Source organism: Salmo trutta, chromosome 16, assembly GCF_901001165.1.
Source record: "Salmo trutta chromosome 16, fSalTru1.1, whole genome shotgun sequence".
Classification (NCBI taxonomy): Eukaryota; Metazoa; Chordata; class Actinopteri; order Salmoniformes; family Salmonidae; genus Salmo; species Salmo trutta.
Genome location: NC_042972.1, coordinates 42,387,846 through 42,459,934, shown reverse-complemented (window position 1 = coordinate 42,459,934; position 72,089 = coordinate 42,387,846). Strand labels below are relative to the sequence as shown.

The window sequence follows — 72,089 nt, the reverse complement described above, 5'->3', positions numbered from 1 at the left end:
AATAACCCCCCCCTGCCTTCCATTCTTCCAGCTAACGTGCAATCATTGGAAAATAAAATCGACGACCTACTATGAAGATTAAACTACCAACGTGACATTAAAAACTGTAATATTCTTATGCTTCACGGAGTTGTGGCTGAACGACGACATTATCAACATACAGCTGGCCGGTTATACGCTGCATCGGCAGGATAGAACAGCAATGTTTGGTAAGACAAAGGGTGGCGGACTATGCATATATGTAAACAACAGCTGGTCCACGATATCTAAGGAAGTCTCAAGGTTTGGCAACCTAAGGTAGAGTATCTCATGATAAGCTGTAGACCACATTAACTAACTAAAGAGTTTTCATCTGTATTTTTCGTATCTGTCTACATACCCCCACAGACCGATGCTGACACTAAGACCGCACTCAATGAGCTGTATTCCACTATAAGCAAACAGGAAACGCTCATCCAGAGGCGGCACTCTGTTTTACCAAATTTCGATCAGCATGTTAAATGTGCAACCAGAGGGAAGAAGAACTCTAGACCACCTTTACTCCACACACAGAGACGCATACAAAGCTCTCCCTTGCTCTCCATTTGGCAAATCTGACCATCATTTTATCCTCCTGATTCCTGATTACAAGCAAAAATGAAAGCAGGATGAAATAAAAAAGTGGTCAGATGAAGCTGATGCTAAGCTACAGGACTGTTTTGCTAGCACAGACTGGAATATGTTCCAGGATTCTTCCTATGGCACTGAGGAGTACACCACATCAGTCATTGGCTTCATCAATAAGTGCGTTGATGACGTCGTCCCCACCAGAAGCCATGGATTACAGGCAACATCCGCACTGAGCTGAAGGCTAGAGCTGCCGCTTTCAAGGAGCGGGACTCTAACCCGGAAGTTAATAAGAAATCCCGCTATGCCCTCCAATGAACCATCAAGCTGGCAAAGAGTCAATACAGGACTAAGATCGAATCGTACTACACCGGCTCAGACACTCGTCGGATGTGGCAGGGCTTGCAAACCATTACAGACTACAAAAGGAAGCACAGCCGAGAGCTGCCCAGTGACACGAGCCTACCAGTAGCACTCAGGTCTGTAGACATGAAGTGCTTTGAAATGCTGGTCATGGCTCACATCCACACCATTATCCCAGAAACCCTAGACCCACTCCAATTTGCATACCGCCATAATAGATCCACAGATGATGCAATCTCTATTACACACCACACTGCCCTTTCCCACCTGGACAAAAGGAACACCTATGTGAAAATGCTATTCATTGACTACAGCTCAGCGTTCAACACCGTAGTGCCCTCAAAGCTCATCAATAAGCTAAGGACTCTGGGACTAAACAACTCCCTCTGCAACTGGATCCTGGACTTCCTGATGGGCTGCCCCCGGGTGGTAAGGGTAGGTAACAACAAATCCGCCACGCTGATCCTCAACACGGGCACCCTCAGGGGTGCTTTCTCAGGCTCCAACACCATCATTAAGTTTGCAGATGACACAAAAGTGGTAGGCCTGATCACCGACAATGATGAGACAGCTTATAGGGAGGAGGTCAGAGACTTGGCCATGTGGTGCAAGGACAACAACCTCTCCCTCAACGTGATCAAGACAAAAGAGATGATTGTGGACTACAGGAAAAGGAGGACCGAGCACGCCCTTATTCTTATCGACGGGGCTGTAGTGGAGCAGGTTGAGAGCTTCAAGTCCCTTGGTGTCCACATCACCAACAAACTAACATGGCCCAAGCACACCAAGACAGTCATGAAGAGGGCACGACAAAACCTACTTTAGGAAGGCCCTAAAAATTGTCAAAGACTCCAGCCACCCTGTTCTCTCTGCTACCGCATGGCAAGCGGTATCAGAGCGCCATGTCTAGGTCCAATAGGTTTCTAAACAGCTTCTACCCCCAAGCCATAAGACTCCTGAACATCTAATCAAATGGCTACCCAGACTATTTGCATTGCACCCCCTCTTTTACGCAGCTCTCTGTATTATCTATGCATAGTCACTTTAATAACTCTCCCTACATGTACATATTACCTCAATTACCTCGACTAGCCGGTGCCCCCGCACATTGACTCTGTACTGGTACCCCCTGTATATAGTCTCGCTATTGTTATTTTACTGCTGCTCTTTAACTACGTGTTACTTTTATTTCTTATTCTTATTCATATTTTTTAAACTGCCTTGTTGGTTAGGTGCTTGTAAGTAAGCATTTCACTGTAAGGTCTACACCTGTTGTATTCGGCGCATGTGACTTAAACATTTTGATTTGATTTGATTTGTCTCTGTCTGGCTGTCTGTCTTGGCTCTGCTCTGGCCACTAGCAGCTCTAACTGCTCGGAGTGCTCTGGCTGCTCCAGGACTGGCCTACGTAACAGACCAGGCCCCAGAGACCTGGGACACCTGTGGGTGCTGGGGGGATGGTGGGCTGCAGGGAGGTTTTATGGTCCTCCATTTAGAAAACGGGGTCACAAATGGTCTAACCACTAACACATCAATTTTGTCAACTGCAAATCTGTACAAAGTGCCAAGCATGTCAGGGATCTTTCAACTATCTCAGCCATTCACGGAACTCCATGTTTAAAAATGCTCCAAGTTGGATTGGATGTTTTGGAGAGACATTACATTTACATTTAAGTCATTTAGCAGACGCTCTTATCCAGAGCGACTTACAAATTGGAACTGCGCCGTGCGCGTGTTTGTGTGTGTGTGTGCGTAAATGCTTAAGCTCAAACAAATGAGGAAGGGGACATTTCTCAAAGCGTATCATCCTGCCCTTCAGTTTGCTCTTTGCAGAGTTATCACCTTTGACTGAAATAGAAGTTAGCACCCGCTGTGTGTGAATCTCAACCTTTTCCATCACACGTGTTACTCACACGCGTTACATATCACAATATTGTACTCTTAAAAATGCGCATGTGGTAGGCTGACAGTTTTGTTCCTAGAACAAACCAAGGAAAACAATAGTCAAAAATAATGTCCCATTTTCAGTATCTGCACATGTGAACGCCTGTATAAGCACAGGTTCAGAACAGTTCTTCAGCGTTCTAAGATGATAGATTATCCAGACCACCTCCATATGTTCTGGCTCACTCAGCTAGAACAGTTTGTCACATCCTGTCTGGGAGAAGCCCCACCTGTGGAACAGAATGGCTGAACTTCTTCCATCTTCCCCTGGGGCTCTCTGACTCATTGTGACATCAGCGGCCCACCAGTCACACAGATCAGTCATGCACTGATCACCGGCCAATAACCGCTCAGCCTCCTGACCGCTCAGGCTAAAATTACCCTGAGGCCTCAGCAGGAGAGAAAGAGCTGATGATCAGCAGGAAGGCTTTGGTGTTAATCATGCTGAGAACCAGTGGTCTTAGATAAACCTCATCTCCTCATCTCTTTTTGATCAGGAGCATTGGTCTAAGAGACACACTTTTTTTCTCATTATTATCTGCTCAAAGGGGGTGCATAAATTTCACCTTCATCTGCACTAATGTGAAATAAATGGACAGTAGGCATTCACTAAACACATTTCACTAGACCTATGTGACAATAAAACATGTATTTATTAGAGCTTTCACCTTCTATGAGGTGACTATGGTGGAATCAAGGAGAACAGAGGGGTAGGCTATACTACAAAGCAGGATCAGTGAGTTAGCCAGCTAACTTAAATAAACAACCAGAAATGACTATTGCTTTTCTGGTTTATTAAAGTGAAAGTGTGAGATTTTGACAAAAAAGGCCTTTGTCTACTTACCAAGAGTCAGATGAACTCATTGATACTATTTGAAGGTTGTTGAAGGTAGTTTCGTGAGCCAATGCTAACAAGCGTTAGCGCAATGACTGGAAGTCTACAGACCAGCGAGTTGTACCTGTAGACTTCGAGCCATTGCACTAATGCTAGTTAGCAAGCAACGTCCTTGAAACTACACTCAGAGACATACAAAATGCTATCCATGAGTTCAGCTGACTCTTGGTAAGTATAAAAAATTGCTTAATTCTTTAGAGTCTAAGACGTTGGGGGTGCTAAGATGACATGTGGAATTGTTTTAAGATGGTCATAATATGGATCATTTTGCTATTTGATTTTGAATTTTAGGACCCCTTTAGGTATAAAAAAGTTATTTCAAAATGATTTGATAAAATATACATTAAGCCTTTAATACTTAAGCCCATAGAAACACATTGAATAACACATTCATAAATGGCAAAAAGGACAGTACAAAAATAAATCATAAGAAACAAGGTTTGACGTGTCTGTCCTAAATCTAGGAGATATATAAAAAAACTAATATATTTCCTTTTTTTTACACATACAGTGGCTTGCGAAAGTATTCACCCCCTTGGCATTTTTCCTATTTTATCACCTTACAACCTGGAATTCAAATTGTTTTTTGGGGGGTTTGTATAATTTGATTTACACAACATGCCTACCACTTTGAAGATGCTAAATATTTTTATTGTGAAACAAACAAACAAAAAACAAAAAACTGAAAACTTCAGCGTGCGTTACTATTTACCCCCCCCCCCCCCCGGTCCCCCGCCAACGCCAAAGTCAATACTTTGTAGAGCCCCCTTTTGCAGCAATTACAGCTGCAAGTCTCTGGGGGTATGTCTCTATAAGCTTTGCACATCTAACCAATGGGATTTTTGCCCATTCTTCAAGGCAAAACTTCTCCAGCTCCTTAAAGTTGGATGGATTCCGCTGGTGTACAGCAATCTTTAAGTCATACCATAGATTCTCAATTGGATTGAGGTCTGGGCTTTGACTAGGCCATTCCAAGACATTTCAATGTTTTCCCTTAAACCACTCAAGTGTTGCTTTAGCAGTATGCTTAGGGTCATTGTCCTGCTGGAAGGTGGACCTCCGTCCCAGTCTCAAAACTCGGGAAGACTGAAACAGGTTTCCCTCAAGAATTTCCCTGTATTTAGCGCCATCCATCATTCCTTCAATTCTGACCAGTTTCCCAGTCCCTACCGATGAAAAACATCCCAACAGCATGATGCTGCCACCACCATGCTTCACTGTGGGGATGGTTTCTCAAGGTGATGAGAGGTGATGGGTTTGCGCCAAACATAGCGTTTTCTTAGATTTAAAAAAAAAAAGAAAAAAATTATTTCACCTTTGTTTAACCAGGTAGACCAGTTGAGAACAAGTTCTCATTTACAACTGCGACCTGGCCAAGATAAAACAAAGCAGTGCGACAAAAACAACAACACAGAGTTACACATGGGATAAATAAACGTACAGTCATTAACACAAAAGAAAAATCTGTATACAGTGTGTGCAAATGTACTAAGATTAGGGAGGTGAGTCAATAAATAGGCCATAGTGGCAAAATAATTACAATTTAGCATTAACACTGGAATGATAGATGTGCAACTAGAGATACTGGGGTGCAAAAGATAAAAAATAAATAACAATATGGGGATGATGTAGTTGGGTGGGCTATTTACAGATGGGCTGTGTACAGGTGCAGTGATCGGTAAGCTGCTTTGACAGCTAATGCTTAAAGTTAGTGAGGGAGATATAAGTCTCCAGCTTCAGCGATTTTTGCAATTCGTTCCAGTCATTGGCAGCAGAAAACTGGAAGGAAAGGTGGCCAAATGAAGAGTTGGCTTTGGGGATGACCAGTGAGATATACCTGCTGGAGCATGTGCTATGGGTGGGTGTTGCTATGGTGACCAGTGAGCTGAGATAAGGCAGGGCTTTACCTAGCAAAGAGTTATAGACGACCTGGAGCCAGTGGGTTTGGCGACGAATATAAAGCGAGGGCCAGCCAACGAGAGCATACAGGTTGTAGTGGTGGGTAGTATATGGGGCTTTGGTGACAAACCGGATGGCACTGTGATAGACTACATCTATTTGCTGAGTAGTGTGTTGGAGGCTATTTTGTAAATGACATCGCCGAAGTCAGGGATTGGTAGGATAGTCAGTTTTACGAGGGTATGTTTAGCAGCATGAGTGAAGGAGGCTTTGTTGCAAAATAGGAAGCCAATTCTAGATTTAATTTTGTATTGGAGATGCTTAATGTGAGTCTGGAAGGATAGTTTACAGTCTAAACAGACACCTAGGTATTTCTAGTTGTCCACATATTCTAAGTCAGAACCGTCCAGAGTAGTGATGCTAGTCGAGCGGGCGGGTGCAGGCAGCGATCGGTTGAAGAGCATGCATTTAGTTTTACTAGCAGTTTAGAGCAGTTGGAGGCCACGGAAGGAGTGTTATATGGCATTGAAGCTAATTTAGAGGTTTGTTAACACAGTGTCCAAAGAAGGGCCAGAAGTATACAGAATGGTGTCGTCTGCGTAGAGGGGGATCAGAGAATCTCCAGCAGCAAGAGCTACATCATTGATATATACAAAGAAAATAGTTGGCTCGAGAATTGAACCCTGTGGCACCCCCATAGAGACTGCCAGAGGTCCGGACAACAGGCCCTCTGATTTGACACACTGAACTCTATCTGAGAAGTAGTTGGTGAACCAGACGAGGCAGTCATTTGAGAAACAAAGGCTGTTGAGTCTGCTGATAAGAATGCAGTGATTGACAGAGTCGAAAAGCCTTGGCCATCTTCGAAGAAGACGGCTGGACAGTACTGTCTTTTATCAATGGTGGTTATGATATCATTTAGGACCTTGAGTGTGACTGAGGTGCACCCGTGACCAGCTCAGAAACCAGATTGCATAGCGGAGAAGGTACAGTGGGATTCGAAATGGTCGGTGATCTGTTTGTTAACTTGGCTTTCGAAGACTTTAGAAAGGCAGAGGAGGATGGATATAGGTCTATAACAGTTTGGGACTAGTGTGTCTCCCCCTTTGAAGAAGGGCAGCTTACGAAAGAGAGGTTGAACAGGCTAGTAATAAGGGTTGCAACAATTGCGGCGGATAATTTTAGAAAGAGAGGGTCCAGATTGTCTAGCCCAGCTGATTTTTAGGGGTCCAGATTTTGCAGCTCTTTCAGAACATCAGCTATCTGGTTTTGGGTGAAGGAGAAGCGGGGCGGGGGGGGGGGGGCTCTGGCAAGTTGCTGGCGGGCGATGCAGAGCTGTTGGCCGGGTTAGGGGTAGCCAGGTGGAGAGCACAGAAAGCCATAGAAAAATGCTTATTGAAATTCTCGATTATTGTGGATTTATCGGTGGTGACAGCATTTCCTAGCCTCAGTGCAGTGGGCAGCTAGGACGAGGTGCTCTTATTCTCCATTGACTTTACAGTGTCCCAAAACTTTTTGACATTTGTGCTACAGGATGCACATTTCTGTTTGAAAAAGCTAGCCTTTGCTGTCCTAACTGACTGTGTATTTTGGTTCCGAACTTTCCTGAAAAGTTGCGTATCGCGGGGGCTATTCGATGCTAATGCAGAACGCGACAGGATGTTTTGTGCTGGTCATGGGCAGTCAAGTCTGCAGTAAGCCAAGGGCTATATCTGTTCTTTGTTCAATTTTTTTTGAATGGATGACCTAAAAGCTCAATTTTAGTCTCATCTGACCAGAGTACCTTCTTCCATATGTCTGGGGCATATCCCACATGCATTTTGGCAAACACCAAACATGTGTGCTTATTTTTTTCTTTAAGCAATGTCTTTTTTCTGGCCACTCTTCCAAATAGCCCAGCTCTGTGGAGTGTATAGCTTAAAGTGGTCCTATGGACAGATACTCCAATCTCTGCTGTGGAGCTTTGCAGCTCCTTCATGGTTATCTTTGGTCTCTTTGTTGCCTCTCTGACTAACGCCCTCCTTGTCTGGTCCATGAGTTTTGGTGGGCGGCACTCTCTTGGCAGGTTTGTTGTGGTGCCATATTCTTTCCATTTTTTTAATAATGGATTTAATGGTGCTCTGTGGGATGTTCAAAGTTTTGGATATTTTTTTATAACCCAACCCTGATCTGTACTTCTCCACAACTTTGTCCCTGACCTGTTTTAGAGAGCTCCTTGGTCTTCATGGTGCCGCTTGCTTGGTGGTGCCCCTTGCTTAGTGATGTTGCAGACTCTGGGGCCTTTCAGAACAGGTGCAGATATATTGAGATCATGTGACAGATCATGTGACACTTACATTGCACACAGGTGGATTCCAACTTATTATGTGAATTCTGAAGGTAATTGGTTGCACCAGACCTTATTTAGGGGCTTCATAACAAAGGGGGTGAATACATATGCACGCACCACTTTTCCATTTTTAATTTTTTAGAATTCTTTGAAACAAGTAATTTTTTCACTTCACCAATTTCGACTATTTTGTGTATGTCCATTGCACGAAATCCAAATAAAAATATATTTCAATTACAGGTTGTAATGCAACAAAATAGGAAAAACGCCAAGGGGGATGAATACTTTTGCAAGGCACTGTATTTAACCCAATTTTTGGGGTAGGCACAAAACTAACTTCATACAACGGTACCGGTTACCTTCAGATGAGTCTCATGACAGAAAAACGTGAGAGTCTCCCCTTTGCTAGGTAAAGCTCCGTCTTATCTCAGCTCACTGGTCACCATAACAACACACGTAGCATGCGCTCCAGCAGGTATATCTCACTGGTCATCCCCGAAGCCAACTCCTCCTTTGGCCGCCTTTCCTTCCAGTTCTCTGCTGCCAATGACTGGAACGGATTGCAAAAATCGCTGAAGTTGGAGACTTATATCTCCCTCACTAACTTTAAGCATCAGCTATCTAAGCAGCTTACCGATCGCTGCAGCTGTACACAGCCCATCTGTAAATAGCCCATCCAATCTACCTACCTCCCCATATTGTTTTTATTTACTTTTTTATTTATTTGCTTTTTTTCTCTTTTGCACACCAGTATTTCTACTTGCACATCATCTGCACATCTATCACTCCAGTGCTAATTTGCTAAATTGTAATTACTTTGCTACTATAACCTATTTATTGCCTTACCTCCTCACGCCATTTGCACACACTGTATATAGACTTTTTATATTGTGTTATTGACTGTATGTTTGTTTATTCCATGTGTAACTCTGTGTTGTTTGTGTCACACTGCTTTGCTTTATCTTGGCCAGGTCGCAGTTAAAAATGAGAACTTGTTCTCAATTGGCCTACCTGGTTAAATAAAGGTGAAATAAAATAAAACAAAAATTGGACATGATTTCGAAAGAACAGTTGACAGTGCAAGTCAGAGCAGAAACCATACAATGAAGTCCAAGGAAGTGTTCCTAGATCTCTGAGATATAATTGTGATGAGGCATATATCTGGGGAAGGGTATAAAACAGTGTTGAACGTTTCCAAGAGCACAGTGGTCTCCGTCATTGGGAAATAAAAAAAATGGTGGAACTACTCAGACTCTGCCTAGAGCTGGCCGTCCGACCAAACTGAGCAACCGGGAAAGAAGGCCTTTGCTCAGAGAGATGACAAAGAACACAATGACTTCTCTGACCGAATTATAGAGTTCCTTCGCTGAGATGGAAGAACCTGCAAGAAGGACAGCAGTCTCTACAGCACTTCACCAATCTGGGCTTTATGGGAGAGTGGCCTGACGGAAGCGATTCCTGAGAAAAAGGCAGAGGACAGCACGCCTGGAGTTTGCAAACTAAAGGCACATGAAAGACTTTGAGAGCATAAGGCAAAAGATTATGTGGTCTGATGAGACAAAAATGTTACTCTTTGGCCTGAATGCTAAGCGCTATGTCTAGAGAAAACCAGGCACAGCTCATCACCCATCTAACACCATCCCTACCGTGAAGCATGGTGGTGGCAGCATCATGCTATGGGATGCTTTTCAGTGGAAGGGACTGGGTGACTGGTAAAAATAGATGGAACAACGAATGGAGCCAAATACAGGCAAATCCTTGATGAGAACCTGCTTCAGAGTGCAAACGACCTTAGACTGGGGTTTACATTCCAACAGGACAATGACCCCAAGCATACAGCCAAAGCAACATTGGAATGGCTTCAGAACAAGAATGTGAAAGTCCTTGAGTGGTCTAGCCAAAGCCCAGACTTGAAATCCCTCATCGGTGTGAATTCTTATGTACTGTAAATTAGATATTTCTTTATTTAATTTTCAATATATTTGCAACAATATCAAAAACCATGTTGCTTTCACGTTGTCATTATGGGGTATTGTGTGTAGATGGGTCAGAGAAAAATTATATTTAATCCATTTTGAATTCAGGCTGTAACAACAAAATGTGGAATAAGTCAAGTGGTATGAATACTTTCTGAAGGTTCTGTAGGTCATGAGAAGAGGAGTGGACTTGGTGAACTCATGTTGCCATTGTTTGTCTGTGTTTTGGCTTCATTCTGGTTGTGGTGGGGAGGTCCTGGCTGTTGTTGTGTTTTGGTTAGTGTGGTGAGGTTTGTAACATTGGTCTAACCCAGTTGTAAGGTACGCAGGCAGGGCTCGGCAGGGCTCTGGGGCACTGCAGACAGATGGAAGTACTTTATGGCTTCACTAGACTGCAATTGGGCCTATTACCATAATTATAGCTTTAAAGCCTCAGCAATTTGTTGCAGGCATGCTCCGGCGAAACTGCCAAGACTTTTGCCCTATGGAATCACGGCCCTGCATTTCCCCCCTTTGGTTTTCCCAAAGAGACTGTGTATATCACTATCAGGGTAATGAATTTGTGGAATTCCTTCATGTTGTACGGATTATTGTGCTTGCTCCTTCAGCTGTACAGAAAACCTCTCACTGCAGCTGGTTTATGAGTAAATTAAGATAATCAGTTGGAGGAGAAGAGAAGGAAAAAATACCAGAAAAAGATAAACAAAATATCAAAGAGGGGAAACATCAAAGAATAGTCTTTGAATTAGGGGTGGGTTGCCGTGGCAGCTGGAAGGCTTAGGGTAGAGACTTTTCTACAGGGGATCCTTCTCGACTACTGGAAATCTGCTCTAGAGAAATATGGCGCCTTCATGAGCATCAGAAGAGCCATGCAGTAAGCCCACCCCATCCCTGATCTCTCTCCCCAGCCGTGTGTGTTTAGGGAACCACCCTTGGGTTATTAAAAATCCAGTTAATGTTGAATCGGAACCTCTTAACAACCTAATTGCACTCTGATTAGATTCCATTACTACAGCCTATTAAAAATATATATTTGATAGTGCCAGAGAGAGAGAGAGAGAGAGAGAGAGAGAGAGAGAGAGAGAGAGAGAGAGAGAGAGAGAGAGAGAGAGAGAGAGAGAGAGAGAGAGAGAGAGAGAGAGAGAGAGAGAGAGAGAGAGAGAGAGAGAGAGTGTTTTTGGGCCCATCCCAAACCAAATCTGCTATTAACATCAAGGCCTGTAGATCTTAACTAAATGATGGCTGCTCATATACAAACCAGCCTATTATTCACAGGGCTGTTTGGTTTAGGGCTGGCAGCCCAGCACTCCCTCCTGACCTGGCCTTTTCTTTAGGAGATGTCATAAACACATCACACATTCAGCTCCACACAAACCTTACCGTTGGCCCAACTAATGTCTTAATCAATAAGACTATTCAGACAAGTTATGTTTCTCGGAAAGCTCTTATTTCTGTTTTTCCAGGTTTCTGCTCTGAATTTATGTCCCCTCACTAGTGTTCCTACCATCAGGCAAACCTGATTATGCAAGGAACGGTAGGACTTTAAATCAGATAATGCAAAGTCAGACATTTTAAACAGGCTAAGATAAATGGTTTAAGAAATGAAAAACACATTTGTCATTCAGCAATAGAGACACTTTTTGAAATGTGTACATAGGAACAGAAGGCTACACCAGCCTAGCTCTCAGGTTCCCCCAGAACGGCAGCGTGTGATGGGCCATACTCAACCTGTCAAGCCCCTACTCTTCCACACATCTAGCATCACCAGTGGAATGTTTCTACTCGCTACACTAGTCCCAGCCTGAGAGAGAGAGAACAGAGGAGAAAGAGAGAGAGAGAGAAAGTGAGAATGAACAAATAGAGGCGTAATGGTGGATGGATGGATTGTCTTCTCCACTTTGTGCCACTTGGACAGACACCCTGTGTAGTTGTCCTCTTCCGCCTTCCCTCGTCTCGCTCGTCCCATCTTTCCCTTCACTGACATCTGTGGCAGCACAGGTGACACCCATAACCCCCCACCACCCACACCCCACCTGTTGCAGTTTTATGCCAGAGGTCTTGATTGGGGGAGTTGGGTGAGGAGTGGTTTTAACCGTGAGGAGGGGAAGGACTAGCGAGGGAAAAGAGGATGGAGGGAGTAAAGACTGGAGAGGAGTGTGTGTGTGATGTGCCCAGCAGTAATACTTGGACCCTAATTATTTGTGAAATCACAGGGGAATCCTGTGGATTCCTACATCTGATTTGTCTCATTCTCCCCTGTTTCTATTGGAGGGGCTGAGAAGAAACCCCTCTCTCCTTTACTTGTCCCACAAGTCTTCTTTTCCCTCTTTTCCCTCGGCCACAGACAGCCCACTCAGAATAGGCCTACGCTGACACTACATTCTCCCTCTCTATTTGGCTCTTATTCCCTCTGTCCATTCCTCTGACCCACGTCCCCTCATTCCCTCTGTCCATTCCTCTGTACTACGTCCCCTCCTTCCCTCTGTCCATTCCTCTGTACTACGTCCCCTCATTCCCTCTGTCCATTCCTCTGTACTACGTCCCCTCCTTCCCTCTGTCCATTCCTCTGTACTACGTCCCCTCATTCCCTCTGTCCATTCCTCTGACCCACGTCCCCTCATTCCCTCTGTCCATTCCTCTGACCCACGTCCCCTCATTCCCTCTGTCCATTCCTCTGACCCACGTCCCCTCATTCCCTCTGTCCATTCCTCTGACCCACGTCCCCTCATTACATTTGTTACTAGATGTATTTGCTGCATCTAGGGACCTGTTGTACACTCTTAGAAAAAGGATTCTTCGACTGTCCCCATAGGATAACCCCATAGGATAACCCCATAGGATAACCCCATAGGATAACCCACAGATGGTTCCAGGTAGAACTATTTTTGGTTCCAGGTAGAACTCTTTTGGGTTCCATGTAGAACCATCCGTGTAAAAGGTTCTACATGGAACTCAAAAGGGTTCTATCTGGAATCAAAAAGGGCTCTTCAAAGGGTTCTCCAATGGGGACAACCAAAGATCCCTTTTAGGTTCTAGATAGAACCTTTATTTTCTAAGAGTGTACTGTAGCAGTGGGGTTCACTGCTGGATATGTACCATCTCTCTGGCTTCTGTTGTTCCTCCTCTCCCCTCCTCCAGTTCCCTTAACCCATGTAGTAGACATAGACAGTTCAGTCAGAAAGTTAGTCCTGGGTGAAGGTGGGACCTGTTATAGCAGTAGGCTCCAGAGGCAGGGATGTGCCAGGCTCAGACTGGGGACCTGTTGTACACAGTAGCAATGGGTACAGCTTTCAGTGGGCACAGTGCTATGTGTGCCAGGCTGTGGGCAGTGCAGCGTGGTAAGAGTCCTGTTCTGTGTTTTTACAGGTTCAGTTGGACACTGAGGAACAGTCCGAGACTTCTCTCTGAGCCAGCATCCAGCAGGCCTACCCCTGTCCCAACCAACATTGCCCTGGCCTGGCCTTGGCTCTGCACAACACAGCTCTTTCATTCTGCCAACCAACCAGCCACGGAAATAAACTTTTCATCTGCAACAGGAGGAAACTAATGTGACAAGCTCCAACACCGCCATATCCCATCAACACCACTCCTCCCCTCCTCCCCTACTTGTCTCTCCCCCCACACCTCAGTCCTGTCTGGGCTTGTGCAACCGGCGTGCAAGGCCAGGGCGAGGGAGAGAAGGGAAATGAGCTACTTTGGGGGATCATATATGGCTTTTTATAGAGGCTCTGAACATGCTACACTGTGTGTGTGTTTTAGCACTTGTCGGAAACATGCGCTGGTCTAACAATCAGCTAATATTACGTCAATGAAAGCCAAAGTGACCTCACCCCTAACTTTATAACCCCTGCTAAAACACGTTTATGGCAAATGTTCTGACACATTATGCAGCATCTTCACACAAGAGCCACGTCAAACCAACTGAAGTGTTACAGAGTACAAAGTAGTACGGAACAGTCTGTCTTATCCAAGGACACAGAGGGGGCGGGGGAGGCTTGGGGGTGCACCTGAACTCACAACACCCCCACTAACATAACACAGAGAGACACTAACCAGTCAGGGCAGTCAGACAAACACAGGAGCTAGCAGAGTAAACGCCTGGAGAGAAACCCAGGACAGGACAAGCAGAGCAGAGCCCAGCACACAGAGCCCAGCACACAGAGCCCAGCGCACAGAGCCCAGCGCACAGAGCCCAGCACACAGAGCCCAGCACACAGAGCCCAGCACACAGAGCCCAGCTCGAGGCTAACACAATGACACTAGCCTTCTGTTCCTGCTCTCTCGGAGAGAGATGAGAGGCCTGTCTGCTCTGTCCGATCCAATGGAAACTACTCTGGCCTGTCCAGATGTGCTACAGCTAACATTAAATTATCCACACAAACATGTCCACCGAACACTGTCCATTCAACACTGGGCTGTGGAGAACACAGAGGGAATGTGCGTGTCACCACTGTCCCTGAGTAACCCTACTCTGTTCCGTTCTCCATGGGAGTGCAGCTCTGCTGAGCTTTGACTACATTAGGGAACTGCAGTTCACTGTGGGGCTTTCCATCTGTGAGGCATCAGACAGACAGACAGACAGACAGACAGACAGACAGACAGACAGACAGACAGACAGACAGCAGTGTTGAACAGTATTGTAGCTGGCCTGGTGTGGTGTGGGTCTTACCTTGGCCAACATGATCCTGGTCTTAGCCACGTCCAGGGGATTAGTGACGAACGCTTCTACTCCAGCGCATAACTTACACACACATACTCACAAAATGAGTGCACTGCAAACATTCCTGTTCTCTAATGACAAATACATAAAAGCTCTCTTATGGCCTCCCTATGCAATATTACCAGAATTGACATCAATCTAATATTTAGCTACATTTCATGATTAAATAGGATACATTGAGACTCTCAAAATATGTGTTTCCCCAATACAGGCCCATCCCCATTCCTGGACCAGATGCACTTGTCCTCCAGCTCCACTGTCACAATGAGGCCCACGCCTAACTAAACACACACTGTCTGTCTCAGTCTGTCGGTAGCACCCCTCTCCTCCCATCCATGGCTGCTCTTCTTTATGCACAGCTAGAAGAGTCGTTACCCCACTCATCTCCCCCTCTACCCAAACCCAGGCCAAGTTGGAGGCCCTGTATGCTGAAGGTTCCAAGGATGTCCCCATTAAGAGGAGAGGAGGGGGAGGAGAGTTGCAAACCCTTGTTACCCCCTCAGTGTGTCTCTGTCTGACTGACTATCCTCCAGTCTACGCTACATAGCAACTGGTGTCAGTAAACAGGGACATATGGGCCACTGAAGAGCAGTGAGGGAGAGGAGCTGACTGACGCTTGGCCATGTAAATGTCATACATGTAAATGTCATACATGTAAATGTCATACATGTAAATGTCATACATGTAAATGTTATAGGAGGTTTCCAATAACCATTTCTGAATGCACAGGCACATTTACCATTGTTTTAAGTACTGTATGGAGAATTAGTATGGATTTGACTAGCTGGGAGTACGTAGCAGACTACTTTGACTTCATTTTCGCCGGTGTAAGGAAGCTTTACTTGCCCAACCCTCACCAAGGATACTGTAGACTCTGTTAATAAAACATACTGGAAACTACTATATCCTCATGGTATCCATCCAAATCTGATACATTTGGGCTCTTGAACTGGCGTAAAATCACATGAATGCGTCCACATTACGATCAAGGTTAAATGCAAATCAGTCAATGAAGTGATTTTAACTCAACCCAACTTAGTGTTCTGGCAATGAAGTGATTTTAGCTCAACCCAACTTAGTGTTCTGGCAATGAAGTGATTTTAGCTCAACCCAACTTAGTGTTCTGGCAATGAAGTGATTTTAGCTCAACCCAACTTAGTGTTCTGGCAATGAAGCTGTGGTTTCAACAGGCGGTTCTTAAAGGGTAAGAGATGGGTCTCTTACCCTTTAACACAGGTAGTGGAATAAACAGTACCAGTCAAAAGTTTGAATACCTGCTCATTCAAGGGTTTTTCTTTATTTTCACTATTTTCTACATTGTAGAATAATAGTGAGGACATCAAAACTATGAAATAACACATATGGAAGAACCACGAAGTAACAAAAATGTGTTAAACAAATCAAAATATATTTTATATTTGAGATTCTTCAAAGTAGCCACCCTTGGCCTTCATAACAGATTTGCACACTCTTGGCATTCTCTCCACCCGCTTCAGGAGGTAGTAACCTGGAATGCATTTCAATTAACAGATGTTCTTTGTTAAAAGTTAATATGTGAAATTTCTTTCCTTCTTAATGCATTTGAGCCAATCCATTGTGTTGTGACAGGGTCAGGGTGGTATACAGAAGACAGCCCTATTTGGTAAAAGACCAAGTCCATATGATGGTAAGAACAGCTCAAATAAGCAAAGAGAAACAACAGTACATCATTACTTTAAGACATGAAGGTCAGTCATTCTGGAAAATTTCAAGAAGTTTGAAAGTTTCTTCAAGTGCAATCGCAAAAACCATCAAGCGCTATGATGAAACTGGCTCTCATGAGGACCGCCAAAGAAAAACAAGACCCAGAGTTACCTCTGCTGCAGAGGATAAGTTCATTAGAGTTAACTGCACCTCAGATTGCAGCCCAAATAAATGCTTCACAGAGTTCAAGTAACTGTTCAGAGGAGACTGCGTGAATCAGGCCGTCATGGTCGAATTGCTGCAAAGAAACCACTACTAAAGGACACCAATAAGAAGAAGAGACTTGCTTGGGTCAAGAAACATCAGCAATGGACATTAGACCGGTGTAAATCTGTCCTTTGGTCTGATGAGTCCAAATGTGCGATTTTTGGTTCTAACCGCCGTGTCTTTGAGAGACGCAGAGTAGTTGTGGTTCCCACCGTGAAGCTTGGAGGAGGAGGTGTGATGGTGTGGGGGTGTTTCACTGTCTGTGATTTATTTACAATTCAAGGCACACTTAACCAGCATGGCTAACACAGCATTCTGCAGTGATACACCATCCCATCTGGTTTGCTCATAGGGGGATTATCATTTGTTTTTAAACAGAACAATGACCCAACACACTTCCAGGCTGTGTAAGGGCTATTTAATCAAGGAGAGTGATGGAGTGCTGCATCAGATGATCTGGCCTCCACAATTACCTGACCTCAACCCAATTGAGATGGTTTGGGATGAGTTAGACTGCAGAGTGAAGGAAAAGCAGCCAACAAGTGCTTAGCATATGTGGGAACTCCTTCAAGACTGTTGGAAAAGCATTCCTCCTGAAGCTGGTTGAAAGAATGCAAAGAGTGTGCAAGCTGTCTTCAAGGCAAATGGTGGCTACTTTGAAGAATCTAAAATCGAGAATATATTTAGATTTGTTTAACGCTTTTTTGGTTACTATATGATTCATTACGTGTTATTTCATAGTTTTAATGTCTTAACTATTATTCTACAATGTAGAAAATAGTGAAAAAAAGAAAACCTTGAATGAGTAGGTGTGTCCAATCTTTTGACTGGTACTGTATGTTGACTGGATCACACATACTTTATAAGGCATGATATGGGGAGGTGGACTGAAACCTGGGCATCCCTCTTGGTCCGATGTCTGTTGTGCAGGGAAATCAACTCAACTCAGAGCATGTGCTGTGTCCTCCTCTCATCCTGGCTTGCTCTCTCCTATCTCCCCCATCTCCTTCTTCTTACCTCCTCTCCAGAGGTGGAAAAAGTACCCAATTGTCATACTTGAGTAAAAGTATAGATACCCTAATGGAAAGTTATTCAAGTAAAAGTGTAAGTCAGCCGGTAAAATACTCCTTGAGTAAAAGTCTAAAAGTATTAGGTTTTAAATATACTTAAGTATCAAAGTAAATGTAATTGCTAAAATATACTTAAGTATCAAAAGTAAAAGTACAAGTATAAATAATAAAAAATTATTAGCACCAGGTGGGGTGGCCTATGTCCATGTCTCTGGTCCTCAGTGTGCAGTGTCCTCAGCCCCAACCCAACCCACAGCTCCCATCAATCTGCTTTCCGTCTGGCCTGTCACACATACCGGTACTCAAGAGTTAAGAGTAACTCTCTCTGTCTTTCTCTCTTACTCTCTGTGTCTGTCTCCCTCTTTGTCTCTGTCTCGGTCTCTCTCTCTGTTACTCATGCACTCTCTCCCTCTCTTTCTCCCTCTTTCTCCCTCTTTCGTTCCACCTCCCTCTCTCTGCTACAGGCCTCACTGCTCAGGGGGTCAGACAGCTGCACAGGCCCCAGTCCCAAGGGCGGGCCCTTCTCCCCCTCTCATGGTCTCTCCTCTCTTCTCCTCCTCCTCTTCTCCTGTCCTCTGGGCCCCTGATGCTCATCTGTTCTGAGACACAACACTGAAACCTAGCCCTGTAAGTGTGGAGCACTTACTGACGGTCTGAGTCAATCGACCAATAACTCTACCCCTATCTACAGCAAAAACAATCAATCAAACCAGTGCCTTATCTTTTTTCTACAGTTTCTTTTATTTTCAGACCTGTGCCGCAAGTGAAAGACTGTGCCAACTGAGGCAACCTGTGTGGAATTCTTCAGGAATGTGGCTTCGGTAAACTTTCTATATTCCTGGCCCTCTACCATCCCTCTCTCTCTGCCTTTCCCAAAGCAGCATATAATCCTCTGCACCTGCAAAAGCTCCTCACACTGCAGCCTGCCAAAAAAAGGGTGTGTGACCTTGCCTCCATGACCACTGAGTCTGAGAGCGAGAGCGAGAGCTAGAGAGAGAGAGAGAGAGAGAGAGAGAGAGAGAGAGCGCTAGAGAGCTAGAGAGAGAGAGAGAGAGAGAGAGAGAGAGAGAGAGAGAGTTAAAGAGAGAGAGTTAAAGAGAGAGAGAGAGGGGTGGTTATAAGAGTTATCAGGCGCATTAAAAACATCTCAAACCTCATCGGAATCGGCCTGGGGCTGGGAACCAAACGGCGCGGCTATTTTTGTGTACTCTTCTCCGTCTTTGGAGTGATGTCATTCACTCTTTTCCCAAGCACATTACAGGACAAGAAAGAGAGGGGGAAGGAGAAAGGGGAAGACGTGAAAAAAGTCCCAGAGACGAGGACTGCAGTAAAGGTCCCCAAAATTCCTCAGCTCAGCAGAAAAGGCCTGGCTGATAAAGTTATACTGTACTCATAATATGAGAACATAATAATTTATTTAAGCACTTATATTATCATGTTAATGGCGGTTAAGTCTCATCCAAGTCAAGAGGGAACAGAATGGAGCCAGCTGAAGAGAACTGTCTGCAGTCTACACTATCTTGCCAGAGTTAAGAAACAACATTTGTTCAATATTCACCATGGAGCTTAGTGATTTGGACCAGCTCAGGCCTCTGTGTTCCATATTTCTGTGTTGATACTCAAATAGTGTAACATGAGGCGCTAGCTGGGTCAACGTCCTATAAAACAGGTTGAACTGGAACCTCAACTAATACCTCACCCCTAGCTAATTACACAATACCTCACCCCTCGCTAATTACACAATACCTCACCCCTAGCTAATTACACAATACCTCACCCCTCGCTAATTACACAATACCTCACCCATAGCTAATTACACAATACCTCACCCCTAGCTAATTACACAATACCTCACCCCTAGCTAATTACACAATACCTCACCCCTAGCTAATTACACAATACCTCACCCCTAGCTAATTACACAATACCTCACCCCTAGCTAATTACACAATACCTCACCCCTAGCTAATTACACAATACCTCACCCCTAGCTAATTACACAATACCTCACCCCTAGCTAATTACACAATACCTCACCCCTAGCTAATTACACAATACCTCACTCCTAACTAATTACACAATACCTCACCCCTAGCTAATTACACAATACCTCACCCCTAGCTAATTACACAATACCTCACCCCTAGCTAATTACACAATACCTCACCCCTAGCTAATTACACAATACCTCACCCCTAGCTAATTACACAATACCTCACCCCTAGCTAATTACACAATACCTCACCCCTAGCTAATTACACAATACCTCACCCCTAGCTAATTACACAATACCTCACCCCTAGCTAATTACACAATACCTCACCCCTAGCTAATTACACAATACCTCACCCCTAGCTAATTACACAATACCTCACCCCTAGCTAATTACACAATACCTCACCCCTAGCTAATTACACAATACCTCACCCTTAGCTAATTACACAATACCTCACCCCTAGCTAATTACACAATACCTCACCCCTAGCTAATTACACAATACCTCACCCCTCGCTAATTACACAATACCTCACCCCTAGCTAATTACACAATACCTCACCCCTAGCTAATTACACAATACCTCACCCCTAGCTAATTACACAATACCTCACCCCTAGCTAATTACACAATACCTCACCCCTCGCTAATTACACAATACCTCACCCCTAGCTAATTACACAATACCTCACCCCTCGCTAATTACACAATACCTCACCCATAGCTAATTACACAATACCTCACCCCTAGCTAATTACACAATACCTCACCCCTAGCTAATTACACAATACCTCACCCCTAGCTAATTACACAATACCTCACCCCTCGCTAATTACACAATACCTCACCCCTAGCTAATTACACAATACCTCACCCCTAGCTAATTACACAATACCTCACCCCTAGCTAATTACACAATACCTCACCCCTAGCTAATTACACAATACCTCACCCCTAGCTAATTACACAATACCTCACCCCTAGCTAATTACACAATACCTCACCCCTCGCTAATTACACAATACCTCACCCCTAGCTAATTACACATACCTCACCCCTAGCTAATTACACAATACCTCACCCTTAGCTAATTACACAATACCTCACCCCTAGCTAATTACACAATACCTCACCCCTCGCTAATTACACAATACCTCACCCCTCGCTAATTACACAATACCTCACCCCTAGCTAATTACACAATACCTCACCCCTCGCTAATTACACAATACCTCACCCCTCGCTAATTACACAATACCTCACCCCTCGCTAATTACACAATACCTCACCCCTCGCTAATTACACAATACCTCACCCCTCGCTAATTACACAATACCTCACCCCTAGCTAATTACACAATACCTCACCCCTCGCTAATTACACAATACCTCACCCCTAGCTAATTACACAATACCTCACCCCTAGCTAATTACACAATACCTCACCCCTAGCTAATTACACAATACCTCACCCCTAGCTAATTACACAATACCTCACCCATAGCTAATTACACAATACCTCACCCCTCGCTAATTACACAATACCTCACCCCTAGCTAATTACACAATACCTCACCCCTAGCTAATTACACAATACCTCACCCCTAGCTAATTACACAATACCTCACCCCTAGCTAATTACACAATACCTCACCCCTAGCTAATTACACAATACCTCACCCCTAGCTAATTACACAATACCTCACCCCTCGCTAATTACACAATACCTCACCCATAGCTAATTACACAATACCTCACCCCTAGCTAATTACACAATACCTCACCCATAGCTAATTACACAATACCTCACCCCTAGCTAATTACACAATACCTCACCCATAGCTAATTACACAATACCTCACCCCTAGCTAATTACACAATACCTCACCCCTAGCTAATTACACAATACCTCACCCCTAGCTAATTACACAATACCTCACCCCTAGCTAATTACACAATACCTCACCCCTCGCTAATTACACAATACCTCACCCCTAGCTAATTACACAATACCTCACCCCTAGCTAATTACACAATACCTCACCCATAGCTAATTACACAATACCTCACCCCTAGCTATTTACACAATACCTCACCCCTCGCTAATTACACAATACCTCACCCCTAGCTAATTACACAATACCTCACCCCTAGCTAATTACACAATACCTCACCCCTAGCTAATTACACAATACCTCACCCCTAGCTAATTACACAATACCTCACCCATAGCTAATTACACAATACCTCACCCCTAGCTAATTACACAATACCTCACCCCTAGCTAATTACACAATACCTCACCCCTAGCTAATTACACAACCTATACTTGTCTTGTTTGGGGTTGCTGTAAAACAACAAACATTCCCTCCTGAACGCTGGTTGGCATGGCAGGACTGAATGCTGTTGGATTGTGTTGGATTCTGGCGTAGAGTTCTGGTTGTAGTTGGGCTGCAGGTTCTGCCCGAGGACTACAGATAATTCATGGTCCTTCTTGAAAACACATTGTGATAGTTTGGTTGCCCTAGAATAGATGAATCAGGGATGATTGCTGCAATTGAGGAACAGCATGGAATAATTACAAATATAAATCCCCATGCAAACGTAATCTCTAGCATACATGCCCTCTTCATAACACGCGCACACACACACACACACACACACACACACACACACACACACACACACACACACACACACACACACACACACACACACACACACCCACACACACACACACACACACACACACACACAAGTACACACATACAGTACACACACTCAAATTAAATACACACACAAATACACAAACCGCAAAACACCCTTGCACAGTGTGGAGAGCTGGGAGAGCTGTCAGGTACAGTACATGGTTGGGATGCGTCATGTGTATTCCATTAGGTTGCAGATTAAAAGGGAGACTTTGTTTTCCACATCAAAGGCCTGTATGTGTGGTGGGAAGCCTCTCAACTCTCTCTCTCTTCTCCTTCATGAATAACGATTAGAGGTAAATCTGCCTGGTCATGGAGAAAATGGAGGATAGACCGACCTCATTCTCATTCTCCTCTATGTGTGTGTGTGTGTGCGCTCGTGTGTGTGTGTGGTGCTTAGACTGATGTGGTGTGTTTCAGTCTTATGGTTTTAGTAATGATTACATACTACGTTAGTGATAATAAGCTGTGTTGGTTTGGTGGGCCATGGGAGGGGGACACGACATGTGCGTGTTGGTGATGTTTTTGTGGTCAGAGGGCATGCCGTGTGGGTTTGGTGATTGCTCTGGTTAATTTGTTGACTGAATTCGATTTACAGGGGCTAAATCCTAACTTGGGAAATGTGTGCAAGTTTGACCAAAAACCATGCAATGATGTCAGTGAGATATTAGCATGAAAGTTTGAGTTGTGTGTACGTTTCTCAGTGTAGATTGATCACACAGTGTGCAAGTGGAATGAATCACGGCTCTGCTGATCTGTATTGGTTGGGTGACGTGTGAGGAGCTCTTGGAGTCTGCTGACAGCTGTTCTGTGCTGGCTGTGATGCTGGCTCCGTATGAAACAGAAATAAAAGGCTGTAACGCAGCACATTTCTACCCCCGGAGCAGATGTGGAGCACAGGGTGAGAATGCCACACACAGACACACACATATAAACTCACATAGTCTCCTGACTCTCCCAACAGCCAAAACATACCTATAAATGTTTAGCTAGCTATTCGTTTTATTTTTCTTGAGTTTCACTCTATTGTCCCCTCTACACTTTTGTGTTTTTTTTTTCAGGCCAGGGATCTCAAGGAGAGACTGCAATTTACCCAGGCTGTTAGGGGAGAGGAGAGGGGTGAGAGGCAAGAGGAGATAAGAGAGGATGGGAGAGGAGAGTGAAAAGGTGGAGAAGGGCCAGATTCCAGAGCTGGCCTGTCCAGTAGAACTCTTCCCTAACGACTGTGTGCAGATAGCCTGGAGTGCAGGCCTTTGAGAGGGTGACAAAGAGGGGCTTGTGAATGATACGTCTTACTCTGGAGAACTTCCGTCCCCTGCTCCCCCCACAGCTGTGTGGCCCATTGTCGCCCCTCCCTCCCCTCCTGATCCGTCCACGCTGTGCTGCCCGTTTGGGCCTAATGTTAATGGAATGTTCTGAAGCCCGCACCCGGAGACATGATGTCACCCTCACTAATGCTGTCTTTTCAAAGACAAATGGCTTTTTGTGTGTCCAGGGCCAGACAATGGAGAGAAGGAGGAAGAGAGAGACAGAGTTAAAGAGAGAGAGATAGAAAGAGAGAGCGAGGGAGAGAGACGGTTGACCATGCTAGAAGTGGATGACTAATTGCAGCTCCATTTGATGGTAGCCGTGGTGACCCATTAAACGAGGGTGTAATTTCCTATTTTGTACTGTCCAGGAGATGTGGCCTAGTAGGGCCGACTCAGCTGTAAATGTGTCAGAACATAAGCAGCCTATTATGACTTTACTGCACCATCGTTACAGGGACAAACTACAGCACAAAGAGACAGAGTGGAGGATACATACCTTTACATACTCCCACTGTGGAACTGGACCAGAGAGAATGGGATCGGAAAATAAAGAAAAACAGAAATGTGATAAATACAGCCTGTCATTATCAATCAATATGTAATATTTATATCAACACTTTCAAATAATCTTAAAGACAAGAAAATGTCAGACCAAAAGCCTATCAAACACCTTGGTAAGAATGACAAGACTATTCCTGGTACACAACCAAATGAACTATGTCCCTTCCTTTGGAGTTGTGACTTTTCCGTGGCTTTACATGGTCAAAGGTCACAATGATTCTCATGGTGCAATCCATAACACAAGACGTTGGAAAAGGGAATGATGTCATGAGCATGTCCTTATTTCACAGAAGAGCCATGCTAGTACTCCCGCTGTCCTGAGGTCAGCTGTATGACATCATGTCATCCACATGGACAGGACGAGATTTACTGGATCTGGACCATGGAGAGCTGGAGGTGGAGGTAGGGTGGAGAGATGGAAGGATAGAGAGATGGAGGTAGGGTGGAGAGATGGAGGGGTAGAGAGATGGAGGTAGGGTGGAGATGGAGTGGGGGAGATGGAGGTAGGGTGGAGAGATGGAGGGGTGGAGATGGAGGTAGGGTGGAGAGATGGAGGGGTAGAGAGATGGAGGTAGGGTGGAGAGATGGAGGGGTGGAGATGGAGGTAGGGTAGAGAGATGGAGGTAGGGTGGAGAGATGGAGTGGGGGAGACGGAGGTAGGGTGGAGGGGTGGAGAGATGGAGGTAGGGTGAAGAGATGGAGGGGTGGAGATGGAGGTAGGGTGGAGAGATGGAGGGGTAGAGAGATGGAGGTAGGGTGGAGAGATAGAGGGGTAGAGAGATGGAGGTAGGGTGGAGAGATGAAGGTGTGGAGAGATGGAAGGGTGGAGAGATAGAGGTGTGGAGAGATGGCGGGGTAGAGAGATGGAGGTAGGGTGGAGGGATGGAGGGGTGGAGAGATGGAGGGGTAGAGAGATAGATGTAGGGTGGAGAGATGGAGGGGTGGAGAGATGGAGGGGTAGAGAGATGGATGTAGGGTGGAGAGATGGAGGGGTGGAGAGATGGAGGGGTAGAGAGATGGAGGTAGGGTGGAGAGATGGAGAGGTAGAGAGATGGAGGTAGGGTGGAGAGATGGAGGGGTAGAGAGATGGAGGTAGGGTGGAGAGATGGAGGTGTGGAGAGATGGAGGGGTGGAGAGATGGAGGGGTAGAGAGATAGAGGTAGGGTGGAGAGATGGAGGGGTGGAGAGATGGAGGGGTAGAGAGATGGAGGTAGGGTGGAGAGATGGAGGGGTGGAGAGATGGAGGGGTGGAGAGATGGAGGGGTGGAGAGATGGAAATATGGAAATATGGAGATGGGGGTAGAAAAAGTGTGTAGCCAGGCCCTGGTTCCTGAGGAGCCTCTACCACAATCCCTCATTCTCTCTTCTACCACTCCTCTTTCTCTCACATACACACACACTCTCTCCCTCTATCTGCCGTCTCTCCCTCTGTAGCGATGATTCATAAATAAGAGGGCTGTGGTCTGGAGCTCAGGAATAGGCTGATAAAAGAAGGAGGGGCTGGGAGAGTGACGGAACGCTGCCACTGGAAACGCACCATCAGCTAACACAGGAAGTTACAGGGAGAGGAAGTCAATGTCACTGTCTACTGGACGGGGAGTGGACACTCTAAATTTCGCCCCCGTTGATCCTAGCAACAACAGGAGCGTTCATTCAGTTGGCCTCACATGTCTCTGAAGCTCAATTACCAAGACAAACTCAGCCTAACCTAATAGTGTCTGGGTCTGGGCAGACGTACACCAACCTAAGCCTCTGGTCCTGCCTCTGCTGCTTCTCTGGAGGACAGCCTCACTTAGCTCTTTATAGGCTACTTCTGGATACAAACAGCTTAACCAAGTGATCGGTTCTCTCTCTGTCAGACAGCACCTTTCTCTCTCTCCAATGTCTCTCTCCATCGTTGCTTCCCTCTCAGCTTGGCAGACAGTATTTGTTATGAGGAACATACTTACCCAAGCCGTGCTATGAGCTTCATGGCAAGCAGAGAGTGTTGGTTTCCAAGTTAGAGGATCACTCTAACAGACTCCGGTCTTTTATTAGTGTTGAGATGAATTCAACCTTTTCAGACTGCTGCTAGAGAGATGGCTTCTGAGAAGCCCCTGATCCATCCACCGCTGATTTATGCATCAATTGTTTTACACCTCTGGCTGAGATGCAGCGTGTGTGTGTGTGTGTGTGTGTGTGTGTGTGTGTGTGTGTGTGTGTGTGTGTGTGTGTGTGTGTGTGTGTGTGTGTGTGTGTGTGTGTGTGTGTGTGTGTGTGTGTGTGTGTGTGTGTGTGTGTCAGTGCAACTGGCAGAGATGGAGTGCCTGAAAGCCACATATGGTCAGATTTATATTGATAGGCCATTTATAGTGATGGGAAGGCTGAGTGAGGAGATTTTTCACATACTACTGACACTCTCCTATAAGGGAGGGAGGGATTTTATGTGTGTGTGTGTGTGTGTGTGTGTGTGTGTGTGTGTGTGTGTGTGTGTGTGTGTGTGTGTGTGTGTGTGTGTGTGTGTGTGCATGCGTGCGTGCGTGCGTGTGTGTGTGTCTCCAACTAACGCTGATATAGGGCCACATCCAGCTGTGTATCAGCCAAGGCTGATATAGGGGCAGATAGCTGAAGTGTGATGATAAGGAGGTAAACCCAGTGATTGAGAGGGAGTTAACTGATCTGAGTAGCGTGGCAGGTGACTGACTCAACTGAGATAGCTCATAACTCATGATGCCATCGTATTGCATTGAACAGGTGTGCAGGTGAGTAAGTTAACCCAAGAAAGTGAGAATGAGAGAGAAAGAGAGAGAGATTGAGAAAGAGCGAGCAGTAATTTTCCTCCCTCTCTCTCAGACTGGTGCAGCAAGTCCTGTCCCCTCCAGGCAGCGCAGCCAGACTAATATTCCCAGAGTTCAGAGGGCCAAGCCACAAATGTGCTCGGCACATGGAAGGAGAGGCGCTCCAGCACGTATAAAAGGCACATACCTCCAGTGCTTACTCTGCCCCTCGGGCCCACAGCTCCTGCCCCGCCTCATATAACGGCCCAGCAGAGAGAGAGAGCAGGGTGTTCAACTCCATAAAGCCTGCCTGCCTTTGAGGCCAGTGGGCCGGGTCGGGTCAGACAGGGCCAGGAGGTACCAGACAGAGAGGACCAGAGACGGACCAGGCTAGGTCAGAAGGCCCCAGCGCGTGTCACGACTCTGGCCCTGCATGATAACACAACGCCACACGGCCCAATAAAACCACCGAGGAACAGACAGGATAAAGGGTTGCATTGAGCAGGCCTGACACAGCCTGCTGCCCAGCACATAAAACAAGCGTTTAAACAAATAGGCTACCCAGCCATGAGCTAATTCAACACGTCAAATAGGGAGACGGGCAGAAGAGGGACTAGAGTATCGCCAGCAGACAGTGTGGTGAACAGAACGCGTTGTAGATTTAATAAGAGGATGTGGTAGCGCAGCAGAGAGGCAGGCAGGCCTCGGTTGCACCTAGTGAAACAGATTGAGGTTTTCTTCCACTGCCTGCCACAGTTTGTTTGGTTAAGTACACAAGGGGCATAACGACATGAAACCATGGGAGAACTAAGCCACTGAGTCACAGTAAGACTAGTGTGACTAAGACAAAAAAAACATATTAACACATTGTGGTTTGTGGTCTGCACTTGGAGGACAGAGTCCAACGACCGGAGAGATAGAACGAGAGAAAAGGAGAGAGTGAGAGGGATTAGCCTTGTTGACTCTTTTAAATGGTTTGCAATGCAAACACATTTCCCATTCCTTTAATGCATGCGAGTGACACCAGAGTAGGGGATATTTCCCCACCACCATTCCGTTTGCATGACAGCTCAGAGCTGCTCCCAGGCCCCACACACATCTGTGTCATTCAGCCTCGGGGGACAGGATTCCACTGGATGGATGGGGGAGTTAGTGTTACCAAACACATGACAATGAGTCACATGGCCCTGCTGGTGTGTGTGCGCGTGCGCGTGCATGTGTGTGCACGTGCGTGTGCACGTGCGTGTGCGTGTGCGCGTGCGTGTGCGTGTGTGTGTGTGTGTGTGTGTGTGTGTGTGTGTGTGTGTGTGTGTGTGTGCGTTAAGACCATAACAATTCCATTTGGAGAGACTGTCAAGTACTTTATCATTGAGCGATAGAGCTTCCCTTTCCTGTGTCACACTCCTTTGCATTCAAGGATGTGTGTGTGTGTGTGCGTGTGTGTGTGTGTGCGTGTGTGTGTGTGTGTGTGTGTGTGTGTGTGTGTGTGTGTGTGTGTGTGTGTGTGTGTGTGTGTGTGTGTGTGTGTGTGTGTGTGTGTGTGTGTGTGTGTGTGAGTGTGTGTGTGTGGTCCTAAGTGTATTAGTATTCAGAGATGCTTCAGGCCGTCACAGGCCCTTAGCCACTCACTCGACGGCAGGAAAAACACATGTCAAAATACATTTAAATTGAGCCTGATTGCAGGGCCTGCAGTTGGCTGCATTTTGACAAATGACTTTAATAGGTCAGGCTTCACTCCCTGCATACTGATGAGAATCTGGATAGCTGGAGAAAGAAAAGGGGGGAGAATCTAACTATCTCTGTCTACTACTGTACAGGACAGCAACAGCCAGCACTAACCACAGTCGCTAAGAGCAGACAAACTTCCCAAATGTGTAGGAAAACTCTTTTTATTTGATTATGTTCTCTTTGCACGACGTCTTCTGCATTCTTTAGGACTCAGGCGATTCCAGTCTATTGGATCATACATTGATCAGACTTTTCCGATGACGCATGGGCTTTTTCCTCTCTTTCCTCAATCAGATTCAGACAGACACCTCTGGGCTCAGACACTGCTGAGGGTTGGTGCTGGAGCACTCTCCCTTTTACACATTTGAACAACCTGTCGCCCATCTGCACAGCTGGGCCTTTTACGGCTCCATTCAGACTGAGGCCTGTCTCTGTTTCTGTCCTGAGCAGCACTGGAGCAGGGCCTATACTGCTGGCCTAAGGGCCTGAAAGGGGCTGTTTTAGAAGCTCTCAGACTCAGAGAGAAAGGAGAAGAGAGGAATGGAGAGATGCCAGTGACCCAGTGCCATGAGAGAAGGAGAGCATGAAAGAGAGGGAGAGGGGAGGAAAGAGAGAGCGGAAATCTCCAGCAGAATGTGGGCAGCTGTGCTCATCAGGCTGGATGGATGGGGAAAGGAACTGCTAGACGAGTCAGGGAATCTGTGACATTTCAAGGAAGAGAGAAGAATCTCAAGGAGATACAGGAACTCAAACGCAGACTACAGTCTGCAGGACAGAAGGCTGTGAGGTTCTTCACTTCCTGGTAAGAGGATAGGGCAGAACTTCAAAAGGTACTTGGTGTGAACAGGGCAGGTCCGTGCTGTTCTGCTGCCCTAGTAGAGACCATAAAATGCCTCCCCCTGCAAAACTAGAATAGTTCCAGTAAGCAAAGTAACGTTGAAAAGACATCTAAAATACATATTTTCCATACCTTTAAAATACATATTTTCCCACGATGTTGAAAAGGCATATTTTCCAAACGTTGAAAAATACTTACTTCAGGTACATTTTTGGTTCTGAATGAAAGTTGAAAAGACTAGGAGACAGAAGAGAGAATAGGAGACTGCGGCTGGGGAGAGAGAGGGGCAGCAGGAAACAGATGGGACTCCGATGGTTTAGTGATCAGCTTGGTCTCAATCAGTAGGAAGAGAGAGCAGAGTACCATTGGCCATGTGAAGACCTACTGTATGTGAGGACTGGAGAGAGAGAGAGAGAGAGAGAGAGAGAGAGAGACAGAGAGAGAGAGAGAGAGAGAGACAGAGACAGAGAGAGAAAGAGAAAGAGAAAGAGAGACAGACAGACAGAAAGAGAGAGAGACAGAGAGAGAGAGCGAGAGAGAGAGACAGAGAGAGAGAGACAGAGACAGAGAGAGAAAGAGAGAGAAAGAGAGAGAGACAGAGAGAGACAAAGACAGAGAGAGAGAGAGAGAGAGACAGAGACAGAGACAGACAGAAAGAGAGACAGAGAGAGAGAGAGAGAGCGAGAGAGAGAGACAGAGAGAGAAAGAGAGACAGAGAGAGAAAGAGAGAGAGAGAGAGAGAGAGAGCAGCCCAAAGTCCACATGTATTACCGGCTAATGCAACCAGACTGCACACTGGATCCACTGGCCACCAGCCACACCACATATACAGTAGGCTATACACTACATACAACACGCACACTCACACACACACTTTGTTGTGTCAAATTTCCTGAGGTTTATGTGGGTCTTGTCATGCAGGGCTCCCTTGAAAAATAGACTTTGGTCGCAATGGGACTCCCTGTCTAAATAAAGTTAAATGATATATATATATATATTTTTACACACACAAACAAACAACAGCTATACACACGTGTGCACACTAGACCTCCGCTGACCTGGAGGAATAGCTTCGCTAAACGTGGGGGTGTGGCCAACTCAAGACCACAAGCCTAAATAAAACAGGAAGATAATACGTTGTTGTTTTTTCATGCATGTGGTCTTGTGTGGGCCAAACCCCCATGTTTTGCATAAAAGTCTATGGATACACATTGGCAAGCACAGACGCAACAATATGCCTCATGCAAATCAGCAGACTTCATAAGGAAACATTAGTGACATGTCATAGGGATTGATAGATATACCACTCTGTAATAAAGAGCTTTTCATTTGTTAGGGTATAAATCACTCCAGCAGGTAATTACGTTGGACATCTTTCACTTTTATCGTGCAAACAGATCAACCTCAATAAAACCTAGTGAGAACCAAGTCAGACCAGTTTGTCTGTCAACTGATTCATGACCGTTTTAGATAGGCCTACCATGAGTCACTCTCTCTCTCTCTCTCTCGCACGCTTACGTGTACATACACACATCGCTGCGCAGGCATGTTCCCGGTAAGTGCCATTGTAATAGTGCATCATGAAGATAAGGGGGTCAATGTACACTGCCTTCCAAAGCACACACAATAGGCCAAGAACCTCTGAGTTTGAGTCGGGGCTATTTTCCTGAAATAACCCGAATCTGAATGATCTAGAGATTGGGAATATAAGTGTTCGATATCAGGCTATGGCTGTAAAGTAGTCCATAAATGTTGTAACTGAATAGATTCATTTATTGAATATAAACAAAACTGCACAGTCAAAACCACATACCTACAATTCACTACATTACTACCAATGTAGGTCTATAGACCGAGGGGCTGTTGAGAATAATTCTGTCATCAACTCCCCTATTTATAAATAAATAAACAAGCTCTTATACGTCACCAAACATCGAACAACTTCCTGTGTGCATGTAGCTGTATGTAAATGTACATGACCTAATGTCACACCTCCATATGAGAGGAACAAGTACCGGGCTGAATCACCAAGCGTTCTCCAGGCTGGCCAAACATATGAGCACATCGACCCAGGACCAGGAGAGCCTGCTAGAGCCTGGCCGTATAAGCACCCCTCAGGGACAGGGCCTCTAAATAAATTAAATACAGCCAATCAATAGGGGGAGTCTGATACCGGAGCTCTGGCCTAACACTTCATAAGACAGAAGCCTGGGAGGGAGGAAAGAGGAAGAGAGAGAGAGGGAGGGAGGGAGGGCGAAGGCCAGAGGCAGATAGATAGAGAGAGAGAGAGAGAGAGAGAGAGAGAGAGAGAGAGAAGGGGCGGAGGGGGCTGCTCTCCTGACAGTAATATACTCAGCGGCTGGGAAGCCAAACCTGCTTGCTCTCTCTCTCTTTCCCCCGCTCTCTCTCTCTCCTACAGAAAACAGACGTCCATACACTCTGCTGTACAAACACACACCTTCTGTAGAACTGTGCTTGCACTACCACACATACCTACACACACACAGAAAATGGTTCTGTACAGACGCAGCCAGGCACGAGTGTGAATGCACTTCCTGAAGAATTCCACCCGACAGCCTTTGAATGGCACGGCCCGTCGGCACAGCGTGTGTGTGTTTAAACAAGCCAAACAAGGGCAAGCGCTCCAGCACACCGTGCTCCAACCAGACAATCACAAGCCAGCTGGCCCGACATCCCATCAGCCAGAGTTAGTGGAGTTGGAGGACAATAATATTCCCAACAAATGAAGACTTGTTGTGAGCTCTGGCCAGGGGGAGGGAGGAGGGCTTGAATCAGCACGCTGGCAAACATTCAAGAGAGCAATTCTATCGACATGAGAGAAATTACTCCCAGAAACAGCCCATAATATTGACGTTTTGTGGCTCTTTGCCTGTCCGGTCTACTGAGGCGTTTGAGGGGACGCCTGATACACTACCAGAAGAAGGCAGAGAAAAGAGACAAGCCACTCCCTTATCAACAAAGCACCTGTGTTTGAGGCTGTTGCTCCAAATCCTCCAGTGAACCTTGCAGTCAGCAGCAGGTTGTTGCTAATGTGAGTCTTGGAGAAACACTCACATTCTGCATCTGATGCACATGAGCTAAAATGGATATTCCCATCTTTCAATGACAAAAATCCTCAACACAGGTGAAAAACTAGGTTACACACACTGACCTATAGTACAGTAATCAGTAGTTAAATTGGGATTTGGGAGGTGGGGGGTCCCTAGTCAGAGGGCGCCCAAGCACATACCACAGCAACCCTGGATGAGAGACAAAAGACACATCTCCTTCAAATGTTGATATTTGGTTATGTTGACAACCAAACACATTTCAGTTACACTTTTGTTAACTTGTCGACAAGTTAACAAATACGTTCGATTCACGTCTCCACCTAAACCAAAACGTTAAAGAATAGGATTAAGCCAGTGGCTCACATGCAACTATCCAAGCAGTACATACATCTCCTTTAAATGTTGATATTTGGTTGCGTTGTCAACCAGGCAACAATTCAATATTACTTTTCTCATACAGTAAATAGCCTAAAGTTAAGACTATCTTACAAACTGATTTAACAGTATTTATTCAACTTTAAAATGAGTAGTACACCCATGGGCATATTTTGAGGTTAGCCTCATGTAACTATAAATGGCTTCTTATGGAATCATAGAAAGTGGGCATGTTCAAGACAGCATGCAAAGGTCACAGGTCTGTGGAGATCTTCACAATTGCTATAATAATCTGAGCAGAATCTCAAACAGCAATGATCACTTGCACTTTGTACTTTTAATGTAATCTCAACTGCAATCCAGGTCATTTGGTTGTGCTATTAGATGAAGAACAGTGATAACACATTATGTTGTTGTACTGTATAAATACAAAATATTTGACATCTTTTAGATGGTTGAAAGCATAGTGATAACACATTGTTAATTCAACAAACTTCTGGCTGTTTTTTTCAGTGGCTGATTAAAGGCTGAAATATCCTTGATCTACATCTCAAATATTACCCAAAGTTTCACGTTGGAATTACATGGTGTGTTCAGTGGGTAGCAACATATTGATGATGACTTGAATGTCCCCAAAAAAACGTTCCACTGGCACTGATCCAACACAGGATCATGCACTGTGAATATAATGTATGTCTATCTGTTACACCTGACCAGTGTGAGCCTACATTTAGCGCCGGTCTTCCCCACACATTCAACCCCATCGGCGCCACAGACGAGCGCCAGCGAGCATAACTCATGCTGCTGCTAAACACTCCAGTTGTAAAATGGTATATTTGACTCATTTCTTGGATTTGAGAATTAAATGTTGCTTAGTAACGCTAGAAAGCTCCGTGATCCTCCTCTTTTAACAGTGGCCTAAAAACTGCTTTCAAATGTGTGTTTTCCCACTACTGCATTAAGAATGTTGTACAGTAACTGGGCATGTGTAGCATAATTCTCACCCTATGCGGCACTCACCATTTGAATGCGCCTTGAGAGGAATCTTATGTTCTTGCATAAAATACTGCAGGCTTAACAACTGAATAGGTCAACTATTCTACTATGGTTTGTCTTATTTAGCTGTTGCCTACTCTTGTTTTTGGCTGTGGAAAATGAAATGTGGACAACAATTTTTCATTAGACAATTCAAATAACCAAAGGTATTCAACTCTGTCTGACTCTCATTTTGGATCATAGGTACCGGGTGTCGAACCCGGCCCAATTTAACCCCTGACAGTAATAACAGACAGTCAGCTCACACTCACTCAAAATTGAAGGGTTTTCTATGCATGCAGGCACCTTTCACTGCAGTGCCAATAATGTCAGAGGGAGTATGTAAGGTAGCCAATTAATTATCCTGTGGTATGGCACACGATGCCCTCTGGGCCAACCAATTAGGTGCTGACAGCTAGGAAGAGATCTACAGCCGCCTGAAGGCCAGGATGGGCTACAGGACTGAGGCTGCATGGGACTGCAGAGGGTTGCATGGGGCTTGGGCTAGGGCTGCATGGAGGTGAGGATAGAGGACTGGGGCTGCATGGAGGTGAGGATAGAGGGTTGGGGCTACATGGAGGTGAGGATAGAGGACTGGGGCTACATGGAGGTGAGGATAGAGGGCTGGGGCTACATGGAGGTGAGGATAGAGGGCTGGGGCTACATGGAGGTGAGGATAGAGGGCTGGGGCTACATGGAGGTGAGGATAGAGGGCTGGGGCTACATGGAGGTGAGGATAGAGGGCTGGGACTGCATGGAGGTGAGGATAGAGGGCTGGGACTGGGGCTGCATGGAGGTGAGGATAGAGGGCTGGGGCTACATGGAGGTGAGGATAGAGGGCTGGGGCTACATGGAGGTGAGGATAGAGGGCTGGGACTGGGGCTGCATGGAGGTGAGGATAGAGGGTTGGGGCTACATGGAGGTGAGGATAGAGGGCTGGGACTGGGGCTGCATGGAGGTGAGGATAGAGGGCTGGGGATACATGGAGGTGAGGATAGAGGGCTGGGACTGCATGGAGGTGAGGATAGAGGGCTGGGACTGCATGGAGGTGAGGATAGAGGGCTGGGGCTACATGGAGGTGAGGATAGAGGGCTGGGGCTACATGGAGGTGAGGATAGAGGGCTGGGGCTACATGGAGATGAGGATAGAGGGCTGGGACTGCATGGAGGTGAGGATAGAGGGCTGGGACTGCATGGAGGTGAGGATAGAGGGCTAGGACTGGGGCTACATGGAGATGAGGATAGAGGGCTGGGACTGCATGGAGGTGAGGATAGAGGGCTGGGGCTACATGGAGGTGAGGATAGAGGGCTGGGACTGCATGGAGGTGAGGATAGAGGGCTGGGGCTACATGGAGGTGAGGATAGAGGGCTGGGACTGCATGGAGGTGAGGATAGAGGGCTGGGACTGCATGGAGGTGAGGATAGAGGGCTAGGACTGGGGCTACATGGAGATGAGGATAGAGGGCTGGGACTGCATGGAGGTGAGGATAGAGGGCTGGGACTGGGGCTGCATGGAGGTGAGGATAGAGGGCTGGGACTACATGGAGGTGAGGATAGAGGGCTGGGACTGGGGCTACATGGAGATGAGGATAGAGGGCTGGGACTGCATGGAGGTGAGGATAGAGGGCTGGGGCTACATGGAGGTGAGGATAGAGGGCTGGGGCTACATGGAGGTGAGGATAGAGGGCTGGGGCTACATGGAGGTGAGGATAGAGGGCTGGGGCTACATGGAGGTGAGGATAGAGGGCTGGGACTGCATGGAGGTGAGGATAGAGGGCTGGGGCTGCATGGAGGTGAGGATAGAGGGCTGGGACTACATGGAGGTGAGGATAGAGGGCTGGGACTGGGGCTACATGGAGGTGAGGATAGAGGGCTGGGGCTACATGGAGGTGAGGATAGAGGGCTAGGACTGGGGCTACATGGAGGTGAGGATAGAGGGCTGGGACTGCATGGAGGTGAGGATAGAGGGCTGGGACTGGGGCTGCATGGAGGTGAAGATAGAGGGCTGGGGCTGCATGGAGGTGAGGATAGAGGGCTGGGACTGGGGCTGCATGGAGGTGAGGATAGAGGGCTGGGGCTACATGGAGGTGAGGATAGAGGGCTGGGACTGCATGGAGGTGAGGATAGAGGGCTGGGACTGGGGCTGCATGGAGGTGAGGATAGAGGGCTGGGGCTACATGGAGGTGAGGATAGAGGGCTGGGACTGCATGGAGGTGAGGATAGAGGGCTGGGACTGGGGCTGCATGGAGGTGAAGATAGAGGGCTGGGGCTGCATGGAGGTGAGGATAGAGGGCTGGGACTGCATGGAGGTGAGGATAGAGGGCTGGGACTGGGGCTACATGGAGGTGAGGATAGAGGGCTGGGACTGCATGGAGGTGAGGATAGAGGGCTGGGACTGGGGCTGCATGGAGGTGAGGATAGAGGGCTGGGACTGCATGGAGGTGAGCATAGAGGGCTGGGGCTACATGGAGGTGAGGATAGAGGGCTGGGACTGCATGGAGGTGAGGATAGAGGGCTGGGACTGCATGGAGGTGAGGATAGAGGGCTGGGGCTACATGGAGATGAGCATAGAGGGCTGGGGCTACATGGAGGTGAGGATAGAGGGCTGGGGCTGCATGGAGGTGAGGATAGAGGGCTGGGGCTACATGGAGGTGAGGATAGAGGGCTGGGACTGCATGGAGGTGAGCATAGAGGGCTGGGGCTACATGGAGGTGAGGATAGAGGGCTGGGGCTGCATGGAGGTGAGGATAGAGGGCTGGGGCTACATGGAGGTGAGGATAGAGGGCTGGGACTGCATGGAGGTGAGGATAGAGGGCTGGGACTGGGGCTGCATGGAGGTGAGGATAGAGGGCTGGGGCTACATGGAGGTGAGGATAGAGGGCTGGGACTGGGGCTACATGGAGGTGAGGATAGAGGGCTGGGGCTACATGGAGGTGAGGATAGAGGGCTGGGGCTACATGGAGGTGAGGATAGAGGGCTAGGACTGGGGCTACATGACATTGAGGCTGGGTAAGGGTAAGAGCATTGAAGTAAGTAGGAAAGTAAATAAGAAAGGGGTTTAGGCGATAAGGTAGAGTGACCTAGGGGAAGAGTGAGAGGTTGGAGGGAGAGGGGGATGAGGGGCTGAATGAGAAGACATCAATGGAGGGATTGAAGGCCTGGAGACAAGGGGAGTAGGGAAAGTAGAAGGGTAGAGAGCTGAGAAAGAATCTGAGGCTTACACAGTGAAGGTGTGAGTGGTTATGAAGGAGAAGGGTTGGGGGAGAGGTGCCAGGTAGATGGACACTGAGGTGAGGGGCCATGGAGAGGGACACTGAGGTGAGAGATTATACTGCTCAGTCCCGTAGAACAAGTCATTTCACCTCTGTCAGCTCTACACAAAGACAGGCAGAGCCCTCTGGCTTGGCACATCCCCCTCAAACAAACAGCAGAGTGCAATGTGGGAGCCGAGCCCAGAGCCATGACACACAGAGCAGAAACATTCTAACACACCAATCACTGCCTTCAGGGAGATCCAGCTGTTATACACACACACACACTGCATCTCTTCCAGAGGTGTAAAACCTGTGGATAAATCAGCTGTGGATCAGGGCTTCTCTGACTTCATCTCTCTTACAGCAGTCTGGAAAGGTTGGGTTCATCTCAACGCTATTAAAGGACACGTGTCTGTTATAGTGGTCAACTCAACATTCTCTCCACTACAGAACAAAGCGTATGGTAATCAGATAAGCTCAGGACAGCTGCCAATAGCGGAGCTTCAGAAGGAGAGCTCAGGTCTCGTTGGCAGTGACAGTATGAACCCACAGACTGCATGGACCTGATCACTCCTCAACAAGCATGTTCAGAACTCCCTCAGAAACAGGCCGCATGATGAAATCACTGACTGACTGACGGACTGACGGACTGACGGACTGACTGACTGACTGACGGACGGACGGACTGACTGAAGGACGGACGGATAAATGGAAGGAAGGACAATGGATGGATGGATGGATGGATGGATGGATGGATGGATGGATGGATGGATGGATGGAGCAATCATTTACCTTTCAGTACTGAAGCAGATGCTCTACTAGTCTAGCTACAATGTTACAGGACTCTATGAATGCTCCAGGGAAGCAGATGGAGGCATGAGTCAGCCTTTCAACGGTTCCACAGCCAGTGGGGTGTGGTGAGAAAGGCTGTGTTACTTACATAGTCAATGTTTTATTTTTTCTTCTCCATTCGACATAAAAAAAAATTACATCATTGTCTGACCCCTGACCCCTATGGGCTGTTCCAGATGTTTCCAGATGGCGGTCAGCTGTTAGCCGAGCTCTTAGCTGAGCTAAACTAAACAGACATGTCAGCAGTGCTCTGCTCTCCCAGGCCAGGCCAAGCTGGTGGGGGCCTACAGGGCCAGAGAACAGGGACCAGGGCTCTCAGCCTGCAGCAGGTGCCACCATCTGGCCAACGTCACAGCACTATAGCCTCCAGAGAACAACTAGGCCAGGGGTTCTCAAAGTGGGGTACGCAGAGGTTTAACAGATTAAACTCATTTTGGCCAAGGGATCCGTGGAACAGTTTAGAGGGTATAATACAATACAATACAATATAATATTATTAATCTACAATATATGTTCTGAACCCTGGGCAACATGGGCCCGCGAGGCTCACTGGGATATTGGTATCCACAGTGCACCAATTATACATTTTTCAACTTAATACTTATTGTATACTTTTTTACATAAATGCACCGCCATTTAAAGCTAGAATCCTTAGTTGCTACATTCAATTTTGGTATGGAATAGCATGATACACCCAATGACTCATAAAGAATATAACTTATGAGCATAGTTCAACTCCATCAGAACCCAAAATATAAGCTTGTTTTACGGCAATGTTTATAAACAATGTAGATGGTTAAAACTATAATTTTGATGTCATGGATGGTCTGTCCTTGCATCCATAGCTCTGTCTATGAATTTGAGAGTGGTTATTTCTCCAGGCCCATTTCTTCAGCTTTTTACCAAAACAGAGGAATGTGGAATTGCAGGAAATTAGCTTGAAAACTCCATTTTATCACTGACACCAAGAGGTGGGTCTTTAAAATGTTCCTTCCCAGGGCCCGAGACTTGGTTCCTCCGGCCATGCACTGCCGAAGTAAAACTCCTTCAATAATATTTCTATCTCACTCGAGTTATAAGGGGTCCCTGATGAATTTGCTATCACAAAATGTCTCCCACAAAGTTATAGAACCCCTGAACTAGGTTACACATCCATGCTTCAGAAATACAGGAGCTTACTTCCAGAAAATAATTTCAGAAAAATATTACCCTAACCCCAGACCTGACGTTAACCTTAACCTAACCCTTAGTCTAAACTTGAACCTAACAATAACCTTAGCAAGCAGTTGCTTATCAACAGATAGTTTGTGGATAGTATGACCATCTGTATAGTATCTACAAATGCACTAATAATGTGTGACCTATTCTAGATTGGATTATTCTACGATATTCATTTTCAAATCCATGCAGGCAAGAACACACTGTTAATCAATTTGACATTCAATTCAACATATGAATTGGCTGAAATTGAAACAGATGGCCTTGTGATGATGAGAAGGATGAGAGCAAGCAGGATGAGAGAGGGAGGAGAGAGGAGTGTAACTAAGCAGTTTCCCCTCATGAAAGAGTGGTTGCGCTGTTAAACGAGTGTGAGGTTAACCTCTAATTACAGGGTGCTCCCTCCCAACGTCTCTCTACAGTGATAGAGATTTACAGTATTTATCCTCTGCTCTCCCATCCCATCCCCCCATCCTCAGGTGATAAAGCACTGGCATGGTGGAAATTGATTCCTTCAGCCTCTATGCCTGTATAGCTTATATGACCCGATTCAGGAAATTAGGCGTATGTCGCAAGTCACAACTTCACAGGAGAGCTGTTTGAAAATAAAACATATTTTTTTATCAAAATGGATTTTTTGGCAGAAATGCCTTCTTGAACATGTGAACTTTCATGTGCTTTAATATCAAACTTGTATGCCATCTGTAAATACGAACAAAATTGTTAAATTACGAGCCTAAGATCTTTAGCCAAAGAAAAAGAGCAACCTTCCCGCTAGCCATGATTGGCTGAGATAATGAGTGGGCTGGACATGCTGAGAGATGAGTTTGGATTGGTCTACCATATAGCATGCGTCTGTCTATTGGAGCTGGTCAGTATGTTTAGGTAATCGTGTTTAACACGGCTTTTCATTTTTTTTTACTGCGTAGTAAAACTGCATATGTCAAGTTAGAGTGTACTGTTAGCTAGCTAATGTTAGCTAGCTGGCTCGCTAGATAACGTTATGTGTATGCTCTCCACTTTCTGGAGGACCGAGATTTGAAATCAGTGGAATTCGAGTATGATAGCTAAGGAGATAGAGAAAACACCAGTCTGGAATACATTGTCAAACAAAGACAACCATGCATGGCATCAGACAGGAGATGCATCCAACCATGATGTATACTGGTAAGATTTTCAGATATTACACATTTCTAATTTTGACAGACTGTGGTTTAATTTCAAGTGTACTGTTAGCTAGCTAATGTTATGTGTATGATCTTATTCTTCGTATCTCAGACACATTTGCTTGATTAGTTCTAGCCATAGAACCTGATGGTTAGCTACCTGCAGATTAATGCATGGTAGTAACGTCATGAGTTGTTTTTATGGTCCATTGTTTAGCTAGCTAGCTACATGTCTTAACAAAAGACTGCTCTAATTTTGACAAAGTATTTTCATTTCAAGTTAAAGTATACTGTTAGCTAGCTAGCTAACGTTAGCTGGTTGGCTTGCTAACGAATGTTACATCATGCGTTGGGATTCATTGTTCACCTATCTAGCTACATTTTTTAATAAAAGACTCTCTACTTAGTGTGCCAGAGCACAGAATAACTGATGCATTTTTGAACGTTCAACACTCGTTGAATATGTCCGGTGTCAGTAAACATCGGCAACAAAGTGTAATTCAATTGTTGCCAGCAGCACAGGTACAGTCACCAACACTCTGGATAACGTGAAAAAGCCTAACCAGCTCTGCTAGGGCAAGTAAAATGGTCAGATTGGGGTGTTCTCTCATTATGTGTCTGGAAGTAGCTAGCCAATGTTAGCTTGGGTGCTTGACTGTAGTTCAGAGCTTTCGGAACAACCCTACTTATTGGGCAGAGCGTCCTGAACGCTTTGACCGCGAAACCACAGATAAAGTGATAAGGTGAGTAATGTTCAGTGAGCTGGTCTCTCTCTCTTAGAGAGATGGTGGGTTGGGTTGGATCAACCCTTAAAGAGATGGGTGGGGCTAAAGCTTAAGAGGGTGTGAACGAGGCTGAATGGGTGTAGACAAAGGAGGACTCTCCAATAGTAGTACCAAAACATTGAAAGACAGTTTTCTCAAAAGTGAGTTTACAAGTTGATCAACTTTCAAAGACAGAATTACTTTCCCATTGATTACTCAAATGCAGTGTATGATATACCATTTTGTATCGCTGAGTCTCTACTTTTATCCAATGTAAAAAACAGAACTTAAAATGTTGCTTCATAAGACCGAATCCAGGTGGTGAGTCACATATTGCTTTCTTTCTTTCTTGACCCCCCCCCTCCAGTCTCTCCTACTCTCCCCCCTCTCTCCTTCTCTAGATCCCCCACCACTCTCCTACCCTCTCCCCCTGTTCTCATTCTCTTGACCGCACTCCAGTCTCTCCTATTCTCCCCCTCTAGATCCCCCCCGGTCCTTATTGGAAACACATGTGTGGGGCCCGGATAGTTTTCTGCTTGGATTGAGCTAATCACGCAGAAAATTGTGGGAAGCAAACATAGCCCCGAGACCTAGAGAGATATGCTCATTACAGACCGCTAACGGCAGCCATGTTGGTCACGTCCCCACCACCGACCCTGACAACAATGCTCAGCTCAAACATAGCTGTCTCCTAGCCTTGGATAATAGATTAATAGATATAAAAAAACATGTCAGAGTGGGAGTATTTGTTGTGAATCCCTGTGCCCTGTGTGTGTCCTGCTACAAACAGATTCCCTCTGGCCTAAAGGCCTGGGTCTGATGAACACTGACATCCAGCTAGGGTGTCCCTGCAGCTTCTCTGAAAGATCAAATGCCTGAGAAATCATTCAGATCTGGGCAACAATCATAAATGGATGAAAAGCAATAATCACTGCATTCTCTTTAGTTTGGGTTTAATACCCATCAATAGGTAGTAAGACACATAGTGCAGGCTAATGTAGGTGTAAAGTATGTACTTTTCTACGCTCTCATTGTGGTCAAATACAACTGTCTTCTTTGAATGTCAATAAGCCTAAATAGAACACCATGAACACTGCCAATGCACATAACTACAGCAGCGAAGCAATAGATACAAATATTAATCAGTGTTTGGTTATCCTAGCACATGATGTACCTCTAGAAGGACAGCAACGTTGATCAAGTCAGTCCTCAAGCAATCACCCCACATAATTCACTAATACTGCTGATACTGAAGCAGGCCCAGCCCTTCAGAGAGTCCATTATATCAACACACGAGCACAAACACGTATGACAGGCCCTGACCCAGTCTGGGACTGCTTTATGAATCACTTCCCTGATGGGGAATACTCTGCAGCAAAGTCAGAGACACATAACCATGAGATGTATGATCCATGAGTGCCTGTGGCTCTTCCTATGGATCATCATGCTCCTCTCCTAATCCAGCTGAACACAACCGTGTCCTGTCTCCCAGCCAATGATAAGACTCTGGGCCTTGGCCCTGTACACGGGGTGTCTGTCTGTCTCCATCCTGCCTGTGTACTCATCCAGAGTCCACCTCCTCATCCAAGTCTATTAGTCATCAGTACCTCTGCTTGTTGTTCTAGCGGAGGCCATGAGGCTTGTTCTCAGATATACACCTGGAGCTGTAGAGGAGCACCTGCCAAACTGCATCCCACTGGGAGTGTGTGTGAGGGGAGTGTGTGTGAGGGGAGTGTGTGTGAGGGGAGTGTGTGTGTGAGGGGAGTGTGTGTGTGTGTATAGCACATAGCACACAGACCCTCGTCCATAGTCCTGCCAAACACATTAACCAGAGAGATGAATGACAAAAAGAGAGGGGAGAGAGATAGGCCTACATAAACAGATATCATAAACTCTCATCTCTAACCATGGCAAAACTAGGCCAATAATATCCAATGTGAGGTTTCTGAGTGAGTCAGACACAATTAGCCCCATTCTACCACTCAGCTGGAGAGCAGTTTATGTGACTGTATCATGATGCGTGTTGTCAAGTTAATAAACCACATCCACTGATAGGGACGACTTCACATGTTCATGACACAGAAAACCATTCAAGAGTTTAGCACAGACTTCTAGAGTCTGTTAATGGGTTAGGCTACCAACAGAAGTCTGTTAACGGGTTAGGCTACCGACAGAAGTCTGTTAATGGGTTAGGCTACCAACAGAAGTCTGTTAATTAAACGGGTTAGGCTACCAACAGAAGTCTGTTAACGGGTTAGGCTACCAACAGAAGTCTGTTAATTAAACGGGTTAGGCTACCAACAGAAGTCTGTTAATGGGTTTGGCTACCAACAGAAGTCTGTTAATGGGTTAGGCTACCAACAGAAGTCTGTTAAATGGGTTAGGCTACCAACAGAAGTCTGTTAACGGGTTAGGCTACCAACAGAAGTCTGTTAATTAAACGGGTTAGGCTACCAACAGAAGTCTGTTAATGGGTTTGGCTACCAACAGAAGTCTGTTAACGGGTTAGGCTACCAACAGAAGTCTGTTAATTAAACGGGTTAGGCTACCAACAGAAGTCTGTTAATTAAACGGGTTAGGCTACCAACAGAAGTCTGTTAACAGGTTAGGCTACCGACAGAAGTCTGTTAATGGGTTAGGCTACCAACAGAAGTCTGTTAACGGGTTAGGCTACCAACAGAAGTCTGTTAACGGGTTAGGCTACCAACAGAAGTCTGTTAACAGGTTAGGCTACCAACAGAAGTCTGTTAATGGGTTAGGCTACCAACAGAAGTCTGTTAATGGGTTAGGCTACCAACAGAAGTCTGTTAATGGGTTAGGCTACCAACAGAAGTCTGTTAACGGGTTAGGCTACCAACAGAAGTCTGTTAACAGGTTAGGCTACCAACAGAAGTCTGTTAATTAAACGGGTTTGGCTACCAACATAAGTCTGTTAATGGTTTAGGCTACCAACAGAAGTCTGTTAATGTGTTAGGCTACCAACAGAAGTCTGTTAATGGGTTAGGCTACCAACAGAAGTCTGTTAACAGGTTAGGCTACCAACAGAAGTCTGTTAACAGGTTAGGCTACCAACAGAAGTCTGTTAATGGGTTAGGCTACCAACAGAAGTCTGTTAATTAAATGGGTTTTGCTACCAACAGAAGTCTGTTAATGGGTTAGGCTACCAACAGAAGTCTGTTAATGGGTTAGGCTACCAACAGAAGTCTGTTAATGGGTTTGGCTGCCAACAGAAGTCTGTTAATGGGTTAGGCTACCAACAGAAGTCTGTTAATGGGTTAGGCTACCAACAGAAGTCTGTTAATGGGTTAGGCTACCAACAGAAGTCTGTTAACAGGTTAGGCTACCAACAGAAGTCTGTTAATGGGTTAGGCTACCAACAGAAGTCTGTTAACAGGTTAGGCTACCAACAGAAGTCTGTTAACAGGTTAGGCTACCAACAGAGGTCTGTTAATGGGTTAGGCTACCAACAGAAGTCTGTTAATTAAACGGGTTAGGCTACCAACAGAAGTCTGTTAACAGGTTAGGCTACCAACAGAAGTCTGTTAACAGGTTAGGCTACCAACAGAAGTCTGTTAATGGGTTAGGCTACCAACAGAAGTCTGTTAATTAAACGGGTTTGGCTACCAACAGAAGTCTGTTAATGGGTTAGGCTACCAACAGAAGTCTGTTAATGGGTTAGGCTACCAACAGAAGTCTGTTAATGGGTTAGGCTACCAACAGAAGTCTGTTAACGGTTTAGGCTACCAACAGAAGTCTGTTAATGGGTTAGGCTACCAACAGAAGTCTGTTAACAGGTTAGGCTACCAACAGAAGTCTGTTAATGGGTTAGGCTACCAACAGAAGTCTGTTAACAGGTTAGGCTACCAACAGAAGTCTGTTAATGGGTTAGGCTATCAACAGAAGTCTGTTAACAGGTTAGGCTACCAACAGAAGTCTGTTAATGGGTTAGGCTACCAACAGAAGTCTGTTAATTAAACGGGTTAGGCTACCAACAGAAGTCTGTTAACAGGTTAGGCTACCAACAGAAGTCTGTTAATTAAACGGGTTAGGCAACCAACAGAAGAGTAAAGGTTTCAACAGGACATCCATTTAATCATTAAAACAAAAGAGTATTCCTGAGACCAGTTCATTTCAATGTGTACTACAGGCTATAACTTTCAGTCCAGAAAGTGAGTTAGTAAAAGCTTTGCAAATTCCATCATTCTGACCGTGCAATTCCATTCTATGTTTTATCCAATGATGCCTTTTTATGATGTCTCTGATCTCATTCTACTGGCCTACTTAGTGTGGTTTCTGATGCTCTTTCAACATGGATAGCTTCATGTCTCTCAACAAATACCTTGGTACACATGGTTAGTGGGTTATAAACATGGGGTGCTAATCCAGGTGGTGATGGTGAGTCAGCTCAGGCCAACTGCTCCAGTGGGGGGTAGATTATCAGACCGAGATGGTCCCAGCAGGGTGGAGGTTCTAAGGGAAATGAGGAGGTTGTAGTGTGAAGGTTGGTTCCTCCTTGCCTGGTAGGAGCAGCATGCAACAGCTGTGTCTCCTCTCCCTCAGCCTGTCTGCACGGGTAATACCAGCTCCAAATATGTGCTGACACCAGATACCTCCCCAAACACACATGGTCGCCTTATCCCACACACACCCTACACCTCTACCATCCTTTCTCTCTCTCTCTCTCTCTCTCTCTCACACACACACACATCATACATACACACAACACACTGACCTCTACACACACAGCCAGGTCAGGCCAAAGGTCAAGCACACAAAGGTCATCAGGGCCTATTAAGTACATCAGGCCTCCAATGCTAATTGATACCATTGTGTGACTAAACAGAGCAATGTACAAGCAGATGTGAAACCATAAGACTCCATCTTCTAAACAACAACACCAAGTTACATTTCCCTACAGTTACATGTCTCACCTCCCTTTTTGTTTGGGGGTGTTGGGAATATTTTGGACTGTAGATATTGACGTTAGTGAGGGGAACCCTGGACTAAATATACAGTCCAACTGTTCAGCAGTAAACAACAGCAAGTGCAGAGTAAATCTTCCCTGGCTCACATACTCTCTCCAGTCTCTCTCTGTGCCAGCGAGTGCCAGATATGGATGAGGGTATATTAACACTAGCCCATATGGATCACTGAGCATATGGATCTCCTTACCTCTTTTCTCAAAATGTACCACACGGACAAACATGGATTCTCTCCAAAGAGCCACAGAAGGGTCATGTCTGTCATACGCTTGTTTAGGGACTTCATTCTAATCATAACAAAAGTGGAAATATAACACCATTGTTAGTGTACCAAATCGGACACGCATACATACGACATCAGTACACACACACACACTCACTACCATACGTTCCACCTGTTTGCAGTACAATCCAGTGTGACGAAGGCAGAGCAGGAAGGTAAACGACAGAGTAATTCAAACAAATTGGGCGTGGGTTTAAACCTGGGCCTCAGGGGCCAAAGGCCCTCTCATGTCAACAGTGTTTGAGGGAGAAAATGAGGGAGAGGGCTTGAGCAAGGGAGGGAGCGCGAGAGGGAAAAGAGAGGACTTATTTCTGTAGTCAAAGTTACCCTTTTTACATGTTAAACTGTATTTACTTTGGTGACAATTTCTAGTTACATATGAGTTCTTTCAGAGAGACACAAGACGGAGAGAGGGGAACAGAACAGAAAGGAGTGGAGGTGTTTGTTAAGACTGGTTGCTCTCTCTGAGCTGGTTGCCAGCTCCTGTCTGCTGAGGCATAGAGAGAAAGAGAGCAAACGAGAAAGAGAGAGAGCCTGGCTGCATGTTGTCTGTCAGTTCAGTGCTTTCAGGCGGCTATTCCAGCCCTGTGTTGATGGGAGGAGGACCGAGGAAACATAAATCATCCCACTTTTGTTCCTGTCAGACAGACACACCAAAGATAGGCCACTCACTCTCTCACTCTCTCACTCTCTCTACAAATATTCGCTTTTTGGATATCTCCCCCTTTCTCTCTGTCACTCTTTCTCTGTCACTCTTTCTCTCTGTCACTCTTTCTCTCCAACAGCAACTCTCTAGGGCAGAAGTAGACCCAACAGTGGGGTTAGAGATGTGGGGAGAGAAAGAGGGGGAAGAGAGAAAGAAAGAAGGAAAGAATGAAAGACAGAGACCGGGACAGCGAGTGAGCAAGTGAGAGAGCGAGAGAGAGAAAGAGAGGGAGAGAAAGAGGGAGAGAGAGAAAGAGTGTGGAGTTGTGCTTGATGGCTGGAGAGGATAACACAGCTCCGTCAACCCACCTTATCAGAGCTTCACTTACACAGCCCTTCCTCAGCGCAAACTAGCAAATGACTAAATTACTGTCAAATAACATAAGTGACGTTCATCACACAAAAATAAATAGAAGCAGTCTAGATCAACTCCTAGATCAAATATTACATTTGAGGCCAAGAGTATATGCGCACTCCATCCAAAATGTTCATTATTGTCATGCAGAAAAAAGTTTAGCAATTTCATTAGGGTGATTGGTACTCATAATGTCATAAGCCAGTTTGGAGAGGAAAGAGAGGGATTGTGTACAGAGCAGCAGTACATAAATACAAAATACATACATACCACTTGACTTTTCTGAGGAAAAGTTCAAATGTGATATAGGGTTGTCTCACCTAGCTATCTTAAGACAAATACTCCAAATGTATGTCACTCTGGATAAGAGTGTCTGCTAAATAACTCAAATGTTCATGTAAAATGGAACAGAAGAGTCTGAGTGGAATACTCTTACTGTGCCGTGTAGTGATGAAGAGAAGCAGCTCTCTGAAAAGAGGAACATGCCAAAGTACATAAACAAAAGACTTAAGCAAGGGCTTAACTAAACGTATTTACCACATACATTTACATACTACTGATTGTGGTGGTTTACTGGGCTTTACAATGAATCACTGATCTAAATAGACAACAAATGTACCTAACAGCCTAGTGCATAGGAATCCTAAATAGTTACTCACTATAACTTGTATTTAGATTAAAGTAAGTACTTTCCTTTTGCACAGACAAATCAAAATCAGTTTGCTTGCGCTGGATTTCTCCTTTAAGGCTATTTCATACTGGATCTGTCTGAAACTTAAATGATACCTCAGCTTTACAAAGATAAACAATGTAATAGTTCATTAAGAAACTATACATCAAATATACAGTACCAGTCAAAAGTTTGGACACACCTACTCATTCAAGGGTTTTTCTTTATTTGACTATTCTCTACATTGTATGAAATAACACATATGGAATCATGTAGTAACCTAGTAGGCAAAGAGGAGCGAGAGTCCATCATTACTTTAAGACATGAAGGTCAGTCAATCCAGAAAATGTCAAGAACTTTCAAAAAAGTTTCTTCAAGTGCAGTTGCAAAAAAACATTAAGCGCTATGATGAAACTGGCTCTCACGAGGACCGCAACAAGAAAGGAAGACCCAGAGTTACCTCTGCTGCAGAGGATAAGTTCATTAGACTTAACTGCACCTCAGATTGCAGCCCAAATAAATGCTTCACAGAGTTCAAGTAACAGACACATCTCAACATCAACTGTTCAGAGGACAATGCGTGAATCAGGCATTCGTGGTCTAATTGCTGCAAAGAAACTACTACTAAAGAACACCAATAAGAAGAAGAGACTTGCTTGATCCATGAAACACAAGCAATGGACATCAGACATCTGTCCAAATTTGAGATTTTTGGTTCCAACCTCTGTGTCTTAATTTTTGTATCCATTATTTTACCAGGTCAGTTGACTAAGAACACATTCTCATTTACAGCAACAACTTGGGGAATAGTTACAGGGGAGAGGAGGAATGAGCCAATTGTAAACTGGGGATTATTAGGTGACAATGATGGTTTGAGGGCCAGATTGGGAATTTAGCCAGGACACCGGGGTTAACACACCTACTCTTATGATAAGTGCCATGGGATCTTTAATGACCTCAGAGAGTCAGGACACCTGTTTAACTTCCCATCTGAAAGACAACACCCTACACAGGGCAGTGTTACTACCCTGGATCATTGGGATATTATTTTAGACCAGAGAAAAGAATGCCTCCTCCAACACCACTTCCAGCAGCATCTGGTCTCCCATCCAGGGACTGACCAGGACCAAACCTGCTTAGCTTCAGAAGCAAGCCAGCAGTGGTATGCAGGGTGGTATGCTGCTGGATACTCTGTGTATTTGTTAGACGCAGAGTAGGTGAACGGATGATCTCTGCATGTCTGGTTCCCACCGTGAAGCATGGAGAAAGTGGTGTGATGGTGTAGTGGTGCTTTGCTGGTGACACTGTCTGGGATTTATTTAGAATTCAAGGTACACTTAACCATCATGGCTACTACAGCATTCTGCAGTGATATGCCATCAAATCTGGTTTGCGCTTAGTGGACTATCATTTGTTTTTAAACAGGACAATGACCCAACACACCTCCAGGCTGTGTAAGGGCTATCAAAGTGAGTAATGGAGTGCTGCATCAGATGACCTGGCCTCCACAATCACCTGACCTCAACCCAATTGAGATGGTTTGGGATGAGTTGGACCGCAGAGTGAAGGAAAAGCAGCCAACAGGTGCTCAGCATATGTGGGAACTCCTTCAACAATGTTGGAAAAGCATTCCTCCTGAAGCTGGTTAGATTTGTTGAAAACTTTTTTAGTTACTATGTGATGTGTTATTTCATAGTTTGATGTCTTCACTATTATTCTACAATGTAGAAAATAGTGAAAATAAAGAAAAACCCTTGAATGAGTAGGTGTGTCAAAACTTTTGACTGGTACTGTATATATATATATATATATATATATATATATATATATATATATATATATATATATATATATATATATACAGTACCAGTCAAAATATATATATAAAAATAAGAAGGCTGATGTGCTACCTAACATAATCATGCCAGTTGTGAATCAGTTCTCCACCACTCCCTACATGTGTAACCCCTCATCCTGGACACAGCCACACTCCCTTCCTGCCGTAACCTGTGAGATCTTTGCTATCAGAAATCACTTCTGAAGGATCCTTAATGAATCTACATCATAGAGAGGACCTCAATTAGATGGCCGTGCTGGGGGAGCGCCGCTCAAGCTAAATAAAGTTATCTTGACAGGGTCGCCGAGCAGGATGAGATAGAGGATAGCCGGCTGAGAAAATGAATTACCTTCCTGACACACGTCAAAGCCAATCGCGAGGAGGATCCAAGGCGCTCCTCTGCCTCTCTCCCCGCCTGTTTCATATGGCCCTTAGTATGCACAGAGGCCGGGCACCAGCCTCCAAATGTATTCATTTATTCACATCCCCTTGGAGAAATCAGAGAGCCTTGTTGTCCTTTTTTCCCTCCCTGTCCAGATGGAATTTGTGTGAATAACATCGGTTTAGTGAGGCAGAAAATAAGAACAGGCTAGCACAGCAGTAGGGGACTATATTACCCAAAAAAGAGACAGAAAAACGAGTGTCACCTTCATATACAACTTTTCTTCCCTCTCGCTGTTTCTTTCTCAATATATTGAAAATGAGAAAGAAGAAAAAAAAACCTGCGGTGCAAATAAATGCGAGGTGCCTGAATCCATGAGACATTACCATGCTCTGCAGGTGCAATTAACCAGCAGATAATGAATCAAAGAGCGGAAGGGAGCAGAGTGGGCACTCCATTACAAAGGTGAGCCTTCATCAAGGGGACTGCTTCAATGTTCAATCTCTGCTTTTTTTCTCCTCATTTTGTTTTGCATTTATAACATCTCTAATTACTTGAATTAATCAAGCGATTCAAACAGATGGAACTGGTCTCGGTTAAGTAATTGTGCAAAACGAAACTGAGGAAAAAAACAATAGTTCAGTGTTTCCATCCACTTCTCTCTCTGCCCAGGGGGATTTAGAAAGCTTTCAGAGGAATAATGGGAGAAAATATAACCATCTTTCACACAGTTATCATGAATTAATCAATTATGAGTAGTCTCATTCTACAAGCACAGTACCTGACATGTTATGGTGGTACAGGCTGCATTCATACAAGCATACTGGTACACCTGCCAAAAAACATATCAAGAGGAGTCCATGATCTTGCCAATGATGTTTGATGGAGGCTAATGCAACGAGAAAGCTTGATGCACTTTTGCTCAAGTCAGTGTAGAAGGGAAGGTGTGTGTGGTAGAACAGACCTCTCTGTGTAGCGCACTCCTGTAGCCCCTGTACAAGCCTCTGACACCCTGTACAGAGACAGGATAGGTGTTATATCTACATAGGACACACACGCACACCCACAAACACTGTCTGGATACACACACACATGCATGGAACACACGAAGAGAATGGAAAAACAAATGTGCTGGCGTTGATGGGTTGTGGTGTAGACCAACCTCGTCTCTGAGGGTGGCCAGCAGCACCTGGTAGGTGTTGGAGGACAGCAAGGCCTGAGTCCTCTGCTTCACCTCCTCAGTAGGCACACTGATCAGACATGGGACCTAGAGGAGGAACATAGGACATTACAACACCCAGAACAGATCATACACACAAAAACACACACACACAGAGACACACACACACGTAACGAACAGTTCAACTCATAAGACAGCAGATGAGAAATACAATTGTTATCTATTCCCCTGCACTGTATGTTTGATTTAGATTAAGAGAAAACTGTTAAACAGTGAGCTACCAGACAGCGAAGGTGAATAGACGACCTGGTGTTTGTGTTAGTGTAGGCCTGTTGCTCCTTTGAAACAGTTTAATGACCCAGTCCTGTGTGATTGACAAACCAACTCTTAATCACATGATACCTGAGCAGCAGGTAAACAGGTCACTGTCACTGCCTCATTGCCCATCTGTCTCTCTCTGCAAAACACACATACCCCTCCGGCCCACCACCCCTCATACCTCCAGATACAAATGCCAACACAGACCCCATATGTCAACAGAAATATGGTGCAAACAACTTCTCAAAATGGACATGAATATTTATGGCTGCTGCCTCCTGCTCGGTTAAGGCTGAGCTCCTCCGATTGATTTCCCATTAATGCTGCATGGGGCGGAAATACTGGGGAGCACCGGTAACGGGAAGCAATCTCCCAGACTGAGGGAGGTGAGGAGGCCCCTGCACCGTACCCCTGACTCCCCTGGGTGCGAGACAGCTGTCGTTACCATCACCAAGGCAATCTCACTCCGCAGAGGGGAATGTGGCACCCTGGAGATAACTGGTAGGCTGGTAGGACATCCTCAACTCTAAGCCCTGTCAGCCCTCTCTGGTCTAGGGTAGGCTCTACCTGGGATAGAGCACAGGGGCACCCTGGTCTTCTGCCCTCTTCGTGGCACACTGACTGCGAGCACACACACTTACTGCTGCTCTATATTCCACCTCCCCACTCCACCCCTCTGCCAGAGCAGGTCATTACATGTAATGTATGTATAGACTAGACATGGGGGATGGAGAGTAGAGAGAGGGTGACCACCGGTGTCTAAGAGATGGAGAATTCAGTTTGTCTGGGAACAAATCTCGTTGCACAGCTAGTCATTTTACTGTTCCTGTGGAATGAATTGAGGCCAGCAGTTGCCAACTTGTCTAAGATGATTTTCAAGGTCACCCAAATATGTGAGACCAGCATGTGGTGAAGTTGGGTATGATATCATTCTAACAGGTCCTGGTGAACTAAGTATTTCACTTCATCTGAATCTTAGATCGAGGTTAGAAGGATAATGCCTATGTCTTTGAAATGTTATGCCAAATAAGACACAAACCAACAAACCCTTGTTCCAGAACCTAGCTACACAGAAACAACCTAGGTGTCTAATTGTGAATGTGGCCTTTGTCTACAGTAGGGGTCTCCAACCCTGTTCCTGGAGAGCTACCCTCCTGCAGGTTTTCGCTCCAACTCCAGTTGTAACTAACCTGGTTCAACTTATCCACCAGCTAATTATTAGAATTAAGTGTGCTAAATTAGGGTTGGAGGGAAAACCTACAGGACGGTAGCTCTCCAGGAACAGGGTTTGAGAGCCCTGGACAGTATGCAGAGGGAAATTTCTCTGTTCTCCATCCAAAGCATGGTGCAACAGTGCCACCCAGTGGTGAGACAGAGCACCAGCCACCATCTGTCTGCTATCCAACCTGACAGGATCCATTTCCAAGATTTCATTTACTATCCCTTTGGCTGGGTTAACATTTATCATACATTGTACATCATGTTTCCCCCACGTAATTCTCCAAAGGATCAGAATTATGCTGCTAAATGGATAGAAAAGTGGCTATGACAAGTAATTCCTGATTTAATTGAATCGAGGGCTGGGAATGGCGGCGGGCACTCTCTCACATCAGCTCACGGGAGGCTGCGGAATGAGACAGAGATTATACCAAATCAATTAGGGACATTGTTAATTTGGGAGTAATTTAAGGACTGCTACGGGGAGAGGTGGGGAGAGAAGAGGAGGAGAGGGCGAGTGCACTGACCAGACCATTTCAGAGGATGGTTTTGTGAAAGCACTATCTGAGACCAGACCCATGAGTGATGGGGGAGGGACAGGGGAGGCAGATTTAGGTGTCACCCACTGGGTTGTTTAGGACTGGCTTGTTACCTCATGTTTAGAGGGAGGAGTGTGGGCATGTGATAGACATGTGTTCCCCCTCCCCACCTCACTCCCCATCTCCCTCAGACTGGCTTGGTAGGCTAATTGTATGATAAATCCAATGCCAGCATCTTTTACATTCCCTGCGCCATTTATCTTTATTTACAAGCAATTTGGAGTGTGTGGCCTTAATAAGAGTCCGCGTGTGATCGGAACCCATGTTTCCTCTGGCCTCCCTGACTGCCTTCCTGCCTTACTGGCTGCATGCCTGCCTGCCTGCCTGGCTGCCTGCTGTTGTAAATCCTAACGACAACTGCTTTCATTTACACTCCGCCGCCAAACAATAACAGAGCCCACACTCAATCACAGGGAAAAGGTTGCGGAAGGAACAGGGGACATTACCGCAGCTTCACGGCACCAATCAGCACACAGGCAAATCAATCCAGGACTCCATTCGTTAACTCCCTCCATCCCCCCCATCTCTTCCTCTATCTCTCCGGCTCACGGCCAGTTAATCCTCTGCCCACTGTCCTGTGGCCAATCAAGATTACTGACACATGCCACAAAGAGCCACAGGTAGAATAACTGAGGGCTTAGACAATGGGAATGGGCAAGGCTCCAGACAGCAGATAAGAACTATTTGATTAATTTGTAATTCAACGTTTTTGGCATTGCCACCTCTAAAAGACAATCTTCAACCTCACAGAGAGAGAACTGGCTAGAAAGCAAAAGGGCTGAGTCAACACATATGGAGCAGCCTCAGGCGTGAGCAGAGAGACAGGCTTAATGTGATGTGGGATGAAATAACAAACAGATGGAATAACTAAACAGGCCCATCTAAAAGGTACATTTTGCAGCACTAGGGATCTTGCAGAAAAAACACACCGCAACAGTGACCATCTGGCCAGTGAAAGATATGAGTACAGTGCCTTCAGAAAGTGTTCACACCCCTTGAATTTTCCTACATTTTGTTGTCTTACAAAGTGGGAATAAAATGGATTGAATTGTATTTTTTGGTCCATGACCTTCACAAAATACTCCGTAATGTCAACATGGAAGAATATATATTTTTCTATGAATGATTAAATAAGTATTCAACCCCTGAGTCAATACATGTTAGAATCACCTTTGACACTGTTTCAGCTGTGAGTCTTTCTGGGTAAGTCTTTGCACACCTGGATTGTACAATATTTGCATTATTTATTCAATTCTTCAAGCTGTCAAGTTGGTTGTTGATCATTGCCAGACAGCCATTTTCAAGTCTTGCCATAGATGTCCAAGCCAAATTAAGTCAACACTGTAACTAGGCCACTCAGGAACATTCAATATCATCTTGGTAAGCAACTAGAATGTATATTTGGCCTTGTGTTTTAGGTTATTGTCCTGCTGAAAAGTGAATTTGTCTCCCAGTGTCTGAACCAGGTTTTCTTCTAGGATTTTACCTGTGCTTTACTCTATTCTGTTTCTTTTTATCCTAAAAGACTCCCTAGTCCTTGCTGATGACAAGCATACCCATAACATGATGTAGCCACCACCATACTTTAAAATATGAAGAGTGGTACCAAGTGATGTGTTGTGTTGGATTTGCCCCAAACATAACGCTTTCTTTGGCAATTTTTTTTAGCAGTATTACTTTAGTGCCTTATTGCAAACAGGATGCATGTTTTGGAATATTTGTATTCTGTACAGGCTTCCTTCTTTTCACTTTGACAATTAGGTTAGTATTGTGGAGTAACTACAATGCTGTTGATCCATCCTTAGTTTTCTCCAATCACACAGCTGCTTTAAAGTCACCATTGACCTCATGGTGAAATCCCTAAGTGGTTTCCTTCCTCTCCGGCAACTGAGTTAGGAAGGACGCCTGTATCTGTCTAGTGACTGGGTGTATTGATACACCATCTAAAGTGTAATTAATTACTTCACCATGCTCCAAAAAATATTCAATGTCTGCTTTTTTTTACCCATCTACCAATAGGTGCCCTTCTTTGCGAGGCATTGGAAAACCTCCCTGGTCTTCGTGGTTGAATCTGTGTTTGAAATTCACTGCTTGACTGAAGGACATTATAGATAAATGTATTTTATGGGGTACAAAGATGAGGCAGTAATTCAAAAATCATGTTAAACACTATTATTGCAGACAGAGTGAGTCCATGCAACCTTTTATGTGACTTGTTAAGCACTTTTTTTTCTGAACTTATTTAGGTAGTGTCTTAACAAAGGGGTTGAATACTTATTGACTCAAGACATTTCAGCTCTTAATTTTTTATTAATTTGTAAAAACGTTAAAAAACCTATTTCCACTTTGACATCATGGGGTATTGTGTGTAGGCCAGTGACACAACATCTCAATGTAATAGATGTTTTATTCAGGCTGTAACACAACCAAATGTACAAAAAGTCAAGGGGTGTGAATACTTTCTGAAGGCACTGTAATTCAGTAGTCCATAAAGGGCAACTTATCTTCTCCCATACTCTCACTTTAGCCATCCCCAAACACACATTTCAGTCTAATTTTCATAAGACCATCACTGGCAATCCACACAGTCTTTCTCCCCTGAAGTTATTTTAGAATCAGGAAGACAACCAAAAGAACGTTCCGGAGCATCCCTGATCACCTCAGCTGCCCAGCAGTGCTTCCCACAGGAAGTCAGAATTCTATCAGAATATCCAGTTTAGCCCATCTCCTATGGGTAGTAATACCTGTGCCTGCATAAATAACTACATCTAGGCTCTGAAATTCTGCAGATCTGTTTTCTTTTGAACCTGTGAGGGGGCTCCTGCCTCCTGGGAGCAGTCCTGCAGAAACACATCAGTAAGAGGCGGCACTGGGCAATTTCTACACAGGACGACCAACAGGCATAGGCTGGGTAGTCATATTACATATGGCTGAGCCAATCTCCTTCTGACACCACGCATTTTGATCATACGTCCAATTTGAAGCACAACTCCATTTGATGCTAGGTGAGGCGAGATGAGGAGGGAGGGTGAGGAAGAGGAGGGAGAGATGAGGGCGATGCGATACAAAGTTATAGTTAAAGACGCCCAATAAATCACAGGCTCCCGCCTCTTCTCTTTTGGGAGGCGATGCATGGATTATTCCAGGCCGTGCCAAGTTAAGTGGCAGCCAGATGCCAGTACCACCCCGTCCCGGCCCCCTTGCATGTCACACTGTATTTTCCAGTACATCCTCCAGGAGACAGGGTTTATAAATGCAAGTAAGCCGCTCCCTCCGCTTGACAAATGAGCTTTCAGGGCATGTGTCTGGCGAATGGGAATGAAGATAAATCTAATATAATGGCTGGATAACAACCTGCTAGTCCCTGACAGACACCATCAGCTCCACCATTCTTTATGGGAAGGACAGTCACGCTGCAGTCACTAAAACAATGGACCTGGAGCTTCCCCTCTCCCCCTCTCACATTCTCTCTCTCCTTCCTCCTTTCTGTCGTTTACTTTTTCTTTCTTTGCTTCCTACTTTTTTCTGATACAAAGGTTGCAAGAAGGCCTAGTGTGTAGTGTGTTTGTGGTAATTCAGAACAAACCTAGGAAAACATGGCTCCTCATGATTCCCCCATGATGACGTGGATCGCAAAACTTGAACTACAGAACAATCTTCTGTGGCAAATCGTGATTGAATTCTGATTGTGTCAAATGAAGCATATTATTCACAGAGAGAATATTATTCACATTGTGAGGTTAGAGGCTCATCATTGCTTTACACCTGTGCAGAGCCTCTGGTCCAAAATGTTTCAACCTGAGCACAAAAATTGAGTCCCCTGGGGTCTGACTGGGACCAAATGACACCTAATTTCTGGCGTTTGTGAAAGGTCCCGTGGTCAGGCCATACCTGCGGCCAGCTGCTCACAGAGAATCAGTAAGCAGGAGGGAGGGAGGAAGAGAGAGCCAAAGAGCAAAAGAAAGAGAGAGGAAAAGAGACAGCAAAAGAGAGAGTGAAAGAGAGAGAGAGAAAATGCAAGAAACTGGCATCTGTGCCTGCCTGACACCAGACAGGAGTAAAGGAAGGTTAAGGTAATGTGGATAAGGGGGGGAGAACATAATGGCATTCTGGTGTTTTCATTTGTGGTGACCAGGCGGGCCTGATTTGTATTCACACACTGCAGGTGGAGAGAGACATAGAAGATGGGCAGAGATGGGGCCTGATGACCTGTCACTCTGTGTGTGTGTGTGTGTGTGTGTGTGTGTGTGTGTGTGTGTGTGTGTGTGTGTGTGTGTGTGTGTGTGTGTGTGTGTGTGTGTGTGTGTGTGTGTGTGTGTGTGTGTGTGTGTGTGTGTGTGTGTGGACGTGTTTAACTATAGCAAACAAACAACATTTTGACCAACTGGGGACATTTTGTTAGTCCCCACAAGGTCAAATGCTATTTCTAGGGGGTTTAGGGTTAAGGTTAGAATTAGTTTTAGGCTTAGGGTTATGAGTTAGGGTTAGGTTTTCGGGTTAAGGTTAGGGTAAGAGTACGGGTTAGGGTTAGGGATTAGGGAAAATAGGATTTTGAATGGGACTGAATTGTGTGCCCCCACAATGTTAGTTGTATGAGACTGTGTGTGTCTGTGATCTATTTTCGGCTGGTGTTAAGGCGGTGTTAGTGTCAAACGCATGTTAGTTTGCAATTTTGTCATGTAAACTGCACTCTGGCATTTTCCAGCCCTAACGCCTGGTTTTAGTGGTAATGCAGTTGGTTATGGCATGCGGACAGTGGAAACGCAGCCTATCCAGCGGTGACGCACACTGACCATGTGTGCATGGATCAAGAGTAACCTAATGTGCTTTTGGTATCTGTATACTTCGCATTCAGAAACAGAAAATGTTATGTTTTTTCCCCAAAGCCTCCCTTCCTCTCAATTATGGCTTTTTTTGTCTGCCCAATGCAATCGCGAAGTAGTCAAGACTGTCGATAAAGGGTTTGGCTCCTGAGACAACTTGGAAATAAATCTTTATCACCAAAGCTTTATTAAAATATCAAGTTTGAGAAAAGTAAAACAGTGAAACTCATATATAGAAGTTATCTGTAACCTGTAAAAACAGCTTGTTTTCTGTTTCATATGTTCAAAACCCAAGCCCTCCCTTAGGCCTACTTTAACAAAAGCTGGTTCAACAACAATGTGTCTTTTTTATCCTGGCGATTTTATGATATTATTACATTTTCCATTATTTATTTTGTATCACATTTTTTAACAGATTGCTTGTTTTTCGTTAAATTTGATTACAACCAAAGTTATTAGAATGATTCACCTTCCTGGTTTTATGGTACCAACATCCGTGGCGTGCTTGCAATGCAACTTCTGCCGATGTGTAAATGTGATCTGATCAGTAAAATGGTTCCGATTATATAACAGTGAGTGGACAATCTCCCTTTCCCTTTATATTGGATCTTTGTCCAGCTATTGTGAAATGTTTGGATTTGCGTAAAACCCTCCAAAGTTGTTTTAATATTATATGCCCACGGGGGGAAATTATGGTGCCTATAAGTGTGGCATAGCCTATTGAAAACCAGTGGTGGAAAAAGTATCCAATTGTCATACTTGAGTAAAAGCAAAGATACCTTAATAGAAAATTACGCAAGTAAAAGTGAAAGTCACTCAGAAAAATACAACTTTAGTTAAAGTCTAGAAGTATTTGGTTTTAAATATACTTAAGTATCAAAAGTAAATGTAATTGCTAAAATATAATTAAGTATGAAGAGTAAAAGTACAAATCATTTCACATTCCTTATATTAAGCAAACCATATGGCATCATTTTCTTGTTTTTTTATTTATTTATTTATGGATAGCCAGGGGCACACTACACCCCTCAGAGATCATTTACAAAGGAAGCATTTGTGTTTAGTGAGTCTGCCAGATCAGAGGCAGTAGGGATGACCAGGGACGTTCTCTTGAGAAGTGTGTGAATTGGACCATTTTCCTGTCCTGCTAAGCATTTTAAATGTAACGAGTAATTTTGTCTGTCAGGGAAAATGTATGGAGTAAAAAGTATATTAGTTTCTTTAGGAATATAGTGAAGTAAAAGTTGTCAAAAATATAAATAGTAAAGTACAGATACCCAAAAAAAACGACATAAGAAGTACTTTAAAGTATTTTTGCTTAAGTACTTTACACCACTGTTTAAAACAAGTTCTTGTTTTGTTTTGTCGTGACTTTACTTTCATTAATCTGATGACTGTTATTTATCAAATGAACTAACTATGTTTAATTGTTACCCGATTGAATTAAATATCCTCTCTATCGTCTCTACTTCGTGTTGAGATTCAAAGTTTCAACCACTTTAAGACATCTTTCTGGTCTGATATGTTAATTCTTAACCCATCATTTTATACAGTTCATTCAAATGGGAGGTTCCGTCAGGCTGACACACTCTCTGACCTTACTCAAGGGGGAGGTGACTACTTACTTGTACAAAGTTATAGAAACAATTTCCTCATATAGTTTCTAAAATCACATCCCACTCTTAACGAAAACATTTTCATCATGTTTTATATTTCATGGACAACGCATCGGATGGACACTTCACACACAGTGTATTTACAGTAAATTTTACAGTAAATGACATCACAAAATAACAACCAAACCGACATCAGTGTTCTTTTAGGTCACCTCTGCCCATTCTCCACGTTCTATGTTAGAAATATTGTTCCAGTATGTTAGAGTTCTGGCGGGAAAATGTCAAAGGCACATTTCTTGGGTGAATTAGGAGAGGGAGATAGCTGAATGTTCTGTCCTTGATTTAAAACGGTGTGAGCTGTCAACCCCCCACCAGTTCCCTTCTCTTCCCCCCCCCCCCCCCCCCTGCAGGTGAGAGGGAGTCTGGTTGAAGTTAATTATTGCAAAGCTGATCTGACCTATTCAGCTTTATCCTCCCAGGACAGTCATGACAGTTTAGTTTAGAATTAGATTACAATTATTATTTCCGTTTTAGGCCTTATCAATAATTAATTTAATCTTGCTTATTGACCATGTTTGACATGTCCATGCTCAGCCATAATGTAATTTACAGTAGGCCTAGCCCATATATCAGTGTAAATGCTATTGAAGCCATGCAATTACTTAGAACAATGTGGACATAAATGGGTTCAAGTTAACATATGTAGCAATGATAGGTCTACATTTTGTTATTTGTTTCTGTAATCCATTTAGCAAACTATAGTTTACTAACATTGGAATTGATTCCAAGGCAATACATTTACATTTTAGTCATTTAGCAGACACTCTTATCCAGAGCAACTTACAGTAGTGAATGCATACATTTCATTTAATGCATTTTTTTTTTTTGTACTGGCCCCCCGTGGGAATCAAACCCACAACCCTGGCATTGCACACACCATGCTGGTGTTGGAAACACCATGCTCTACCAACTGAGCCACAGGGAAGACAATAGATAGATAAAAGACCGTAAATACACAAACTGAAGCAACCATGGAGCACGTTCTGATTGGTCAGTCAGGGGCCAAGCCTCGACACACACATAACTTGTACTTGTTTATTCATCAAAACCCAGTCCTTTCGCACCAGGGCATGCAAGTGCGCCGATAACTGTGATAGTGAAAATAGCAAAAAATATTTCTGACACACCATTGAACCTACAGTGCTACCACCTGGCTTAGATTTAACATTGTGTTAGGTTTGTTAAAATAGAGCCCATAGTGACCTATTTGTGGGTGGATTGAAGGTGTGGAGTTATTATAGTGGGTTAGTAGGCTAGAATAATAGGATAGTGCGAATTATAGCATCATAAGCCATATAATGTGTTTCTAAGCCCTCAAAATGTTTTAGTTTGAACATTCTGACGGTTCTGTGGCAGTGATTTCAGTAAAAAATGTTGAAGTCAGAATTTCATGATTTAAATTAATTTGTTTATGAAGTATAAATGGTAGCGAAAAGCTGTGTTGAAGCAATCTACAGTGCCTTGCAAAAGTATTCATCCCCCTTGGCATTTTTCCTATTTGTTGCATTACAAACTGTAATTTAAATGGATTTTTATTTGGATTTCATGTCATGGACATACACAAAATAGTCCAAATTGGTGAAGTGAAATTAAAAAAATTACTTGTTTCAAAAATTCAAAAAAATACAAATCAGAAAAGTTGTGCGTGCATATGTATTCACCCCCTTTCCTATGAAGCCTCTAAATAAGATCTGGTGCAACCAATTACCTTCAGAAGTCACATAATTAGTTAAATAAAGTCCATCTGTGTGCAATCTAAGTGTCACATGATCTGTCACATGATCTCAGTATATATGCACCTGTTCTGAAAGGCCCCAGAGTCTGCAACACCACTAAGCAAGGGGTACCACCAAGCAAGCGGCACCATGAAGATCAAGGAGCTCTTCAAACAGGTCCGGGACAAAGTTGTGGAGAAGTACAGATCAGGGTTGGGTTATAAAAAAATATCCAAAACTTTGAACATCCCATGGAGCACCATTAAATCCATGATTAAAAAATTGAAAGAATATGGCACCACAACAAACCTGCCAAGAGAGGGCCGCCCACCAAAACTCACAGACCAGGCAAGGAGGGTGTTAATCAGAGGCAATAAAGAGACCAAAGATAACCCTGAAGGAGCTGCAAAGCTCCACAGCGGAGATTGGAGTATCTGTCCGTAGGACCACTTTAAGCCGTAAACTCCACAGAGCTGGGCTTTACAGAAAAGTGGCCAGAAAAAAAGCCATTGTTTAAAGAAAAAAATAAGCAAACACATTTGGTGTTCGCCGAAAGGCATGTGGGAGACTCCCCAAACATATGGAAGAAGGTACTCTGGTCAGATGAGACTAAAATTGAGCTTTTTGGCCATCAAGGAAAACGCTATGTCTGGCACAAACCCAACACCTCTCACCGAGAACACCATCCCCACCGTGAAGCATGGTGGTGGCAGCATCATGCTGTGGGGATGTTTTTCATCGACAGGGACTGGGAAACTGGTCACAACTGAAGGAATGATGGATGGCGCTAAATACAGGGAAACTCTTGAGGGAAACCTGTTTCAGTCTTCCAGAGATTTGAGACTGGGATGGACATTCACCTTCCAGCAGGACAATGATCCTAAGCATCTGTGGTATGACTTAAAGATTGCTGTGCACCAGCAGAACCCATCCAAGTTGAAGGAGCTGGAGCAGTTTTGCCTTGAAGAATGGGCACAAATCCCAGTGCCTAGATGTGCCAAGCTTATAGAGACATACCCCAAGAGACTTGCAGCTGTAATTGCTCCAAAAGGTGGCTCTACAAAGTATTGACTTTGGGGGAGGGTGAATAGTTATGCACGCTCAAGTTTTCAGTTTTTTTGTCTTATTTCTTGTTTGTTTCACAATGACAAATATGTTGCATCTTCAAAGTGGTAGGCATGTTGTGTAAATCAAATGATACAAACCCCCCAAAAATCCATTTTAATTCCAGGTTGTAAGGCAACAAAATAGGAAAAATGCCGAAGGGGTGAATACTTTAGCAAGCCACTGTATGTTGAGTCAGACTGCACATTTCAACATTGGGTTGTTGTTTGTAGCTGAAACGGATCATTAGCAGTGGTGATTCCAACATTTGCCTTTGATGTCTTTGGAGCTTTTATGCAAATGTAAATGGTTATAGCTCAAAAAGTACAAATATCATTAATCTTTTGACAAACAATCTAAGTTGAGTCAGTCTGTTTCAGCTACAGTCTGTAACTGAAACAGATTTATGTTTATTTTTTATTTCTACAAATGGTTTTATTATGCACAATGCACAGTGTACATAATTAACTGGTCAGTTTCTGACAGAATATATTCCAAGTGGTCAAACTCCTCTAACTATATTTTTTTGTGTTCCAATGAGTTATGATAGGGCACAGTAAGTAGCTTACTGACTGTGTCTACTGTACGTTTGGTGAACACAAATAACTTGGATTGCAATGTTACAAAAATGGAAATATAACAAAACAAGAAGAAAAACTAGAGAGGGCAACCGAAGGTCGTGATCTGGTTGAGAAACTCGTCTATAGACAGAAACTCCTCCTAGACAGACGTCTCTGTAGTCTCTGGACTGGCAGTCTGATTGTGAGGGCCAGTCCTCTATCCATGTCTGTTTTCCTAGATCATACTTGTACTGCAGCAGCCGTCATCACCCACTCTGTGACTCAGCTTTCTTCTGCATACTGCAGCGCTCTTCAGCACACATACACGTCTCCGAGAGACAGTCTGCTCGGGGTACCATCCTCCCTCTGTAGGTGGTAGAACTTCACACAGTCCTTCTGATTGTAGTACTCATATACGGAGACGGCAGCTGGCTTTAGAACAGTTTTGCTAGTTTAGAACTCTTTTGCTAGTCCTCACGGTTTTTACCATACTGCCTGCCCTGACTCTGAACCCGCCTGCCTGACCAAACTGCCTGCCCTGACCACGAGCCTGCCTGCCACTCTGTACCTACTGGACTCTGACCTTGTTATGATCTTTTTGCCTGTCCATGACCATTCTCTTGCCTGCCCCTTGGATGCTAATAAATATCAGAGACTCAAACCATCTGCCTCTCGTGTCTGCATCTAGGTCTCGCCCTGTGCCCTTATAGAGAGAGCCTCTTTCAGACAGAATTTTATCCATCTCAAATTTCTCTACGTAGCGCTCCCTCCCCTCTGAATAGTGAGCATGAACAACTCCTTGGCATCCTCATGGCTTGTTTTGTCCATCTTAGTGAGGGTGAGAGAGAGGTCACTGCCCTTTTCCGCTGGCTGGGCATAGTACAGCTTCACCACCGACACAGTCGCCTCACCATTTCCTGAGGCTTTTACTGTCAGGTTCTTGTCTATGGCGTTGACCTTGTCTTTATGAGTGAGGATCTGGTTCTTGTTGTTAATGGACCACTTGGCAACTGATGATCTGTCGGCCACTTCTATGTGGATGTTCAGGTCAATGTCCTTTCGTCCCTTCACGTTGCTCCAATACTCAGCCACAGCATGGAACACCATGATGGTGGACTGTGTGGATCCGTATCCCCCTCCCACCTTGTTCTGCTTGTTGAGCCACCTGACGATGGGGCCGGTCTCTTCGAAGGCCTTCACCTTGACCACAGCCAGCAGGGCATACAATGTGGCCTCCAGCATGTACTGATTACCATCAGGTACTGGCCAGTGGTCCAGCTGTGGAGATGCGAACTTCAGTAGGGTCTCCTTGTTGAGTTTTCCTGCATTGGCCAGAGAATAGGAGGTCATAGCTACAGCATAGGGGTTATTTAGAGTGGCCAGATGCCTCTCCAGGTACGTTACTGCCTTAATTATACTGCCTGGTAGGCTGTTGACAGACTGCTCACACAGTGAGCTTGCCTCTTGCATGGCGGTGAGAACGAAGGCTGTCATTGAGGTGTCACTGTCCGACCCCCTCATGTTACCCGTCATCTCTGCATGAATGACCGGAGCAAACTCACTGAAGATGCCATCAGGCTGTTGTGTGTGCAGGATCAGCCACTTGACTGCACTACAGAGCACTTTCTCCTGAACACTGATCAGAGTACTGGACATGGCAAACATCTTCGCTACATACACTGTCAGCCAGGTGCTGCTCTTTATGCTGACCCAGGCAGCATAGGGGCCATCATATTTACGGTATGGCAGCTCTATGTTGATGTACTTGATGGCTGTGTTTCATTTGTCCAAGCCAGTTTCCTCCCACTTTTTGGTGTTGTCCAGGTAGTGTGTAGCAATGACAGGCAGGGTCATGTAGATCATGTTCTCTTTCCCACTCCCGACTGGCTGAACTATCAGATTGCCCAGTTAGTCTCCACTGATGGCCTGCTCCACCAGCACACTGATCAGTGTGACTGCATCAGAGTTTGGCACCCGGTTCCTAGGCAGTCCACTGGATATGTGTGCCGTCTGCTCCCCACCATGTTTAGCAGGGTTCAGGAGTATGTTGGTTTCCTTCTTGACTAGCACTCCCTCAGCCACAACGCGCAGGTCCATCTTAACTCCATTGTCATTGTTGTAGGAGTTTTTCACAGAAGCCTTGACCTCGATGGAGTGTATGCCTAGCTTAACAAGGATAATGACACAGGGGACAACACGGCTGGACATGTTCACTTCCTGACTGTAATTACCCTTCTTGCTAGCTGAGCTGCACACCTCGCAATTTCCATCAGCTCCACATGCACAGTGATGGGGTCTTTGCTGTAATTGTGGAGGATAACTTTGACCTCCAGCTGTTCATTGCAGATGGCAGAGTAGGGCAGCTTGAGGTTGATAAAGAACTTCTTCAGAACGATCATCCCAAACAGATCTGACACAGAGATACTGTGGTGCTTGCCTACGGAGCTGTGAGGGGAACGGCACCTCCGTACCTTCAGGCTCTGATCAGTCCCTACACCCAAATAAGGGCACTGCGTTCATCCACCTCTGGCCTGCTCGCCTCCCTACCTCTGCGGAAGCACAGTTCCCACTCAGCCCAGTCAAATCTGTTCACTGCTCTGGCACCCCAATGGTGGAACAAGCTCCCTCACGACGCCAGGACAGCGGAGTCAATCACCACCTTCCGGAGACACCTGAAACCCCACCTCTTTAAGGAATACCTGGGATAGGATAAAGAAATCCTTCTAACCCACTCCCCCCCATAAAAAAAAATATAGATGTACTATTGTAAAGTGGTTGTTCCACTGGATATCATAAGGTGAATGCACCAATTTGTAAGTCGCTCTGGATAAGAGCGTCTGCTAAATGACGTAAATGTAAATGTAAATGTTTCCGTCAGCGCCAAGAAGTCGAGGGACTGGAGGGTAGCATAGGCTGAGATGAACTCTGCCTTGTTGGCAGAGGCTGCCGGAGACCTGGAACTCCAGGTGGGTCGTGCGCGCTGGGACCACCACGTTAGTGGCAGCGGCCATGCGGTGTGAAGCGTTTGTGTGGCCTGTGCAGAGAGGAGAGAACAGGGATAGACAGACACATAGTTGACAGGCTACAGGAGAGGCTACGCTAATGCAAAGATGAAAATGAACTAAACAACTGGGGAAGCGAGAGAGCAGGGCCTCCCTCACTAACCATTCACTGAAACACTCAAATATGATACAGTCACTATCAAAACAACACTTAAACGCCAAACTCCATGAGAACTCTGTATACTGTATCTCACAATGAGTCAATGTGTGTCAACACAACATCAACACCTCATTAGAATAAAGAACTCATTGTATCTAACTGTATGACCAATAAGCTGACACATACAATGAGTGTCGTGGAAATTCTAACCAATAGGAAGAGAGATTCTGTAAATTCTTCAAACAATGACTATATTATAAGATTTGCAAAAATGGAGCGATTAAAAATCACTCAATGGTGTAGAGTTAAGAGCCCAATGAACAGAGTTGGTCTCAGCTTTTATAGGAAAGTACAACCTCTTTGTTTACGTGGCAGTTAGCAGATCTGTGGAAACAGGTGGGGAACATAGTGTGTAAAAGGTGATTAGCTTCTCTGTGCAGATTAAGATAGCTGACGTTGCCACTATTCTCTGTTCCTTCGCAAGTTTCCACACAGCTGAGTTCCTGCAGATTGTGAAAACAAACTATTGGTCATCATAACGCGAGCAGATGACCTCTCAGGTAGGGAGGTCAGTACGGGGTAAGGGTTAGGTAAGGGTTAGTCAAGTGTCAGACAGCATCACCATGGCAGGTCCTTTCTGCAAGATGTCACACCACACCAGTCAGTGCATCACAGTCTTACACACACACAGTCAGAAGTATATGGATTTATTTCTCAAATAATCTTGTTACCATGGTTTTGCCATGAAAGTGTGCAAGCAGTGGTTGCAATCAACTAACATTAGCTGAAAACAAGCCAAACCATTGTACATATCTACTGAACACCAACTGTCTGATATTACTTTACTAACTTCCATTTATACTCCATAATCTGCACATTCAAGTGATTGCATAATATTTGTAAGGCCTACAGATGCATATGTGCAGGGGTGTGCGCTAGCAGTGTTCAATTGGGGACGTCACCCGCTCTGAGAACTTGAAGTAGTGCTCTGCAAGGACTGTGGTTTTTGTGGAGCGACAGTTAACAAAACTTTGTGGGTGACAGTTGACAATGTGTTCAGAGGGTCCCTGGTTCAAGCCCTGGTTGGGGCAAGGAGAGGAAAGGAAGAAAAACTGTTACACGTAGCATGAGATCTAGCTACGCCCTGGACCAGAGCTGGACCAGAGCTAGATCACAGCTAGGCCAGAGTGAGCTAGCTAATAACTACGCCATGGACAAGAGCAAGACCAGTGCTAAGGTCCAGGGCGAAGCTAGTAGCTAGCTAGCTCTGGTCTGCACTAGCTCTGGTCTAGCTTTCATCTCCACTAACTATCTCTGGTCCAGGACATAGCTAGTGGCTAGCTAGTAGTAGTCTGACTAGCTCTGGTCTAGCTCTCGTCTCCACTAACTATCTCTGGTCCAGGACATAGCTAGTGGCTAGCTAGTAGTAGTCTGACTAGCTCTGGTCTAGCTCTGGTCTGCACTAGCAGTTTTTGGCCGGGGTAAGCCGATATTGTAAATAAGAATCTGTTCCTACCTGACTTGCCTAGTTAAATAAAGGTTAAATAATTAAAACATTTTAAAAGCAATGGTCCATCTCTGGTCCAGGGTTTACTTACTAACTAGCTAGCTAGCTAGCTTGTAGTTATCTCCTATAGAAGATGTTGGCGCTTTTATGCACATTTAAAAGGGTTATTGTTCAAAAAGCACAAATAGTAACAATCTTTTAATGAGCAATGTATGTTAAGTCGGTCTGTACATATCAATGTTGGTTTGGTGTTTCGTAGCTTTAAAGGGGCAATCCGCAGTTGAAACAATAACAAAGCAGTTCCTCACCTCCGTTTTGGTAAAAAGCTGAGGGATGGGCCTGGATGGGCCAGATAGCACACATACTGTACGTCTGACAAATGTAGGCATGATGTGTACAGGATACAAATCCAATCAAACTTTATTTGTCACATGCGCCGAATACAAAAAGTATAGACCTTACCGTGAAATGCTTACTTACAAGCCCTTAACCAACAGTGTAGTTCAAGAAGAGTTAAGAAAATATTTACCAAATAAATTAAAGTAAAAAATAAAAATTGTAAAAAGTAACACAATAACATAACAATAACTGGGGCCTCCCAAGTGGCACAGTGGTCTAAGGCACTAGAGATTCTGGGTTCGAGTCCAGGCTCTGTCACTGTGACCGGGAGAACCATGGGGCGGTGCACAATTGGTCCAGCGTCGTCTGGGTTAGGGGAGGGTTTGGCCAGCAGGGATGTCCTTGTCCCATTGCACACTAGCGACTGCTGTAGCGGGCCCAGGCACAGTGCACGCTAACACGGTCGCCAGGTGTACGGTGCGGCTGGCTTCAGGTTTAAGTGGGAATTGTGTCAAGAACCAGTGCGGCTTTGTTGGGTTGTGTTTCGGAGGACGCACGGCTCTCGACCTTCGCCTCTCCCGAGTCCGCTCGGGAGTTGAAGCGATGAGACAAGACTGTAACTAACAAACAGATGACAAGAAATTGTGGAGAAAACAGGGAATTTAAATTTTTTTAAAACAACAATAACGGGGCTATATACAGGGGGTACCGGTACCGAGACAGTGTGCGGGGATAGGTTAGTTGGGGTAATATGTACATGTAGGTAGGGGTGATGTGACTATGCATAGATAATAAACAGCGAGTAGCAGCAATGTACAAGACGAATGGGGGGGGGGTTAAATGTAATAGTGCAGTGGCCATTTTATTAATTGTTCAGCAGTCTTATGGCTTGGGGGTAGAAGCTGTTAAGGAGCCTTTTGGTCCTAGACTTGCCACTCCGGTACCACTTGCCATGCGCTAGCAGAGAAAACAGTCTATGACTTGGGTGACTGGAGACTGACAGTTTTATAAGCTTTCCTCTGACACCGCCTATTATATAGGTCCTGGATTGCAGGAAGCTTGGCCCCAGTACATGTACTGGGCTTACGCACTACCCACTGTAGCGCCTGATGCCGAGCAGTTGCCATACCAGGCATTGATGCGACCGGTCAGGATGCTCTTGATGGTGCAGCTGTAGAACTTTTTGAGGATCTGGGGACCAATGCCAAATCTTTTCAGTCTCCTGAGGGGGAAATGGTTTTGTCGTGCCCTCTTTATGACTGTCTTGGTGTGTTTGGAACATGATAGTTCATTGGTGATGTGGACACCAAGGAACTTGAAACTCTCGACCCGCTCCACTACAGCCCCGTCGATGTTAATGGGGGCCTGTTCGGCCTGCCTTTCCCTGTAGTCCACGATCAGCTCCTTTGTCTTGCTCACATTGAGAACAGGGAGTACGGGGGGGGGGGGGGGTGAACTTAGTACACACCCCTGAGGGGCTCCAGTGTTGCGGAATCAGCGTGGCAGACGTGTTGTTGCCTACCCTTACCACCTGAGGGCGGCCCGTCAGGAAGTCCAAGATCCAGTTGTAGAGGGAGGTGTTTAGTCCCAGGGTCCTTAGCTTAGTGATGAGCTTTGTGGGCACTATGATGTTGAATGCTGAGCTGTAGTCAATGAACAGCATTCTCACATAGGAGTTCCTTTTGTCCAGGTGGGAAAGGGCAGTGTGGAGTGCGATTGAGATTGCGTCATCTGTGGATCTGTTGGGGCGGTATGCGAATTGGAGTGGGTCTAGTTAGCTCGTCTGGTAGTTCAAAAAGTATAAATGGTATAAAAAATGTGTATACAAGTAACCTATTCCAGACCGGTCTGCACGTTTCAAAATGTGAATGGTGATTCTAGCTTAAAAGGTTGAAGACTAGTTACGGTGTGAAAAGTATAATTTGTATCAACGTTTTTTTCAAGCACACTGACCAGTCTCTGTCTGGAAGTTTTAAAGTGGTTTGGTGTTGGTAGCTTTTACGGTTTTGGCGCTACATGTTCCAGCGGAAATGCGACTAAGAATAAGTATGAACAGTTGTGCATGGTTTTCAGCAAGCACATGTATCCCTCTCACCAAAGACTGATAGATCAGCATAGGAGTAATAGTGAAAAGGACATCTCAGTAAATTAACTTGAATGATATTGACTCACTGGGAGGAAAACGAGAGGGACATTACTAGTAGATATGTAAAGTCATCAAATCAAATGTATTTGTCACATACACATGGTTAGCAGATGTTAATGCAAGTGTAGCGAAATGCTTGTGCTTCTAGTTGTGACCATGCAGTAATATCTAACAAGTAATATAACCTAACAATTCCACAACAACTACCTTATACACACAAGTGTAAAGGAATGAATACGAATATGTACATAAAATACATAAATGAGTGATGGCCGAACGGCATAGGCAAGATGCAGAAGATGGTAAGAGTACAGTATATATATATGAGATGAGTAATGTAGAGTATGAAACATATAAAGCGGCATTGTTTAAAGTGGATTGTGATACATTACATCAAGATGGCAAGATGCAGTAGATGTTATAGAGTACAGTACATTCATATGAGATGAGTAATGTAGGGTATGAAAACATTATATGAAGTGGCATTGTTTAAAATGGCTAGTGATACATTACATCAAGATGGCAAGATGCAGTAGATGGTATAGCGTACAGTATATACATATGGGATGAGTATTGTAGGGTATGTAAACATCATATAAAGTGGCTAGTGATAAATTGAATACATCAATTTTTACATTATTAAAGTGGCTGGAGTTGAGTCAGTATGTTGGCAGCAGCCACTCAATGTTAGTGATGGCTGTTTAACAGTCTGATGGCCTTGAGATAGAAGCTGTTTTTCAGTCTCTCGGTTCCAGCTTTGATGCACCTGTACTGACCTCGCCTTCTGGATGATAGCGGGGTGAACAGGCAGTGGCTCGGGTGGTTGTTGTCCTTGATGATCTTTTTGGCCTTCCTGTGACATCGGGTGGTGTAGGTGTCCTGGAGGGCAGGTAGTTTGCACCCGGTGATGCGTTGTGCAGACCTCACTCCCCTCTAGAGAGCCTTACGGTTATGGGCGGAGCAGCTGCCGTACCAGGCGGTGATACAGCCCGACAGGATGCTCTCGATTGTGCATCTGTAAAAGTTTGTGAGTGTTTTTGGTGACAAGCCAAATTTCTTCAGCCTCCTGAGGTTGAAGAGGCGCTGCTGCGCCTTCTTCACCACGTTGTCTGTGTGGGTGGACCATTTCAGTTTGTCCGTGTTGTGT

General features: G+C 45.0%; 1 pseudogene; it reads right to left on the bottom strand.

Annotated features, from left to right (window-relative positions):
• Positions 1–34,632: 34,632 nt before the first annotated feature.
• On the bottom strand, positions 34,633–66,226 carry LOC115149818 (complement C3-like; annotated as a pseudogene).
• Between the last annotated feature and the right edge of the window lie 5,863 nt (positions 66,227–72,089).